The sequence below is a fragment of the Pinus tabuliformis genome, chromosome 1_1 (genome assembly GCF_031772625.1).
Source record: "Pinus tabuliformis cultivar Carrire ecotype Pingquan chromosome 1_1, CPIR1, whole genome shotgun sequence".
Lineage (NCBI taxonomy): Eukaryota > Viridiplantae > Streptophyta > Pinopsida > Pinales > Pinaceae > Pinus > Pinus tabuliformis.
The window spans coordinates 425,809,052-425,881,140 of record NC_142297.1 but is presented as its reverse complement, the minus strand read 5'-3'; the positions used below and the strand labels follow the sequence as shown (position 1 = coordinate 425,881,140).

Below are 72,089 nucleotides of genomic sequence, written 5' to 3'. Positions count from 1 at the left end.
GAGGTAGACGTTGGAGATTTTGCGATGCAGATTGGAGCTGAGAGCTGTGGGATTATTCATCTGGGGTTTTAGCCGGAATATCTGTCTCCGAATGAGAGGTACTATTGTCGAGATCATTCTCTATTGGGTGAGCCATTTTGGCACCCAGATTGTATTCTAAAACTGTTTAACAATAAAACCCTCAGATAGCTGCACCGATTTTCCCGCATTGGGTTTTTTCAAGGACATTAGTCCAAAAATAACAGTGTCACTTATGTGCTTGTTTTTCCTTCAGTTGATGATTTGTCATGTTTTGAGCATGTACTTGTATTTATTTTCAGTGTTTACATGGTAAATAACTTGTTAATTAAATAGAACAAGTAGGCATAAATAAATCAGAAAGTACATGAAGGATTTGTAACGGTTAGACTTAGAAATTCCAACATGGTATCAGTCGAGTAGAGTAGCAGCAGCAGAAACAACTGTCCCGAGTGACAGAAGTTGTTCCTAGTAGACAAGCAGCAAGGAAGGGGTGACACAGTGCCTGCATCTTCAAGTTTGAGCCGGGAGAAGGATCAACGCAGTGGCAGAAAGGAGCAGACCTGACCTACGCAGTGCTCGGTCATCTTTCTCTGTCAGGAAGGATTGACGCCCGTGGCCAGGAGGTGCGGATTTTGCTGGTGCTGGGATTGTGCAGATTCTAGAGGCTCTAACCTTCAGTTTGCTGGGGTATAGGAGGCTATGGGTAAGTTGCGGAGTGAAGCTGGTGGGGTTCTATGGTCAGAATAATACATAACAGGGAAAGACCAAGGAGGAGGGAATTACCGTCGAGGATTTCTAGCCAAGAAATCCAAATCAGTGGTGCAGTTGCACTAACGATCGGAGTGAGGGCATCTCGACATTGGCAGAGGGGTTTCCAGGAGGGAAATCGAGGCTCAGAGGGAGTCACACTGAGAACTTTCAGAAGGGAAGTAGAGGAGTAGCGAAATGGCAGTGAACAGGGTAAGAGACTAGGACAGACTGGACAAAGCCTCAAACTTCGTAGTCTGGAAGGCCAGAATCCTGTTCGTTCTAGATAGGAATCATCTCAAGCACTTCGCCTTGAAGATGATAGCGATCCCAGTTGACCCGGTTGAGAATGACAAGTACAAGGAGGCAATGGAGAGGGCCAAGAGCATCATCCTTGATGGGGTCAAGGACCATGTAGTACCACATATTGCCGAAAAGGAAACGACAAATGCGATGTGGGAGGTCCTGATAAAATTGTATCAGCATACTTCCGTGCAGAAGAAGATGCTACTAGAAAATCAGCTACGGTCATACCAGATGTAGAAGGGAGAACAAATCGACACCTTCCTTGGTCGATTGAAGGAGATCCGAGATCAACTGACTTCCATAGGGGTCACGCCAGATCAAGAATTGATGGTGAGGACAGCCTTGAACGCAATCTCAGAAGACTGGGAGGTGTGTCCAAAGCATACTGGGCAGGTCAACCCTTCTAGAATGGGAGGAACTGTGGGTGGCTCTTCGCCAAGAAGAGATCAAAAGGTTGATCAAGGCGGGAAGCAACCACAAGGGGGTCAAAATCAAGGAGGAAGAGGAGGATGCTGCCCTAGCATTTGAGTGAAAGTACAAGAAATAGAAGAAGAAGGACCTCTCCAAGGTTAAATGCTTCCACTTTGGGGAACTGGATCACTATCCGAGCCAGTGTCCGAGGAAGAAGAGCAAGGGAGAGGATTCCGAGACCAAGGCTGTGCCATCAAGAGCGGAGAAAGAAGTGGAGACAGATGATGATTGTGCCATGAGTGCTCATGCACCTTGAGAGAATAGGTGGGGAGACATCGAGCTGTAGTCAGACGGACTACATGTGATGAGGGGAAGGATCCTCAAGGTACCCAGCCTCTTGGATTATACCTTGCTATAGGAGCCCCGAAGAGGAGTAGCAGTATTGGTGGATGTCAGTAGAGATGGATGTGGATGGAGCGACAGAGGGAGCTACAGTGCAGGAGTCCCAGGACAGCGTGAGGCAGCAGTGCGAGGTGCATGGAGTTGTTGCAGCAGTGCAGAGGTTAGAGAGGGAGCACTTGTCAGCGACAGAAGGAGTTTTAGCATCGTGGGTGTCTCTAGCCTGACAAAGATGTCAGAGTTGGGAGATCAATTACTTACTTCTCAGTAACTGAGTTGTAGTGCATCAGTTAGTAGTAGCAGTGCTATGGGCAACACGATGCAACATGATGAGAGGGGCTTCCATACAGATGCAGCAGTGGCAGTGGCAAGGCCATGGGTAGCAGTACATGATGCAGTAATACAGAGGATGTTGGGCAACAGGCCTAGCATCAACACCAGGACCGATGCCGAATGATTAGGGTGATTCTCAGTGAAGAGTATTACTAGAGCACAGTCCTCGCTAAGAGGGAGTGTTGATTTGGGGTAGCATTGGATTTTCTCTAGCCACGAAAATTGGTGGAGAGGCTAAAGCACATGAGATCTCTAATACCCAGAAATGTTTTGGGTAGATTCTAAATAGTTTGGGAGATATTAAAATAATGAATATTTTTAATGGAGTCCCTAAGTCTAAACTTAGGGAAAATAAAATATTAATGTGAATTAATATAAAACTGTGTTAGAAGGGTCCAAAAGTCATGGATCAAGCCAGAGTTAATCTTAGTCATTGATTAGGGACTTAATCTCGACCATTTAATTGTCAACGAGAAAAGTATAAGAGGGGGCTCGAGGATCACTTAGAGAATACACCAAGTTGATCAAGAATTCGATTTTCTGGGGCAGGGCTTGCTGAGGAAATCGAAGGAGTGATCAGAGTTACAGCTAAGGGGTAGTGAATACAGAAGCAGAGAGGCAGAGAGGGTACCAGGAGCATCAATGCAAAAGCTGAGAGTAAGGGACGCAGAGCCAGCAAGAGGCCACGTAGAGGCAGTCAGGGCCCACGCGGAGGTAGCCAGGAGCTGCGCAGTGCTAGAGAGAGCCAACATGGGTGACGTAGAGGCTCTAGAGGCTGACGCTGGGTGAGTTCTAGTGACATTGGGCTGACGCAGGGCGAGTTGGGGTGACGCTGGGCCAGAGAGGTTGACGCAGTCCCTAGAGGCAAACATTGGAGATTTTGTGGGGCAGGTTGAAGTTGAGAGTTGTGGGATTGTTCATACGGGGTTTTAGCTGGAATATCTGTCTTCGACTGAGAGGTACTACTGCCAAGATCATTCTCTGTTGGGTGAGCCATTTTGGCACCTAGATTGTATTAAGAAACTGCATAATAATAAAACCCTTAGATAGTTGCACTGGTTTTCCCGCATTGGGTTTGTCCGGGGACATTGGTCCAAAAATAACGGTGTCACTTGTGTGCTTGTTTTTTCTTCAATTGATGATCTGTAATGTGTTGAGCATGTACTTGTATTTATTTTTAGTATTTACATGGTAAATAACTTGTTAATTAAACAGAACAAATAGGCAGAAATAAATCAGAAAGTACATGAAGGCTTTATAACAGTTAGACTTAGAAATTCCAACACATGAGACCCATGTCTTTCATTTCAAACTCTCTTGCAAGGTCCTCCTTGCAAGATCTGATCAACTGCTCATCACCAGTTAAAATCAAGTCATGAAGATATAATACAATAATTGACAATTGACCTTCTAGCAAGATATGATAAAGGTTTGTATCCACTTCACTTTTGGTGAAGCCCAAACTGGTGAGATAGCTATCGATCCTAGTGTACCAAGCACATGGTGCTTGCTTGAGACTGTGTAATGCTCAATTGATTTTGCACACATGAGACTCCCGATCAAAAGTCTCAAAGCCTTCTAGTTGCTCGATGTGCACCTCTTCCTCAATTAATCCATTGAGGAATGTTGTTTTTACATCCATTTGGTGGATCTTCCACCCGATCTGTGTAGCTAGAGAAAGAATTGCTCTTATGGATGAGTACCTTCCTACAAGAGCAAAGATATCCTCATAGTCAATCCCCTCAACTTTAGAGTACCCCTTGGCCACAAATATGACCTTGTACTTTTCTCTGTTTCCATCTGCTGCATGCTTTACCTTGAATATCCATCTCGAACCCACAACTGATTTATCTGGTTGTCTTGGGACCACTTCCCAAACATTGTTCTTTAGAATCGATTTGTATTCCTCCACCATTGAATCAACCCATACATGTTTCTCTACTACTTCCTTGAAAGAGGATGGCTCAGTCTCTATAAGCTCAGTCATTATAGCCATGTGGCCAGTGTACCGATATGGCGACCTTCTCTACCTGCGTTGATTTGAAGGAGCACCCACATTCTCCCTCGCATCCTGCACAAGTCTCTCAGCTTCCTTGGTCCTTTTCCTGCCTTATCTAGATGGTTATACTTGAGTGTCTATCTCCACTCTCTGCTCCTAAATTTGTGGCTGCTCCACAACTTCTCGAGGCTCCTACTTTGGAGCTAAAATCATCACTTCGTCAGAATGATAATTGTGTGAAGGGATGTAAAATTTTGTCTTCATCAAATTTTACATCCCTTTGCACAGCTGTCATTTTGACGAATGACAAGTACACATGGTAGTTGTGCAGAGTTTCTGTGTAACCCACAAATACCCCCAATTTTTTTTTTTGTTTTAATCGTCTCTAACTTCTTCCTTGATTATTTTGAGACATGGCAGTGAATAGAGGCTCCAAAAATCCTGAAGTGAGACACATCTAACTTTCTCCCCAAGAAACATTCCTCCAATGTAATCATGCCCAGAATTCGATGAGGAATTCAGTTATGCAAATAGACTGTTTTGTTGCATGCCTCGGCCCACAAATACATAGGTAGGCCTTGATGATGCAACATCGCCCTCATTGCTCCCACAATGCTACGATTCTTTCTCTTAGCCACGCATTGTTAACTCTCGTCGAATGCCTTATTTTTCACAATTTTTAAAAAAAAATCATTCGACATGTACTCACCTCCATTATCGCTCCTGAGAGCCTTCACCTTCTTACTCGTTTCTTTCTCAACTAGTGTCTTGAATTCTATGAACTTGGAGAATGTCTCATCCTTCTTCTGCATGGAGAAGATCCAACACTTTTCTGAGAAGTCATCAATAAAAATGACAAAATATATGTGTCTGACAATGGAGGTTGTCAAGAAAGGTCCACAAACATCAAAGTGGTTTCTTTCAAGGACTGCATGTGCTTTGTTGTCCCTATCATGGAATGTGGATTTTGTGTACTTCCCCAGGGTACATCCTTTGCATACATCATGTTTCTCAAGTGATCCTTTGGGGAGGCTTGTGGTTATCTATTGCATGATCTTCAAAGTGCCATGATGCAAATGGCCAAGCCTTTTATGCCAAAGTTCACTCACATCATGACTCTGCACCTTCTCCACCTTTATGCTCAATGCAACATAATCCTCCACATCTAGCTTGTATATGTTCTTCACACAAACCCTGATTTTCTTCACATGTCCTATGGTTATGTGAATCAGGAAGGCCTTTCCTTTGCTAAATATCACATCATAACCACAATATTCCAAAACTGCAACATAGAGGAGATTTTTCTTTAGGCCCAAAACGAACATGACATCCTTGATCCTGAGGGGGGAGCTCAAATCCCTCTAAAAGGTGACTATACCAATTCCTATTGTGTTATACCTTTCATCATCCCCCATCTCAATGTGCATCTGAAAATATTTCTCCTCCAGGTCACTGAAAAAGTCTCTATTCTCTGTCATGTGGAACGATGCACTTGAGTCCAAGTACCACACACTCTCCATCACTGTGTTTTCCATGCATGAAATGAGGGTAAAGTCAAGCTTGAAATGTGAATCCAAAGCTTCACCTTCTGCTCTTCCTGAGGTCTTATTTCTTTCCTTATTGTGTGGACACTTTGTGGCATAGTTCATGAATTCATGATAATGGAAGAATTAAATATTTGATAAATATTTCATTTTTCCCCCTTGACTAGATTTAGATTTGGATTGGGATTTCTTCCCTTTTCCCTTCTTTTTCTTTCCATCCAATGCAATTTTTTCTTCATCCTCGCCCTTGGATGAAGTCCCGTCCCTAGTATTCTGCCTTATTTCCTCCTATACCAAATCAGACCATAAGCGCTCCCAATTCGGTAGTTTCTCCCTCCCGCTCACCAAATCTTGATAGTTATGCCAGCTCTTGGGAAGGCCTAGAAGGGCTAGGCTTACCAAGTCTTCTTCTGGGACATTAACACCGACCCCTCCAAGTTCATCATGACACTATGTAAACTTGCTCAGATATTGCAGAATTGTGTCATTCTTCTGCATCTTGATACTTCGAAGTTTATCCTTGAGTGCCAACTTCTTCTGGTCACTACTATTCTCGATCAATTTTGTTTGTTCTTTCCACATCACGAACGAATTTCCTTTTCCATGGAAATTCGAGACAATATGATCCCATACTCCCTCCAAGATTATTCCCCTCGCCTTAGCTACATATTTCTTCCACTGAACAAGGTTTTGGGAATCAAATGCTTGAGGTTTTGCAACATTTGTCTTGATGTATTCTAGCAATCCATTGTCATCCAATACTTCCTCCATGTGATCCTTCCATGCAACAAAAATAAAGGTGCCTTCCAAGGCATACTCTAGCCTTAGTCCATTGAAGGCCATCTTCTCAGCTTTGAAGAAATCCTGCTACATTGATCTTCAAATTCGAACCTCTCAGAAGCAACTTCAAATTTCCCACTCTAATGTGAATCCATCTTTGATACCATCTATAAATTAGGTTGTATTTTTTAAATTGCTTATGAAGTTTTAATCAAAATCACAAGAAACAAACCTACTCTATTGCTCCGCGGACATTAATTCACAATTTAGAACAAAAATCTCAAACATGCAAGAAGAAATCACACACATGCAAATAGTATTTTCCCCGAGGAAAGAAATCTGCTAAAACCCCAATGCATGCTTGCATTAATCAAATGAATATAGATGTATTACAATTTCTTTGCTCAACTGAGCACACCCTGCAAGTACATAACCCATCTCTTTGCTCGTTGAAGGCCTTTGACCCAGACTTAGTCAAATTTTTCCTCTGCTTGAGCTCCTATTTCCTTGCATTGTTCCTTGAGGAATTAGCCCCTATTATTTAGGAAATTCCTCTAATTGAATTGTGCAATTCCTTAGGTTGATCATCTGACTGCATGCAACACCTGTACACTCAAGACTAGTCTACAACTGATGTTACATTACCTTGGAATCTCCACCTCAACTGGGTAACTCGAATTCTCTGCATGCACTAGCTATTTTGGGTTGATTGATCAGTTAACTAGACGACCATTGAGTTTGATTAAAGTCTCACTGCTTAACTGACCTTCCACTAGTTCCTCTAAAATTTGGAACTAGTTTAACTGAAAACAACCAAAGATAATTGACCTTGACTGCTACAAATTAGCAATCACACATGCTGAATTGAACTCTAACTCCTCCAACTCAAATTTACTAAGTAAACTGGGTGACACAAGCCATGTCACACAAGTTAACATCATCCAAGTTGTTTGCTGACGTCGAAATTCTAGTTTTCTCAATTTAATCAAGGAAAAATAAAATAGAAAAATTCTTGCTGCATTGTTCAACACCTCTTTCAAGAACTGGTAGCACCCACTTTATTACATGTGAGAAGGATAGGAAACAAGATTGCAAACAAGTTAGAAAATTAAGGAAGCAACTATGAAAATACTACTCTACATTCATTATGGAATGAGACGATACTGGAGCCACTAAGAGTGCAATGCCTAAACATCACCTTGGAGGATCATCCTCTCCCACCATGGGTGCTTAATCATGATGTAGCAAGAGGAAATTAAGGAAAGTGAATGCCAAGGGAAGTGGTGGATTGATGACCCCCCGACGTGACAACCATATCAATAGAGGTCACATGTAAACAAGGTGAAGGTTTTAATTACAAAAGTTTTCAACTAGAGATAGATTCATCATGCACATGAGAGATACGAAAACAAAGTTCTCATGGCAAGGAAAGGAGTGAGCATATGGATAATCAAAATCATTCATATGTTTTGGGTAAGAAAAAAACATATTTTTGGCATTATTACTCTATGACGACTTGATTCTTTTGGATTTTTATTTTTGGTTGTTTTTAAATGTTTGGAAGAGAGGAATTTTCCTAGTTGGTGGTAAGACTAGAGTTACTTTGTTGTGGAATGTTCCTTTGTTGTGGATAGAATCATTGTTGTATTTCCTGGGCATTCTTATGAGGTTCTTCTCCTTCTAAGGGAATTATTTTTTGTTTTGGATTTACGTGGGTCTGATGGCACATAGAATCCATAGAATCCATTGAAAAAGCAATGGATGCTATGTATGATAGGCTTAAATCACGAACTAATGGATGTGTAGGATTTGAAGGCCGTGTATTTGTATATTTAGACTCTTACAAATTGCATCTTCATCAATTACCAATGCGAGAGCAATTGTTTTTGACATCATGTTATGACATGGGCTATTAAGGATCGCAATAATTTGATTGATGGGGTTCGTTATTCAGTAATGCAATATTCCATGACAAAGATCACTTACCATATATGAAATGATGTTGTGGTTCCCCAGGCATTTTTCAAAGCAAGATAAGAGGGAGTATGCAGATGCCATTATTAACAAGATGCTCAAATACCATCATCGAAACATTTCTCCTGCAAAACGTTTTGGGAGGAGAAACAATCTCACTGCAAGCCTGGTCTTGTTGACAACTATATATTTAACAAAGTTATTTTTCTCATAGAGGGGACTGTGAGTTACTATGGAAAAGTGAAGCATCTATTCCACCACCATTTGAACTAGTGGCCTCTACCATTGTTTGGGTTTTAGTATTTGTTGGGAGCAGTAAAGAGTGCTAAGCGTTGCAAGTATCTCATAATGCAGTGTTGCATGAACTGCAGATTGAAGATATAAAAGATATGATAATGTGAAGATGCATTTTTTAGATAAACAACAAATTAGAGTAACTATATGTGACATTGACACTGGAGTTGATATTTTGACAATAGACTTGTCCAAAAAGATTAGAGATTCTAAACATATATGGTTCAAGATCAACATATTAAAAATTTAAAATTTGGAAGCATCACAATATTAATATTTAAGATTGGAAACTTAGGCTACTCGAGATTTTTAATAGAAAAATATGCATTGATAGGAGCAAAGCTTGCAAAATTGATATTTGAAATATAATGTTTCTTATGTCAAAAATTAGCCCTTGTCAAAAAATTATAGTGAAAGTAAAAATCAATATTAAGTCAATGGTCTATCAATCGCTATAGTCCTACCTCAACAAGGACTAATAAATAGAGAATGGTCTATCAATCGCTATAGTCCTACCTCAACCAGGACCAATAAATAGAGAATGTGTGAGGATGTTGCAATGGTGGGATAATATAAGTCGAAGACATTTTAAATATTTTATTTATACTTGACCATTTAATTCAAATGCATGTAGAAAGACGCATGCGCCTAACCATATGAACCACGAGACCAATATCTGAGCAAGTTTACATAGTGTCATGATGAACTGGTAAGGAATTCATATCCGAAATATATTTTGTGCGGTTTTGAACCTGGAATCTTGTCGCCTTTCTCTACGATAAGGAATTCATATACGAAATATATTTTGTGCAGTTTGAACCTGAAATTTAGTTGCCTTTCTCTACAGTACGCAATGTTTAAATCTGAGAATAAATGTCTGAAATTTTCACTGAGTAAGTTTTGTTTAACCATATAGCTGGAAGTATAAGTTAAAGAAGATCTTTAAACTTTCTGACTGAGATTTGATTCAAAAAAATGCTAAAGCTTTGGTCTGTGTGTGGAAATATGAAGTAGAGATGGAGACATGGAGCTGTTTTTTCAAAAGATTACTATATACTTACTGGTTTTGAAGTAAAGAAACAACTATTTTAAGAGTGTCACTGATGTAATGCCCAGTGGCATGAGAGCAAACAAAGATTACGGTGATTTTGAGTAAAATAAAAAAATTTCAATCCTTTTGAAAGGCGCCAGATGAAAACAAAGATGCATTACCCTTAAGCAGCAAATCAAGATGGAATTTTCTTTGTTCAGTTCTTTGAAAGAGTCTATAAGATAGTTTGATCTTAAATTCGGCATCTCATGGTTTTTAAAGCATGCTTTGCTCTACAATCTTTCTTCTTCATGGTGGACATCTCTCTGCAATAATGTTTGAGCTCCTTTTGATATCTAGATTCATTAGTTCTATTCCATGAGTTTCCTTTCTAATTCTATAGAAGCCCTTGTTTGGTATAAAAACCTTTACATACAAATTCAGGAGTTCTATTCCGTGAGTTTCCTTCCTACTGTCATAAAGCCCTTGTTTGATATTAGAATCTGCGTTTTTCCCTTATTTTTTTGTAATATAAGCAAACTCCCCACTGAAAGAGGCAGTTCAAATCCAGTTTTAATGATGTGGGCATGTATCCTCTTCCCCTGTTCTATGGCTGAATGCAACATGCATGGCACGTGCTTAGAGGGCAACTGTGAAGGTTATTTCACTTGGGTTGAAGCCAACACATAGGATTTGTCTAAATAACTTCATTGCCTCTTCGGCAAGCCCATTATGGGAGCATCCCCCAATTATTGCATTCCATGAGGATTCATCTCTTTTAGGTGTGATGTCAAACAGTTGCAGAGCATTATTTATTATCTCACAGTTTGCATACAAAGTAACAAAGGCTTTCCACATAGAGATATCTAAGCAGAATCCAGTTTTGATGACATGGGCATGAACCTCCTTGCCTTATTTTAAGGCTCCTAAGCTGGCACATCCACTGACAACACTGGAAAAAGTGAATTCATTTGGTTTCGTGCTAGCTAGTAGCATTTGGTGAAAGAGTTTCAGGGCATTTTCCTCGTCTTCATTTTGTTCATATCCTGTAATAATTGCATTCCATGAGACAACATCGCTGTCTGGTATCTTACCTAATAATTTAGTTCTACCAGGCCTTTTGGTATAAAAATATCAACCTTTAAGTGCATGGCTAACCAGAATGCAAACAACTGTAGGGTGAAGTCCATCTCTTACAATTTTTTTATAGAGCTAACTCTTTATCAGAATGTGTTTACAGAAAAGACTAAAGATTACTGGCAGCATATAACGTTATCCATAAGCATTTGCTGCTTTGAACATAGTTTTCTGTTAATAATCGTTTTTCTTTGCAGCTGTAGACTTAAATGTGATAAATACAGTTTCCTAAATAGCCTTATTTTCAAAATACTTTGCAAAACCAATCATTTATCTTCTCACTTGTGACTTATAGCCTTATTTTCAAAACACTTTGCAAAACCAATCATTTATGTGACTTGTGATTTCTAAATGCTAGGCATTTTTTTGTTTGTAACTTTGTCCACAAGCAAGTACCAGAGTATTTTCTCATTTAGAAGAGCTCTTTCCTGGTCCGCCGCTATCTTTGGTCTGGGGGCTTTATTTTGAAAGAGAGCATGATTCCTGACCATACATATTTTCCATGAGATGTATTTTGGGATGTCCTTCCATGCTTTCACCATCATTGGTTTGTTGTTTAGTTTTTTGGTCATAGGATTTTTTTCCATGAAAGGCTTAATTGCCTCCAATAGATGCTGGGATAGGTACAAAGAAGTTGTCATGGAAATGTCGCTGGGTATTTGTATTGCTAACTAATGAACAGTAAATGCAACAGCGAAATTTTTTCTCCTGCAATATATGCTATTTATTCCTTGACTACATCATTTAACTCACAACCTATCCAAATTGATGACATGCAGCAATATTGCCTTCACAAGAGCTGCATCCTAACAAAAAGACTTGGCTTCACATTGCACAATATAGTATAAATACCAACATGAAAGATGCCACAACTTGATCTACTCTGTTGCAACTTACAATCAGAAAGATCAGCTACATGACTTTGTAGAGAGAGGCTACATATGGCCTATATCATTTGATGATTAGAAGGTTGATAAGTTGACAATTCTTGGCAATATTTTATTGAGCCATTTTAGGATGTTTTGTCAGCATCTTCTATCTAGCATATTGCATATTGCATCTTCTATTTCAGCCTTTCCAGCCTACTGGTGCTTCTTCCGGCAGTCTTTCGGGATGGATGAAAATCCTAATCCTGCTGCTCCGCACTCTGCTGGACCAGTGCCCTTTGAAGTGGGATGATTTAGTAGGCCCTCTCTGTTCATATATTGTCAAAAATATTTTTTTTTTTTCTATAACACGAGTTTTCCAAATAGAGCATATTTTGACTTCTCATTCTGTGAATGGCTTCAGCTGCTTTCCTAAAATGACCTAGGACTCCACCATCAAATGGTACTACTGTAGACTATCAATCTGCTGATTCCAAATACCTCATGAAGCGCATCCGGGGTGGTCAGTCCAAGGAGGTACATACAGCATTAATTAAGATTGATATTTGATTATATGATGGATTGAAATTGTCTGTCTGCAGTCCATGTGTTCATTTCTCTTAATTGAGTCACAACTTAATGCTAAATTCTCTATTACTTTTTGCTTGTTTCAAGTTTCTTGGCTTTTCTGCCAGGTCCATTGACTGTTGTATGTGATTGATTTTGAGTAGGATTTGTTAGTTATAACTTATTCTATGGGGCATTGCTTTTCTACAAACTAAGATTGCTTACTTTGTATAAGTAGGTGACCGGCCCAGGCCCAGGCCCAACTCATCCTCTTAATATGTACTCACAAGATGACCTGCCAAAGACTCTGGCAAGAACTCTCAATCAGTGTGCAAATGTTATGAATATGGATTTCCATCCTCTGCAGCAAACAATTCTGCTAGGTGATTTCAAATTCCATTCAATACAATTCTTCATTCAATTAAATTCCTAAAGTCAATTTGGAAGATGTACCTTTTATCTTTATAAGTATGTTCAAATTTGGAGTGCTGGCTTTATCGATCAGTTAGAACAAATGTTGGCGACATTGCAAAGTGGGAAGTGGCATCTCGAGAAAGATTAGCTTACAGGACCTTTAAGGTTTGGGAAATTTCAGTCTGTTCGATTCCAATGCTGGTAGATGATTTTTTCCTCAATTTGTTATGTAATTTAAATTGTGGAAATTGCACATCTATGAATCAATCTTGAAAAGTTTTTAGAGTTCTTTACTGGATTTGATCATTAGCACAGGCCTTAGGTAAACTCTTATACGTGTTTTTTTAATGTTTTCATAGGCTGTTATTGTGAAAGATCCAGCTGTGTCAGTGAATCATTGTATTTGGAGCCCAGATGGGGCAGTCCTTGGTTAATCTAATCTTTTTTAATAAGATTTTTGATATCATTTCCTCCTTTATACAAGGTGAGTGATTTGTAATAATGCCATCTACACATCTCTGGTCTCCTTTTGGTTCGGTGTGCGCATTGTGTCATAGGAGTTGCATTTTCCAAGCATATATTCTTATTCTGTGGCAGGCAATTTGAGACAACATCTAGAGGTTTGCTTACATGCTTAAAGACAAACCTGTACATGCTTGTAGGTCTGTAAAATTAAGTTTGTATTGAAAGTATAATTTATACAGATTGACGCACATGGTGGTGTAAATGATATTGCTTTTTCACTCCCTACCTCCCAGCTATGCATAATTACATGTGGGGATGATAAGACTATCAAGGTAATCTGATTTATCAGATGTGTCGAGACTTATTTCAATAGTTGTCGTTTACTTACTACTTACTCTGTATATGAAAAAAGTTTGTGTGCTTGTAGGTGCGGGATGCAGTAACTGGTCAAAAGCAGTACACATTTGAAGGTCATGAAGCACCTGTCTATTCTGTTTATCCTCACCAGAAAGAAAATATTCAGGTACTTTGTTCCTTGAGACCTGAACAATTTATGTGCATTGCAGTTGAGTAATATTAAATTCTAGTTGTTTTAAAGTTACATTGCATATTCTATTTTTGTTTGATGTTTGGCTTCCTGTGAATTTTTTTCCATATGAGAAATACTTAATTGCACTAAAGATAGATGGATTATGACTCTTTGTTTGTATGCAGTTTATTTTTTCTACAGCTATTGATGGAAAGATCAAAGCCTGGTTGTATGATCTTGCGGGATCTAGGGTGGACTATAATGCTCCTGGCCTCTGGTGCACTACAATGGCTTGCAGTGCTGATGGAACAAGGTAAAATGTTAAACTTGGAATGGTGTTTAGTTTATAAAGTGCCTTCATGTGGATCTGAGTTTTACTTTCTTCAATTTTCTATATGTACTATGTCAAGACAATGCCCTTCCTTAATTATTTGTATTTTTTATTAGGCTCTTCTCCTGTAAAACAAGTAAAGATGGTGATTCGTACCTGGTTGAGTGGAATGAAAGTGAGGGAACTATCAAGCAGGCATATTCTGGTTTTAGGAAGCGTTCCTTAGGTGTTGTACAATTTGATACAACCAGGAATACGTTCTTGGCAACTGGTGATGAATTTCAAATAAAGTTCTGGGACATGGATAACACCAATATCCTGTCAACAATTGATGTTGAGGATAGTTCGGTAAGAAGTTATTTTTGAAGATGAGGATGGCTTATTTTTAGATCACGTCCAATGTATAATCCTTGTGTTATTTTCCAAAAAGCTCTAGGCTAGTTCTCACCTTCGTTCCAGTGAAGATGGTTCCCTGTTGGCAGTCACAACTAATGACATAGCAGAAATATCTTAGCCAATGCAGTGGGATTTCCCTAAATTTGCATGCTGGAGAGTAGATCCTTTAAGGGAACGAGGGTGCCACCAGAGACAATGGAAACTAAGGTAAATTGCTTCCATGAACATTTACTATGTACATGCACTGCTAATTAATGGTAAAGTTTAAACTCTAACTAGATAATTTTTATTATGCAGACTTCAATTGTGAATGTCATGCCTCCTGCAGTCACTGCTCCTGGTTCCCTTCCCGATGCTATAGAACGTTCAGAGTAACTTCCACCTGCAGTGTCAATGACCAATTTTGTAAGAGCTTTCTCCTAGAATTATTTCTTTAGAGTCTACAATATTTGTCCAGCCATATTCAGTTTAGTTTGTCACATATATCTTATCAGTGTATAAACTTTCACTCCAGATTACAGATATTGTTGCTTTCAAGTTTCCATATAGCATAGGATTTTGTTTTTCCCTTTCAAATGCTCTATTAGCCATTATTTTGGCATATTTTTTATAGGAATAGGATGATATGATCAATGGATTCTTACAATTATCTGACACTCGAGACATCATGTGTGCAGAGTAGCATAGACAGCAGTTGGACACCAGATGTTAAACCAAGGCTTCTAGATGAGGTTACAGACAAGAGGAAGAACTGGAAGTTGAAGATCACTGATTCGGGTCAGTGTAGGTCTCTCAGGTTGCCTGACACAATGCATGCAAGCAAGGTATGCAATCATCCTTCTATTATAGAAAACACTAAAGGTTGACATACAATACAAATTTATCTGCTACAAATTCTGTCGATATTGATCCAAACAAGTAATGTGCTATTTCTTGCAGGTAGTAAGACTGATATACACCAATTCCGGTGTTGCTGTTTTAGCACTGGCATCCAATGCTCTCCATAAGCTATGGAAATGGCAGTGGAGTGACTGGAATCCATCTGGAAAGGTGGGGTTCTTTAGGAGTTGTTGTTTGCTTTATTTTTATTTTAGCTTGTTTTATTTATTTGTTATACTTTTGGATATATAATTTGCAGCTCTATTTTATGTAGTAATGATTGACGAGGAACTAAGAGTTAGTATTTTATTCCACAGTCTACAGCGAGTATTCCACCACAGATGTGGCAGCCAGCTAGTGGGATTGTTATGACTAATGAGATTGATGATACGAATCCAGAAGAAGCTGCTGCTTATATAATTTCAGTTTCGGTTGTCTGCTTAGGGGTTTATTCTCTAATGTCTCACCTGTGAATATAACTGTTCTGCTTTTCAACTCTCAAATTGTAGTGTTAGAGTTGGTCTTTTCCAACGCCTCCTTTTCCAAGGAGCTAGCTATAGTTCAGGATCACTCAAGAAGGTTCTTGTGTAACGTTCCCCACTAGAAAATTCTTGTGTAATGTTCCCCACTATAGGCTAAGAATTCAAAGGCTCCCAATTTATCTGAATCACTAGTTTCATGGCATGCTAATTAGTGATTCATTGCAGGTCATGACAACTTTCATGCCACCTGCAGCCACTTTTCTGACTTTCCACCCTCAGAACAAATAACATCATTGCAATTGGCATGTAGGATTCATCAATTCAAATATACAATGTATGCAATGTTCGAGTTGATGAGTTGCTGCCTGTGAATGTATCGTTGAATTTAAAATTCTTATCATTTTCTTCATTGTGCCCTTTTACCAAAAATGACCTTTTACAGGTGAAAACAAAGTTCAAGGGGCTACCAAAAGAAAATCACAGGCCTGGCTCTTTCACTTGTTTTGAAGGTATATTGTGTATGCCCATGTATATTGTATATTGTATATTGTGTCTTTTATTATTATATATGGTATATTGTATATTGCCCGTGCCCATGTATATTGTGTCTTTTATTATTATATATAGTTTGACTCCGTGATGTTCACTTTAAAGTATACACAAATCTACCAAGTGGAAATGTTCCTGTACTCACAACCACGTCTTTCGGTAGTTATGTCTCTGGGGCATAGATGGGTGGGACAAGCGAAAGTCAAAAGTTGTACCACTACAGCCAGGAAGATCATCGGCTCCAGTAGGAGATACAAGAGTTAGTTGTGCTGAGAGCCAGTTTGCTATATATGATGTTTCCAAGTTGGAGCGCTTGCGCAATGTAAGTACTTGTAAGCAGTCTTGAATTCAAACATAGACAGTTATATAATGTCACTTAACCTTCTGCATCTGATTGGATGACCTTGTTACATGGTTGCATTGCAGTGGTCTCCTCATGATTCCCTATCTACTCCTATTTCAAGTGCCATATACTCATGTGACAAGCGTCCTAGTTTAAGCGAGATTCTGTGATGGCGCAGTTGGAGTGTTTGATGCAGAAAGCTCGAGGCCTCACTATCGCATTGCACCTTGTGCATATTTACCATTGGGAATGAACAAGTAAATGGGATTTTTCGTTCTATCAAGGTTGATACATCTATTTTTCAGATTTGGCTTTTGACAAGGCATACTATGATTTAATTTGTTGTTTTGTTATTTATGCAGCAGTAATGCCTATCCTCTAGTCGTTGCATCAATCCATCCGAACCGAATCAATTTGCTCTTGGAATGACAGATGGAGGAGTTCATGTTATTGAGCCTTAAGAGTCAGAAGGGAAATGGTGTGTTGGACCTCCCCCAGATAATGGAACTGTCGGATCAAATCCAACATTAAATAACCAAGGTTCGGAACCACCCTCAAGGTAGTTCAATGGGAACATAAGAACAATTTGAAGTACACTGTACTACTTTGTGTCTACCGACTATTTATTTACAAGAATACCATGAATAATGGTAGCTTGTCTTGTCAGTGAAATGCCTCACTTGTGTTCCAGTTTTTGAGGCATTCTATCAAGATTGTAATTTTCATCAAATATTGTTCAGCACTGTAGATGGAGGTTAAGCAACTGTAATTCATATGTAAATGAGTATGTAGGTGCAGTCCTGGTCACTATATTTTTTTCTAGGTCGTGTAAAAATTGAAAGTATGTCATTGGAGCATAATTCATGAATGTTCTTTCCGAGGGTTTCTCAGTGTATTTTTAAACCCTTTGTACCACATGAGTTTTTTTTTTCATATGTTCACGTGCATTCAGACAAGCCTGGTTTATGCGACAGCTTTGTCAAACTCGGGAATTCTATATTTATAAACTGAATCAACATTTTTGGTTCGACAGTAATTGCAGCTCAAATTGAAGTAATTGAGAAAACACTGATTATGCATGAGTTTCTGCAATTGACTCAATGAGCTTTCTTGTTCGATGACTATTGTTTGAACATATTGATACATACGTTAATGGAAAGCAAGAATCTGTAAGGAATTTGTGTTTTATTTTTGATGGACTTGCTGAGGGGAGAGGATCTCCCTCTGAAAGTTGTAAGGTCACACATTTTGGATGTCAGCTTAATAGTTGGCTTCATTTATTCCTTTGGTCGTTGCTATTTACAAGACTCTGCATTGCTTATAAGTTATAACTATAAGCATGTAACTATCTGCGAATGCATGAGTTATTCTTAGCATTCAAACTAGTGAAATTCTATTCAATGGGAAGCTTTGGAAGATTTGGTACCATCTACATGTCTACTCTGGGACATTTTGTTTTACTATCAATTGTTTCCTCTTCTCCACTTGTTATGCCCTGCTTTATAGCATACCTATGTTTCATGGCAAACACCAAATGAATATAATGTCCTTGTGCTCAGTCACCCTTTAGTAGATGCTCTTAGAGGGTTAGACAAAATCTCAATTGATGAAATGTGATTACATATTGATAGGGATTAACATGATTTTTTATTGTTTGTGAAATTATTTTGAATATATGGAAAAAAAAAGAAGCTAAATTTGCATGATCACGAATCAATACTTTCAACTCATATTTAACTGACATACAGTTCCATTTCATGGGTATATTATTCATAATCTTCAGGAATGGAAAGATGAGGGGACTGACTTCTTTTTTCATCAAAACAAATTATCCATGCAGTCCCTAGAAAGATGAGAGTTGAATTGTGCTATTGTTATGAGTAATTTTTGTCGGGCAAAAAAATTGTGAAAATAGACAAGATATATGCTTATACGAATGGAAAAACTTTTGATTTAAAGATAGTTGTTTCACTGCAAGGAAGGGATCACAAATAAGTGAAAATAATGGATAACACTATACAATAAAAAGATAAAATCATCAATGTTTGCTTTGGTGTTATGCAAACATATTTTTCCATTGCAATGAATGGCTTTTATAAAATGTTTGATCCCAAATGCATTGCATGTACGAAGAGAGCTATAAATGCAAATCCTTGTGCATGCGTAGCAGTCCACTGGTTTTCGGCTATATTTAATTTGAAGTGCTTTTGCTGCAATTTCTTTCTCTAGAGTCTCAGATTTTGCCAACCATACAAAACTATCATGTCTTTTAGTTAGTCTGATATGTGGTTAACCCCACAAAACTATGATTATTTTCATAAACTGATGGCACATCAACGACCCCATGGGTCTTCCATATGGATCAGAGATGCCTCTAGATCCCCTGCAATGGTCCAAGTGGTGGAATGAATGCTGCCACGACATCGTACAAGTGTTGGGACACTTGCCAAGAGTGTGGGGTTCCTGTGGGGGCCAATTAGGCATAGTGTACCAATCATGTCCCCATCGTCCCAAAAGTGGATTGCTATTAGTCTTTGAACATCCATGAAAATCTGTGGAGTGTTGTCTGTTGTTGTGGAGGCTAATGGATCTCTATGCACACCCTACATGTGCCAATGCAGACCTCTGGGGGTCAGGATCCCATATAGGGAAGTCAAACCCAAATGGAAACCACCTGCAATCTTGCATAAGATCCAATGCATCCCCTAGGCTTCCAGTACAATCAATCATTAGAATAATCGGGGAAAGGAACTTACAAACCATGGATAACAAAGTGGGCACTTCATAATGGCATGCCCTTCCGTAGTGGGCTTTGGCATGTGCTAGTGTCTCCAAACTCCAAAGGGGGTTAGCCAAGTACCTTATTAGGTGGTTTCAGCCCTTAGAGGGGATAGTATGTCCAAGGTACACCCATCTAATGGGGGTGGCAACTGACAAATAGGTGAGATGGAATAGGGAATGAGAGGGGCAGCCATGGGCCACATAATAGGGCATAGGGGTAGCTAAATAAGGGGAAGCCCAAACCTGGGTATATAATGTATAAGAGGGAGAAATCGTGGTACATGAGGTGCCCCGACCTTGATTTTTCCACCCTTCTTTATATGTCTTTTGCCTTTTATGAATTTTCTTTAATTAACTGCTTGGGGCTCAAAGAACAAGAGCATGATGTGTATAATATAGCAGTGATTACCCCCTTTGAGGTAGAGAGGTTCATTGCCCTCTAGGGGTTGGGACAATCATGGGTTCTTGAATGATAGAGGAAGCTCATCTAGGGCCTATGGAACCAGGGTGATGGCCATGGATGGGGTAGAGCTCACGTGTCGGCTTTTGCCCACGTGCTAATTATTTTTGTCCATTCATATTTTGCATTTTGTGGTACAATTTCCTGTTAAATGTGGCCAATTATGCTTTTTCTTCTTTTTTTGGTTGCTTCAACCTCCAGGCATCATTCTAGGCCTGACCCAAGGTGGGGGCAAGGCGATGGGGAGGCTAGCCCTATGTGGACTTAGAATGGGATTGTGGACCCAGGTGGGAGAAAAGATGAATGGGGTATAGTGAGTGGAAAGGGAGTAATATGTGCGGGACCACGCACCCAAAGTCAAGGTTTCCCAAGTAGTACCACCTTAGAACCAAATGGTCAATAAAGGAGGTCCGACGAGACTAAGATCCAATGGTAGCAACCAAAAGAGATCAAAGGGGCAAGAGCACAAACTAAGCCCACTCTTTTCGCCAAATCCCCCCATCAATCCATACCCAGAAGTATCCATGATAAGTAAACCCAATACTCAATTACCAAATGACAAGACATACCTTTAGATTCGGGAGGCCCACCTTCCAACATACGATCAACACAGGTGGGTGAGGGACCACATGGTTGGGCTAAGGTGGCAGAGAAATGGCACAACGAGCTAGTAGGAGGCATAAAGGGGCTGTCGGTTGGGGCTCATCATGGAGAAAAAAATTCTCATGGGGATATCACCCACAAAGTGGTGGGTAACAGGCACCACTTTCAGAAAACTTTTGAGTTAATTCCCTTTAGATGAAAAACAATTAGCATTTGGTTTCCTTCCTTCAACATCGATCTTTGTTTGCTAGTAAGACACACCTGAGGCCATTGTCCTTAGGGAAACAAAAATGACGTTGAAGAAGGTTTATTTGGCCTATTTGGGCCCTTTCTTTATAGGAGGGAGTCTATCAAGCATTTATCCTAATGGAAAGGCAATTGTTTCAAGAAGTTAAAGCATCATCAAAAGCTGGATGATTCTCCTCATCACTTCATCTTAATCTTGCTAAAAAGCAAGATATGAAGAGTAATGGATTGCTATGTGGAAATATTGCTTCACTAACAAAATAGGGAATTAGAGGCAATGAGTGGACTCGAAATCATGGTTCATCAACAAAACAAGGGATCCAAGATTAAATGAGTGGGCACGAAAGGTTTTGGAAAATAAAAATGGGCACCTAAGGAGCATTTTCAAGTAAGTTAAAGCATCATCAATAACAGGATGATTCTCCTCATCGCTTCATCTTAATCTTGTTGGAAGAAAAAAGATATGAAGGGTAAGGGATTGCTATGTGGAAATCTTGATTCACTAACAAAATAGGGAAATAGAGGCAATGAGTGGACTCGAAATCATGTTTCATTTACAAAACAAGGAATCCAAGGCTAAATGAGTAGGCACAAGAGGTTTGAAAATAAAAATGGGCACCTAAGGAACATTGATCCAACATTAAAACTTGATGTGCCCATCTTTCCATTGCATTAAATCTTGTACTGTATCTATCAATGGATACATATTTCCAGTGTTGCAAAAATCGCAATTTTTTCGTTGAAACGATTAAATCGACCAATTAAATCAGTGGTTTTTTCCATTTTGAAAAAATCGCGATTTAATCCCGATTTTTTGGGAAAAAATCTTGATTTTTGTATTTTCATTTTTTTGCCGATTTTTACGATTTTTTCCGATTTCAGACCCTCGTCGATTTAATCCCGATTGTGATTTTCGCAACATTGCACATTTCCATGCATACCACCACAGAGAGTCGATAGTGGATTGTAAAGATAGTTTCAAATGGTGAGTTGTTGATGTAAGGGATGGTGGAATTGTTGGTGAAATGAGGGTGCTAGAATTTGTGATCAAGTGATAGTCGGGAAAGGTGAAAATCATTTCTTTTAGCCTACACAAGCTCCAACTAAATTACTTCAATCAATCTAACACAAGTTATATTTATCCATGATACCAATGTTTTAGTTGATTAAGCAGAAAGTTCTATGCATAGAGCCAACTAGAAGTAGTTGTGTGGCACCACCAACAATAGAATGCTTAACCACTACATTGCTCTTTATTTGCTAGTTTCTAAGTGTGCCATGAAGTTTTGAGTTCGTGGAAGTGCCAACTAGTTGGTCAAGATGGAAGAACTATAAAGGAGAAAATTCTAGATCCCTACTGGCAGCTGAGAAAATTGTAACAACCCATCTTTTGTAGACAACATACTAGAAACACCTTCATAAGAGGGCAAGCTTGTAAGTGCATTAATACTTCTTCAACCTTAAATAGATTTACTTCCTTAAATACACCTACCTGTGAAAATTTCTAATACGGAATTCTACTATAGTAACTGATTTATTTCACCTACTTATTTCTCACAATAAGTTATTTACGAAAAACAGTGTTCCATGGGGACTCGCCCCCCCCCGCTAGGGGTCTAGTTTCCTCGCTCCCCCGCACTCCGGGGACTTGGGGACGAGTAGGGGACGTTTCCCCACGCTCCCAAAATGGAGGAAACTCAGGGGGACGTGCCAGGGAAACGTTTCCCTTCCCTGAGGGGGCGTTTCCGAAAAGGGGGATGTGGGGGGACGTGGGGGGCGTGGGGGCACGAGAGGGGACGAGGGGGGGCGAGAGGGGACGTGGGGGGGCGTAGGGGGACGAGAGGGGACGAGGGGGGGCAAGAGGGGACGTGGGGGGACGAGGGGGGACGTGGCACACCTTTAATGCATTAAAAACCATTTTAATTAACTAAACGCTGAACTTAATCTTTAATTAAGAGTTAATTAACGTTTAGGGTTTTGGAAAATCGTTGTTTCATGTTATAAAAACGACACCCTGAACCATGAACAACACACTCACAACCTTTGCAAGTTCGCTAAGCGCTCCACTCACAACGTTGGATTTCACTGTTCGGATTTTAATAAACAGTGCCTGTATCATTATTGATTGTATTAGGAATTGTATACAAAAGGTAAATTACCTAAAAAAAGTCAGTGAATTAATACAATTTGTTGAAAGTGAAAGCTAGGAAAACCAAGACCTTGAATTGGTTCAATATGGGCTCTCCCCGTTCATGGTGATAGTAGGTTTAGGAAAAGAGCCTACTGTCACATGTTCTGAAAAGTGGATTTGACTATTTTGGGTGAAAAATCCGACTTGTAAAAACTTAAAAGACTGCCTCCTTGACTACCATGCGTTGTGTTGATGAGACCTGACTGAAATATAATATTGTTGATATAATAAGACCTGATTAAAATACAGAATGTTAATATTCCACCAACCACCCAACTACTTTCCTATATGATTTCTCAAAATTCTGCCCTGACATCTAATTTTGATCCCATGAGAACTTAAAGGGTTCAAAATATACATTCGCTCAAAGAAAGAAACCAGCAGGATCTGTAAAATGGAAACTAACTAAGCAGTCTAACAACATGAAAAGAAGAAAGTAACTTCCACTTACGTGTCTATCATTTTTTGCATGAGATTGCCGAAGGAAAAATCTATGGCACAAGGTTATGGCTGTCGCAATGGTTACCTGGGAACTGAATAAACAATAGACAGTCAGCCTATTACTATATTAGGCCTATGGTCTTTACCTGTGGAAAAAGCATCCAGGTTCCGTTTAGTCCAAGTTCCAAAAATGATTTCTTTTAGACTTTTTCTCTAGGTTAGCAGTATCTAAAACAAAATTGTGAAGGTATATCAGACCTATGGGCTAGTCCTATGGAAGCATTGCCAAATAGGCTATTCATATATTAATATTATCAGTTGAAAATCTACGGCCTGCCTAACTAATATGTCGAGAACTTAGAAGTCCAGTTTCTCAAAAATCAAAATCATTATACATAATCCACTATAGTTCTGAGTTCTCTCTATGTTTAAGTTTTCTTCTAAGAAGGACAATTCTCTCTTTGTTTAAGTTTTCTTCTAAGAAGGATTGTGTAAATTTTAAATTCATTGCTTTCTTGCTTTAGGAATTCATATCAATGATCATGCTTTGCAGCTTTTCAATTCAAACCAAATTGTAATAGTGGACTCAATTAATAAATTATATTTATATTTATAATTTTTTAAGACCCTGACGCTCCCCCAAATTTCCTAAAAAATGGTAGGGAGCTTTTGCATAGGCCGCTCCCGCGCCCCCTCGCTCCCTTGCCCCCTCATCCCGGAACCTTGGTGGAACATTGACGAAAAACCCTTCAATAAATATTAAAATAAATTCTACTCTAGTTATCACATAATTACATAGAGAAAATAACAGTGATATACAAGCAGAAGAATCAATCACATCAACGCAGTTGTTTTTGGACAATTGTCCTTGGAAAAACACAATGTGGGAAAATCGGTGCAATAGATGAGGGTTTTATTAATCTTCGACAACAATCGCTTTACAAGGAATGATTTCATAGAGAAACTGAGACACTACTGAGAGAAAACACTTGAGACAAAGTTTCTCTTCTTCCTGGAGAAGTTCTGACACCCTGGAGACCCTTCACCCACCTCTGCATCACTCTACGTGAGGACTGCGTCTCCAATGGTGTTGTCTACCTGCTCTTCCCTCTGTGCTGTCTCTCATATGCCCTGCGCCACCTCCTCCTCAATCACTAAATGCTGTTGATGCCCTCCTCTTCCTCCACCCTGCAACTCTCCCTCTAAAATCGAACTCCTTCTCCTTGAGAATCGATTTCCCTAGGGGTACTGAGTATTTGCCTAGTGTATCTCCAAATGACTCTCAAGTCTTCTCTTATACTTTTCTTGTTGATGAATCAAAGGTCGAGATTAAATCTCTAATCAACAGCTAAGGTTAAAACAGACTTGATCCTCGTCTCTTATAAGCTTCTCACCCGTATCTTTATTAATACTCATTAATATTTTTATTTTCCTAAGTTTAGACTTAGGAACCCATTAAAAGTATTAATTGTTTTAATAACTCCTCATCCGGGTGGAATTTCTCCAAACGATTTATGGGTCTTGGAGACCTCATGTGTTCTAGCCCCTCCACAAAATTTCTGAGCTAGATCACATCCAATGTTACCCAAAATCAACACTCTCTCTTAGTGAGGAATGTGCGCTAGGAGTACTTCCCAATAGAAGCATCACACTAATCCACAACATCGGTCCTCTACGTTGTTGGTGCTTGGTCAACTACCCATCATCCACTGTGCTACTGCAACCTATACTGTTGCCCATGACACTGTAACTATCATTGCAACATCTGTACCACAGCTCCCTCTAAATATGTTGCATCATGCTGCCCATAGCACTGTCACTGCTAACTACTGCACTGCAACTATCCGCTTCTGCTACTGAAACGAATTCTTCACCATCCCCATCTTCTCCCTGAAGTAAACAAACTTTGTTCTTCCTAGGGCCTTGGTGAGAATGTCTACCACCTGTTCTCCTGTTGGGGTGTACCTCAACTGTACTGCCCCTCGTTGGACACAGTCTCTGATAAAGTGACACCTAATATCAATGTGCTTCGACCAATCATGAAAGACTGGATTCTCAGAGAGCTTGATGCAACTTTGATTATCACACAAAATACTAGTCGCTTCCATCTTTCTCCTCAATAGATTCACAAGCAATTTCCTAAGCCATATGGCTTCACACGAAGCTGTGCTAGTTGCCATATACTCAGCTTTAGCTGAGTTCAGAGCCACGAATTTATGTTTCCTACTACACCAGGAGGTCGTTCCTGATCCAATGTTGAAACAGTACCCAATGGTACTTTTCCGATCTACTGAACTTCCAACCCAATCTGCGTTAGTGAACCCACTCAACTTGATGTCATTGCCTTGGGTGTACATCAGTCCATGCTCGACTGTTCCTCGTATATATCTGAGAACATGCTTGGTTGCTGCCCAGTGCGCCCTCTTTGGTTCTACCATGCACTAACTGAGGGTGTTGACAGCGTAACAAAAGTCTGGCCTGGTATTGACAAGATACATTAGGGACCCTATGAGTTTCCTGTACAAGGTGGGATCGACTTCTTTATTTTCGGATGCATCAATCTTCTTCCAGTTGGTGATCATTGGAGTAGCCATAGGTCTACAGTCCTGCATTCTGAACCTTTTCAAAATCTCTGTAGCGTATCTCCCTTGCCCAAGGAAAATTTCACCCTTCTGCTACCAAACTTCCAACCCCAGGAAATAATGCATCTGTCCCAAATCCTTCATGTCAAATTTTGTGGCTAGGTTCTCCTTGCAATCTTTGATGAGCCTGGATGATCCTGTTAGAAAGAGATCATCCAGATATAAAACCAATATTAGAGGCTCATTCTCTACGACCAAATAATAGAGGTTAGGATTTGCGTCACTCTTAACGAATCCCATCTTCTGCAAGTAGCCATCAATTCGACCATACCATGCTCTAAGTGCATGTTTAAGCCCATACAGAGCTTTCTTCAACCTACATACATGAGATTCCTTCTCATGAGTCTCAAAACCTTATGGTTGTTCAATGTATACTTCTATCACCCCGTTCAAGAACGACGTCTTGGCATCCATCTGGTGAATCTCCCACCCCATCTGAGCTGCAAGGGATATCACAGATCTAATAGAAGTATACTTAGCTACTGGGGCAAAGGTTCCTTCTTAGTCTATCCCTTCCTTCTAAGCAAACCCCTTAGCCACAAACCTCGCTTTGTATTTTTCTATGCTGCCATCTGCAGCGTATTTGACTTTGTAGAGCCATCTCGACCCTACAACTGACCTGTCCTGAGGCCTAGGTACCACTTCCCAGACATCATTGACCATTATGGAGCTGTATTCCTCCACCATAGCATCTACCCATACTTGATGTTGAACGACCTCCTAAAAACTAGAGGGTTCTCCAACTTGAGCCACCAAGGCTTGGTATCTGTCAGGCTGTCTACGCTCCCTTTTCTCGTTCCTGGACGCCCCGACAAAATCCTCTGCATCTTGTAGTATCTGTCGAAGTTCTCGGCTCGCTCTACCACTAGTAGTGGGTATATCTATCTGCTCCTCCTCTTCCTAAGGCTCCACCTCTAGAGTTTTGTCTTTAGGAGAAATACTAGCACTAGTTTCTACTGGTCGAAGTGGCTGTACCAACGAATCATCCTTTGACTGCTCTTTGGAAGGCATTTCTCGGGATTTTCTGAAGGCTCTGTCCTCCATGAACTTCACATCCCGTCGAATTACGATCTTCCTATTCCCCAGAAGATAGATTCTATATGCCTTAGCATTCTCACTATATCCTACAAGATATCCTTTCTCTGCAGTCTGATCCAATTTCTTCCTCTTCTCTTTGGGTACATGGTGTATGCCAAACTCCCAAATATCCTGAAATGACTCACTTCAGGCTTCTTACTAGTGAAGACACTCTCCGGAGTAATCTTACCTAATGCCCTGTGAGGAGTCATGTTCTGGATATACACTGTCGTGTTGCATGCTTCTGCCCATAGAAACTTGGGCATATCCTGATCATACAACATTGCCCTGGTTGCTTCAACAATAGTCTGGTTCTTCCTTTCTGCTACTCCATTCTGCTCCGGATTATAGGGGGTTGTCCACTCTCTTCTAATGCCTTCCCTTGCGCAAAAATCAGTGAAGTCCTTGTCGATGTATTCTCCACCATTGTTTGAGCGCAATATCCTTATCTTCTTTCCTATCAGATTCTCAACTAAAGCCTTGAACTCTTTGAATCGACCAAAAACCTCATCCTTGGTTTTCAAAAAGTAGATCCAAGCCTTTCTGGAATGGTCATCAATGAAGGTGACGAAATATTCAGCACCACTAAGAGCTTTGTGGACATGGGTCCGCAGGAGTGTATCAATCCCAGAACACTCTTAGCACTATTGTTGCTTCTGGAAAATGTTGCCTTAGCATACTTGCCTAGTGCGCATCCTCGGCATGCATCATCTTGTTAGGTACTTATTCTAGAACTCTCGACACTATTTTCCTGAGAATTCTTAGAGCTCCATGGTGTAAGTGCCCCATCCTCCTGTGCCATAGTTCATTCAAATCTTTATCCCACTGTTTCCTATCAGTGCCATTGGAGATTCTAGCTGCAATCTATACAACCTGTTACTTTTGATTCCAATCTGGGCCTTCTTTTTCCAACTCGAGTGTTTAACATATACTTTCTCCTTAATGAAGCAAATGTCATAGCCCTTGTTTTGAATCTGAGATACAAAGAGTAAGTTCATCTCCAATTGGCACATGCAACACATTGGTTGCTCGAAGTCGATCCCCTGCTTTTGTTTGAAAGACTACAGTACCTCTTCCTACGAGGGTACACTTTGCCTTATTTCCCATGGTGATCTGAAAATTCATCCTTTCTTCCTGATAATTCAAAAAACATTCTTTTATTCCTGTCATATACCAGGAAGCTCCACTATCTATATATCAAACCTCAGAGGAGGCTGAACTTGCTAGGCAAGTGACTTCTTCTTCCAGTCTGGAAGCTAACATAGAGTAATTGTGATCCATGTTCTTCGTGCTCTCTTCTTTCTCTGGAGATCTGTGTGAGTCCCTCTAAGTTGATGTCTCGGCATCATACTCCCAAATCATAGCAGATTATTCTATCATGTTGCCCGATCTCTACTCTGATACCATGTGAAAATTTCCAATACGAAATTCTACTACAGTAACTGATTTATTTCACCTACTTATTTCTCACAATAAGTTATTTACGAAAAACCCTTTAGTAAATATGAAAATAAATTCTACTGCAGTGATCACATAATTACATAGAGAAAATAACAGTGATATACAAGCATGAGAATCAATCACATCAACACAATTGTTTTTGGACAATTGTCACCGGAAAAACCCAATGTGGGAAAACTGGTGCAACAGATGAGGGTTTTATTAATCTTCAACAACAATCGCTTTACAAGGAATGATTTCATAGAGAAATTGAGACACTACTGAGAGAAAACACCTGAGACAAAGTTTCTCCTCTTCCTGGAGAAGTTCTGACACCCTGGAGACCCTTCACCCACCTCTGCGTCACTTTTGCGTCACTCTGTGTCAGCCTGCGTGAGGATTGCGTCTCCAATGGTGTTGTCTGCCTGCTCTTCCCTCTGCGTTGTCTCTCGAATGCCCTGCGTCACCTCCTCCTCAATCACTGACTGTTGTTGATGCCCTCCTCTTCCTCCACCCTGCAACTCTCCCTCTGAAATCGAACTCCTCCTTGAGAATCGATTTCCCTCGGGGTACTGAGTATTTTCCCAGTGTATCTCCAAATGACTCTCAAGTCTTCTCTTATACTTTTCCTGTTGATGAATCAACGACCGAGATTAAGTCTCTAATCAACGACTAAGATTAAAACAGACTTGATCCTCTTGTAACTTAGAAATCAGAGAACCCACAGTAAAAACCAATTTTCCGTCAACGTTTCAAATCCCATTGATCCTCGTATCTTAGAAGCTTCTCACCCATATCTTTATTAATACTCATTAATATTTTTATTTTCCTAAGTTTAGACTTAGGAACCCATTAAAAATATTAATTATTTAAATAACTCCTCATCCGGGTGGAATTTCTCCAAACAATTTCTAGGTCTTGAAGATTTCGTGTGTTCTAAACCCCCCTAGAAAATTTCGGAGCTAGAGCACATCCGATGCTACCCAAAATCAACACTACCTCCTCTATTGTTATTGTACTTGGAGCAATACCTATGTATTTATCTTGATATGCATCTCACCTTAGCATAATTTGTTTCTCTCGTGGCCGCCTAAGTGTTGGTAGTTCTACCACTAATGATGCTTATACCACCATTGTTGCTAGTGTTGTTTCTTATGGGTAAGCAACTGGAACTACCCCTGGGTATGCAGCTACTCCTTATGGCATTGCCCGTGCTATAACTACCTCTGCTTGCACTACTAGTGGATTAGAAACCCTATGAAGGGAAGTTCTAATAGAATTGGCTGCCTTCACCATCCTTATTAAAAGCATTGTTTTGGGCCTCCCTTTGCAACCTTTAGGTATGCAACTACTTGTTATGGCATTGTTCGTGCTATAACTACCTTCGCTTTCCCTATTGGTGGATTAGAAACCCTACAAAGGGAAGTTGTAATAGAATTGACTACCTTCACCATCCTCATTAAAAGCATTGTCTGGGACCTCCCTTTGCAACCTCCAAAGCTCATATTTCATAGCTATTATGGCTTGGCCCTAGGAAAGTTGGAGTTGGTGCCCAACACCCAAAAAGGAAAGCATACCCGAAATGTAAACCATTATAGCATTACAATAAGGCAAGGGAAATGACTTAGTCATAGAGGCAAGGTGGCACTTCATTAAATACCCAAAGAGGAAAGCACACGCAGTATGTAAATCATTACAACATTATAATACAGGCAGGAAATGACTTAATTAGTGACGCAAGGCGACACTTCATTAAAAACAAAAAGTCTTGGAAAGGCCCCGTTCCCTCCATACCCAACAATGCTCTAATCCAAACCAACTAGCTAGGCAGACTTATCTGAAGAAGCAAGACTCTCGATAAGGGGGTATTTGAACCACACTTATACTAATCTAGGGCTTGGCAAGGGTGTTCGTTATTAAAGGGGCCCTATTACCTAATCTTTTGCATGAGGGCACTCTCTTTTGGGCTATATTTATCAGGGTTGATCATGCTCACTAGGAATATATGGCGTCAGAAGAATTGCATCAAAAGAACCACATTATACTGGGTTCTTCAAAAACTCACAACGTGCATGCCAAAAAATATTAATTATTGAAATGAAAACTAAATATAGATAGACAAGATCCATGTAGCAATACCTCAGAGCATGTGGAATTGAAGGAAGGGAAGCAAATCAAGCTGGGATGTTGGTCTAGGTTATGGCCCTTACTAAGGACTTTCAACTCCATCCACTCTTGAAGGATACAAATCCCCTAGTATGGATTTCAAAATGGAAGTTTTTACTTCTATGAATGAAAACTTGGTAAGTGCTCCCATTCTTGTATTTCTTCCCCTGTGGTTAACATACCTCTCCCTTTGCCCTGCTCTACCTTTGTCTCTACGTATGTCTCTGCTCCACTATTACACCCCGTAAGGGTTCTCTCCTAAAGTGTCTTCCCTCTATAAATGCTTAACAATTTCAGTATAATCCTCTCAATAGTGGAATCTCCCTCTATTAAGCAAGGAAACCAATTATGATTTACTATCCATCAAGTTTGGGAAACCAATTATGATTTACTATCCATCGAGTTAGCTACCTTCGCACATGAATGAGATTTTTTATTTCCAACAAAGGAGCAAAGGTTGTATCTCTCTGTTTGTGATGCCCTCTGCTTATGTCCTTGCCACTTGTTGAGAATATTCATTAGTAGCAGAGTTGTTTATCAAGATGATGTGAGCTTGTTGATTTTCAAAAGCATTTGATCCTTTCATTACACACCATTGTGCATAAACGTCATGTCATGTGCATAAATTATCATATCATGTATATTGGTTTAGTGGTGTATTTTATGCAAGAGTTCAATGTGGTTCCCTCATTCCATGTCATTGCATGCATGACTAGCTGTGGCAAGTAGTATCCATAGCCTCCCTTATCCATTTAGTAGTAACTTCTAGTCCTCCCATTGGTTCCTCTAGTTCCAAAATCTCCTTCCTCTCATCACGTCTTGCCCCTTCTCTCCTTTTTGTCTACCATTAATGCCTATTTGGGTCTACAATCTGTGAATCTTTGTTGAGTGGTCTAACTCTTTTTCCTCTCTTTCAAGCAATGGATCTAGGAAGCATAACTGCAGTTGTGAAGAGAAAAACCTAGCCCAATTGTTTCAATCACCAAATTAAAAATAGCACTCTCATTTTTTTTCCAGTTGAATCTTCAATCATGCTTCTCCTCGCAGCAACTAGAGGTTGTTCCCTTGCCCTAAGCATATGTAGTCACCAGAGCTACTATTGTAGATGGGCTTGTCTCAATGGAAGACAAGATATGGCTAGGTTGAACTAGATGTTGAGAAGTCAGCGCATTGTAATGGATGCTTCCACCAAGAAAGGTGGAACAAGGACAAATGTTGATTCTGGTGCCTTTGCCTCTGCTTATGGTTTTGGATATGCCTTTGGTGCTTAGAATGACATTGGAACTTACTAGCAAGTCAATTGAAGGCCTAGTTATGAGAAAAAATTGTTAGAGAAATGACGCACCCACCCCATCCAAAAAAATGATATATAGAGCATCAAATGTAGCAAACTTTGAAACCTGAACAAGATTGCAATGTCTCACCTACAACATGGAATACAGATAATTGCAAACCATTGATTGCAGGGAGCTCTACAATCCCATAATTATTTAAAGAGCCTACATAACGATCAATACAAAAATATTTTTTTTTAAATGACTGATTAATCCTAACAAGTAGAAATAAAGCCCATACTCAAGAGATTCAAGTCAAAATCATGTAAGGATGAACCCATGAAAAGGGATTTTAAACTTAGAAAAGAAAACGTTTTTATAAATAAAATAGATAAATATTAAATTTTGATAAAACTTAGGATAAAGATGATTGAACTGAGCAAACTAATATACCTTCAAATGATTTTATCTGTTGCGTGAAAACTATAGTCCTTGGCAAGAGGGAGGGACTAAAAATGTCACGAATGTCTGTAATTAAACATCATAAACTGATATTTTCCATAATTTACAGAGAGATCTTAATTGGCCTTATTTAATATTAAATTTACCTATAACCAAGTTCATTATGAATAATCGATTTGTCTGCTTGAAATATATCATGAGTGCAAGAAGGTAAATAAATGTGGTCACTCTACGTTAAACCATCACAATCATGTAGGGGAAGGAACATGCACCCTCATATCATTTTAACCGTAAAGAGAAGGATAAAAAATAGGTTATTTCCCCCTCTACTAATATTAATGGCTAGAAATCACATTACTATGTGGAGTGGCAAAATAGAAGCATCATAGCAAGTACATGTGGATAAGGTCCTAAGAATGGAGATAAATCAATGGCTTCAATATTTTTATGCATTTGTTGCTTTTGTTGCATACTTATTTCTCCCTATTGTCTAGTAAAAGACCATGTTCCATTTTAGTTGTATTCCTAAGTTATTCTAAGGGTATTGCTTAGATATACAATGTTAATGTTAATGCCTAGGGTAACGAGAACATTATAAAGTAGTAAAGCTTGGACAAGTGGCCACCAGAAGTAGTCACACCTATCATAAGTACAAGAGAGTAAAAATGTGTGGGACCTCCACCTCAAACCAGCATGACATAGTAATGTGAAGAACCATGCAGCTTCGTGATATGACAATGATGGATCTTAACGCCAAGAGATGAATTAGAAATTGTTTGACCCTCTGCAAGAATTAACCACTAGAAGTCACATAATTGTGTGAAGTGGCAAGATGGAAGAATCATAGGAAGTGCCAAATAAATGTAGTGTTGGGAATGAAGAGAATGCGATGGTTTCAATCTTCTAATGTGTTTGTTTCTTTTGAGGCTCGCTTTCAACTTCTATTTGTCTAGTTAAAGACCCTTTTTGGTTTTAGATAGTCTATATTCCTAGGTTATTGTGTGGTTCCAGGACTGGTTATTGTGTGGCCTTAAGGCCCAATGAAAGTTTATTGAAGAATGGAAAAAACACGTATGTAGGATGAGGTATGAGGCTTCATCTCAAGATAAGAGATAGGTTAGTATGCAAATTAAGACCCAACTAACGTTGATTAAAAGAAATGGCAGAAAGAAAATCAAACCCCTTCAATAGACCCTACACATACCAAAGTTGGTTGCACTCTTTTCTAGCCATGTGCGAGGCCAAATTTTTTATGTTTAGTATATTTCTCGACTGTGGTAAGTTCCTGTCAAACGTGTATTCCTCTATGATAGAAAGATGGAAGACTTCCATGACGCTTGTGACTCCTTCATAAAAACATTAAGCAATAGATATTATCAAGCTGAAAAGACCAATGTGTCATGTTTTACTAAAAATGTTGAGATTGAAAAACACACATAAGAAACCCACACCCTCCAATGGCACAAAGTGCTTAGTACCCCTTGCAATTATAGATGAAAACTAGTCTGGTCATAACTTTGATTGAAACTTTTGTTTTGTTTCATCCATATCTACAAATACACATAAGAAACCCACACCCTCTAGTGGCACAAAGTGCTTAGTACCCCTCCCAATTATAGACGAAAACTAGTATGGTCATAATGCTTAGTACCCCTCCCAATTATAGATGAAAACTAGTATGGTCATAATGCTTAGTACCCCTCCCAATTATAGATGAAAACTAGTATGGTTATAACTTCGATTGAAACTTTTGTTTTGTTTCATCCATATCTACAAACTCTACGTGTCATGTTTTACTAAAAATTTGAGATTGAAATACATTCGTAAGAAACCCACACCCTCCTATGGCACAAAGTGCTTAGTAACCCTCGCAATTATAGATGAAAACTAGATTGGTCATAACTTCGCTTGAAACTTTTGTTTTGCTTCATCCATATCTACAAATACACATAAGAAACCCACACCCTCCAAAGTGCTTAGTACCCCTCCCAATTTTCGACGAAAACTAGTATGGTCATAATGCTTAGTACCCCTCCCAATTATAGATGAAAACTAGTATGGTTATAACTTCAATTGAAATTTTTGTTTTGTTTCATCCATATCTACAAACTCTACTCAATTAGAAGCAAGTTTTTCTTATGCTTGAAGATTTCAATTACATTCCTTTACACATATTTTCTATGATATATTTACATGAGCACACATGATATAAGAAGTAGCAAAAGAGTTCTTTTAAAACAAAGTGGAACCATTAAATTATTTAGCAACAAACTAGTGAAATCCTTCATACATACCTCCTTCAACTTTGTCCATTACATCTGTTAAATCTTCATCAGCCCTAAACTCACAATATGTGTTGTCAAGGCTTGCCTTAATTTCCACACTCACAGAACTCAAAACAAAAACCATGAAGGAAAGCAAACATGAAAAACAAAATATCAAACTACAATTTAGCATGGCCATGCTCAAAAATGTAAAAAAATAACAACCATAGTTGTTAAAAAAAACAAAGGAACAAGCAATAGCAAAAGATACAAATAGCAATAACAAAAACAAAACAAACAAAAAGAAAAATAGTAGACACAGACTCTTCTCTGCAATCCCAAAAAGTGTCCATGGCCAATCAACGACATCCTGCACATCAAAAAACAGAAGAGTATTAAATAGAGACCATAAAATATTCTTATAAAAAATATTAAATACACACCAAATATCTTATGAGAAATATAAAACAAAGACCAATATGATGATTCCACAACAGATAGCATGGACTTTGAACCAAAAGAGAACCCACCTCTACCACTACCTCTTCATTGCACTATAATATAGTGTTTCTCACATAGATATTTCAATAGTTTTATCAATTATCCTCCATGTTACTTTCCCTACATTGCATTGCACTCAATATTTAAATAAACAAAAAATAAATTAAGATGCCTAATTTAAATGAACACAAATAACCCCAGAATTTGCATTGACAAAATGCTCTTGTATATCCCTCAACTTACCACTGATGTTAGCTTACTCTCAGTAGTTGAATTCTTTATTGTTTCAGATGTGCTTTTTTAATCAGTTTGTAACAAAATTTGGAATTATTTAACCTTGATTTACATGCCCAAGCACAGTCTTACTTGCAGCCTTGTCATTTCATGGATTTATATTTGGTGTTTGCCTGCAATATCATCAAACTCAAGTTGTTGTGAATAAAATTGTTCTAATAAATAAATGATGGATGTTTACTGCAATAATTGCTTTTGATATGGTCTTTTCACTCAACTAAACCTATATAATATTCTTATATGAAGACTTTAATTTATTATCCACACCTTAAGGAGAGTTGATGTCATTTGAAGTGGATGTTGACTTGGTTTGTTCATATAGATCCAACATTTGATTGCTAACCTTTGCACAGAAATTAACAATTGTAGTGGGTAGATTCCTACATGTCACAAATTGACAAGTCACTTATAATAGTCAGTCCCCTACTTCCAAATATATCTCGCCTAACAACAATTGATGTGTATGAGCAATCAACAAGTATTTAGATATGATGACATTATGCAAAGTTTGAGATTATTATAAACTTGGGACACTCTACAAAAACACCATATTATATCAAAGCAGATAAGCTAACCTTCACACTGGCGAGGAGATGCATGAAAATCCTCCCACCAAGGCCTCTCTCCATCTAATGGCAGTTTAACCTTAAAAAACTTAGCAAGAAAGATAGCTCCAACATCAATATGTTGAGGCTTGCACTGGATGGCAAAGGGTTGTAATCCCTATAACACATAAAGCCATTTTCTAATCTTGTTGAAAATCCAAAGATGAATGCAATCCAAAAGGCATAAAATATTGAAGAATAAGGATAAGAGACTGGAACACTCACCCATTATTCACAAAATTCCATGCTATTTGTGCTAAAGAATTTTCTGCAACATTAAAAATCTTGATTTGCAGAAACAATATGTGTATGGATGTTGCACAATAAAAGCAAAGGCCAATGTGAAAAGAACCTGCTCTGACATGAGTACCACCTTTCCCTACCTATCCCTGTTAGTCATAGCACTCCTGAAAACCAAAGCAAGTTGCATAAATACAAACGAAGAATGCTACACAAACATTGAATCCATAAAATACATCCAAAATGTTAGCTCCTTAAAGTTCATTAGCAAAAAAAGACAAAACATGTTGCAACATCAAGTTCTGCACCATTCCAAACCATACCTTTTTTCCAATATGTTCAGCAGCAGTAGGGTTCCTCTTTTGCAGAACGTCCTAAGCCAACATTATAACATCTCGAGGAAGCACAAAAGTTTCTTCTACCTTGCATGAGGTCACAATAGTCTACACAAGGAAGTACATATAACTAATCATCAAAAGGTTGTATTTACAACATTTGGACTAATCACAATATGCATCCCCAACAATATACTAAATTGAACAAAAAAAAACGAGACTGAAAAATGTGAGCCTACAAACCAAAAATAAATTATATAGATATTAGCTAATATCTTCTTGCATGCTTTCTAATGTCTTATAAATTCAGTCTACTCCCATCTTCATCCACTCCATCACCTCCTAAAAATGTTGATATCAATGTGTTTAATGTATTCACAAGAAAGAAAATTGTTTTACCATCAAAAATATAGTTTTGCCATGTCCCAATTAAAAAATCATACAACAAAACATAGTTTACAAAGTTGCAAAAGACCCAAAATTTTTGAAAAACAAGTTGTGAGACAAGAACAAGAAAAAAGAACTAAACAGTTTGTCCTAACTGAAAATTTGGATAAGTGACAATATATTTTGGAAAACTTGGCGTTTAGATGCATGCAATACAATAAATATTTCTAGGTAGAAAGGGGTGGCAGTTGAAATCTTAAATCATATATTTAGAACCTAGATATCCACAATATTGTTGAAACTTGAGAAATTTCTTTTATGCACTGAAATTCAGGGGTACATTGGATTCTTGGGCATAACAATTGATGTTTTACAATGTTATCTACCTCATATGAAAGATGTTGCTTTGATTGCTATTGCAGATATATTCGTCCCTTGATGTTATCAGAACACTTATTTTAACCACCCACTGAAATCATAGATTCAAAGGTAAATGTGCTATGGCAGATTTTAAACAGTTTGTCCTACTTGAAAAATTGGATTAGTGAGAATATAATTTGGGAAAAGTAACATCTAGATGTATGGAATACAAGAAATGTTTCTAGGTGTGTTAGTTCATATGTGTAAAATAGATATTTAGGCATCCACAGTATTGTTCAAACTTTAGACACTTTTTATATGCACTCAAATTCAGGGGTACATTGGATTCATGGACATGAAGTCATCCATCAATTAGAAAGAAGGTTCACCTACTACTAGAGACCCCTCAACCTAAAACATGCCTCACAGTACTGAAAAGAGCATTCAACATATTGTTTACTTTGTTACAATCATCAGTAACTATAATACTCATTGACTCAATCCTAAAACAATTGACTGATATTCTCTGATAAAAATAGTGGCATTTTCAAAGATGATGAATTGTTGCAATTGAAAAAACTTGAAAGTAAGAAAGGAAGGTTAAATTGTTAAGGCAAAAGGATATGGATTGAAGGATGAAGATAAAAGCCACCTAGCTTGATTTTGGGTAGAAGAACACCATGCATTTCTATCACTTTGATAGAAAAAGAATCAATTCTATTTGGAGCATGAAAAATGCAAATGGCCTTGACGTAAAGGGGTTCCATGACTTAGTTGAGCTAGTTAGAGACTTTGGAAAATAGTATTCAAGAGCCAACTAGGGCTAATATAGCAAAGGTCATTCAAGTGGTGATACAATTTCCTAGATTAGTGTCAAAAGAGGACAATAAAGATATGTTTGAAGAAGTTTCTAGCTCTGAACTTTATGTCGTTCTTTCTTCAATGAATAGGGAAAAAATCCTAGGGCTTTATGGGTGAATGCTAGAGTTGTTTATGAGTTTCTTTAACCTAATGGGAAATGATCTTCTTAGGGAGGTGGACGTTAGGTTAATTGGAAAAGTACATGTGGCCACCAATGCCACATTCATAGTATTAATTCCTAAAGTTGATAATCCAAATTTTCCTACCAGCCAATGGCATTGACAATTTCCTTTATCGATCCAACAACCTTGACCTTTGCCCACACCTTCTTGTTAACCAATACCATTCCCTCAAATTCCATACTCACCAATGACCAAACCAACAACCATGGAGGCCTCAACAATACTGGCCAATTAAGCCTAAGTTACTAGGATTCCGATCTGGATACGGATCCGCCAGTTTTTTGAAAAACCAGGATCCGGAAACGTCAAGGAAACGACAAGTACATGCAAATATAAAACATTTTAAATTTTTTAAAATTTAAAGTTATATATTACAAACAAAAAAACAAACATACGCTAATTTTTAAATATATAATTTTTACATACAATAAATAATTTCAAACTTAATATATCATTTATAAATGTTAATTAAGCATTAATTAAATTTATATAAAAATAAAAAGAAATTATATGTGAATTTTTAAATATATAACTTCAATATAATACTTTAAAAATAATTATTAATTTAATCACAATAAAATTAATACATTATTTATATATATTTAAACATTAATTATTAGTTATAATATTTACTTTTAAAACTTGAAAATTGATTAAAAAAAAATTATTTTTAAACTTTAAAATATCTAAATAAAAATTTAGATTTTTAAACCTTAAAATATCCAAATAAAAATTTACTTTTTAAACTTTAAAAATATCTAAATAAAAATTTAAGTTTTAAATTTCAAAATAAACTTTAAAATATCCGAATAAATATGAGTGGATTATAAACTTTACATAACCTGCGTTAAACTTTAAAGTTTATAATGTTTTATATTAAACCTTATAATATGGTCAAATAACATAAAATAATAAATTGGCGTTGGTAGAGTCCCCTAGTTTAGTTTCGCGAACGCGATTCATTAATTGGCAGACTCCCTAGTTTATTGGCGTTGGCTTGCGTTTGGATGATTAAATTTTTTGTTTTCGAATTTTGTTCTGACATTTGCTGCAGATTTGTGCATTGACCTTGACGGTTTTTTACCCGAGAGACGCTGGACCGAATGGAAGTTTATTTTCGCATACGCCAATTCATTAATCCATTTCTTATCATTCCTTAATTGGCTTGCGTCTGGATGATTAATTGGCTTGCGTCTGGATTATTAAATTTTGTGCGTTGACGTTGACGGTTTTTTACCCCAGAAAAGCTGGACGGAACGGATCTTTGCGGATCCGGATCCGAATCTGTTTCTGATCCGTGGATCCGCTGATCCAACCATTAGACCTGACGGATCCGGTAACATAGAATTAAGAAAAAACAAGCTTTTTTCCACCTCTCAGTAGCCTAGCAACCAACATCCTCTGAGGAAACCAAAGTTGACTACCCACCCTACACCTAATCCCAATAGAAAATAAGCCCAACCAGTCTACGACATAACAATAGACCTTTCAACTTACTTTCTCACGACCTTACATTGTGAAAGGGCACAATTTCGATCAAGAAAATGATAAGAAACTCAAATCCAAAAATCACCTTCAAACAAAAGAATGAAGAGCATCCAAGTTCTTCTCTTCCTACTCAATTTGATGCAGGTCCAAATATTTCTCCACTTGAAGAACAATATGAAAACCCACCTTTCCGGAAAGACTAAATTAGCCCAAACTTAAGCCTCAATCTAAGTTTGATATCTTAGGGGAATGAAACAAGCTTTTGTGTCAATATCTTTTTGTTTCAAGCTATCAAGAATGTGCCCATTTATAGTAAGGCCATCAGTGATTTCCCAAGAAGCGAGAAGCCGGATCCTAAAATCATCTCAACTCGTAGGTCAACTTCCTAACCTTATGTTGGGAAATATTGGTACTCCTAAGTACTTTGATCTAGGTAGACATGTTGTAGATGTTTGCATAGGGAAGAAACTCATCCCAAAGCACATTTATATTTATTTGGGAGGAGCCATCAATGTCTTGACTAAAGACATCATGGAGAAGTTAAACCTTCAAAGGATGTTAAGGCAAATCCTTATCGTTCTTCAAAGGGATCCTACAAGATGTAGTTATGTTTATTGATTCTTGAGAATACCCAACATATTGGATAGTGTTGTAGGAAATGTAGTTATGTCTATTGATTCTTAAGATGCAAATCCGCATTATTCTTCAAATGGTTGGTAGATCCACTACTAAGCGAAAGGGTTCCCAGAAAATGTAGTTATGTTTGTTAATTCTTGAGAATACCCAACATATTGAATAGTGATGTAGAAGATGTAGTTATGTCTATCAATTCTTGAGAATTAACCTTACATATTGGGTAGTGCTACATACTAAAAGTGCGCTTAATGGTTATCCTATCATATTGGAAAGATCTTGGTTGGCTATTGGCCCAATTGGTTGCAAATCATGAGATATTACAATCTACCATGGCAGCTCAGTTCACAATATTACCTTGTATCCTCTTGCCCAACCTTTCCTTTATTATGAGGAACCATTGTGAATTCACCAAGACAATATAGAGAGTTTTCCCAAAGATTATTTTCATCCAATTATCACCATAAACAAGGCCTTAAATTTGAAGGAATCCACTGACGACACAATGTTTACAAACTTAATGCAAAGTATGTATCCTTCTGATGTCCAAATCGAAGAACATAGTGAACAAATTAATGAGGAAGCACTGAAGACAGAAGATTTGGCGATAACTATAGTGCCTTATTATGAAATAGCAAGCTCTATAACACTTCCATCTTCCTTAATTACATAGATGACTATTTTATTGCAAATACCCTCAAACCATCTATTGTTGTTGTAGAAATCAACCCTGGTAGAGCTCTTAACATAAATAAGAAACTAGAACCTAGCCAAAAGCCAGAGCTAATTCATTTGTTGCAGACGCACAATTATGTTTTCACTTGGAATTATTAAGACATGCAAGGTGTTCACCCTACTATCTGTAAGCACCATATCTACATGCACGATAGTTATCTTCCTATCCACCAAACCAAAGAAAAATGAACCCAACACTCAAGGACATAGTTAAAGAGATTTAAAATTTTTTGAGTGTTGACTATATTCACCTTATATTTGGGTTTCTCCATTGGTTATCATACCAAAGAAGGGAGGAAAATGGAGAGTTTGTGTGGACTACAAAGACCTCAATAAAGCCAGTCATAGGTAAATGGATCCAACGCATATCAAAGGTCAACTTTTTGTTGATTAAGGCCTTTTCTAGGTCGAGCTCTAAGGATTGTCAAGGCTGAATTTTGAAGTTTGTTTAAGCCAAATTAAAGTCTAATTTGTTGAGCTATTAAAGGGTTGAATTCTGAGTCAACATAGGTCTATTAGGTCTAGTTTCAATTTTGTCAAAAGGTTGAGATTTGTCCCAAGGGTCGAGGTCTGGAGTTGTTTCAAGGCTAAATTCAGGGTTGTCCTAGTTAATATTTTGAGTTTAATCTAGGTCTGATCCAAGATAATCGTTTACAAACCTATAGTCGCCTGAGAAATGTCCAAAATGTTGAGTTTTTATCTCTGAAGTTTGAAGGTACCTTGATCTAGGTCTAATCCAAGGTACTCATTTGCAAACCTGTAGCAGCATGAGATATGTCTAGAATGTTGAGTTTTTGATCTTTGAAGTTTGAAGGTACCCTGCTCACTATCATTGCATGACCCTAGGCCGAGGATACTCTATATTTTCTTCTTATTGTACATTGGTTATGGGCTTGGTATTGTTCCTACACTATCTATGTGGTTGTCCTAGAGTAAAGGCATATCTATCTTTGACATTCACTGCACTACTTTTGTGTTTATCTTAGACCAAAGAGATATTTTGTTAATCACCGAGGCAACCTTGTATACTCATTGTGGTATTGTCATTTTGTATTTGTTGTGTGATCACACATGTTTCATTGTGGTATATTCTAAGTGTTAATATATGGTACAGACCTATCCTCTGTTGTGACAGTGCATACCTTATGCTTGAGTTTTCACAATATAGACCTATCCTGATGTGACCTTGTGAGCCCTACAGACTATGGCCAAGTGACTTTGTCGGTGTGAGCTTATTTGTTATATTATACCTTGGCCTTCTGCCTACCAAGACACCTGTGAAAAGATTGATAGGTGTATAAATCATGGCCTATGCAATTGTTATCTTCACCTCTTGTAGGTTGAAACATAGTGCAAGCCTGAGATAAGTGAACAATGATAAGATTTAGTGCCAAGTTCAAGGGAAAGTAGTAGGTTCAAAATACTAACAGTTTAGACAGAGTTTGCAACCTTCATGTACTACAACAACATTGCATAAAATATGCCAATTGAGCAATGATTCGAGGTTGATAATCTCATGTTTCCTATGGTAGCAATAGAGACGACTTAAGCCTTGATACATGACAACTTTGTGGCTCATTGGATCGTGAATGTGGGAAAAAGCTAACAATGACGTGATTTTGTAAAATGGGGCAGTGTTGAGGAGAGTTATCTCATTGGTGATAACATTGACAATAGTACTATGACAATTGGACTCAAGTAGAGGCAGTGCAGTGCAACAATAGTATTGACAACACTAATACCAGTACTGCTAATAACAGTGGTTGGACAATGATTAGAGTAGTAGTTGTATAGTGCAATGATCAAGTGCAGTGGCTAAGCATCGTAATCTATCATATTCAAATACCTCATCTTCAGTGGTAGAGTGGTGTAAGGTGAAGATTTAAGTCTCCTTTTGTTTGGTGCCTCTGTCGATTTGGGGTAGCATTGAATGTGCTCTAGCCACGAAAATTGGTGGAGGCTCAAGCACATAAGATCTCCAAGACCCAGAAATGGTTTGGGCAGAATCTAACCGGTTTGGGAAATATTAAAATAATTAATACTTTTAATGGAGTTCCTAAGTCTAAACTTAGGAAAAATAAAATGTTAATGGGTATTAATATAAAACTGGGTTAGAATGGTCCAAAGTCATGGATCAAGCCAAACCTAATATTATCCATTGATTAGAAATTTAATCTCGATCGTTGATGGACCAACGAGAAAAGTGTAAGAGGAGGCTTAAGGGTCAGTGGGAGAACACACCAAGAGAGATCAAGAACTCGATTTTCTGGAGCAGGGTTTGCTGAGGAAATTGAGTGAGTGAGTTGCAGCTGAGGGGCAGTGAATACATAGCAGAGAGGCAGAGTTAGTACCAGGAGGATCAGCGCAGAGCCGAGAGAGGGACGCAGAGGCAGCCAGGAGTTGCGCAAAGCTAGAGAGGGCCAGCGTGTGAGACGCAGAGGGTCTAGGGGCTGACACAGAGGGGCTCCAGAAGCTGACGCAGAGCCCAGAGTGGTTGACATTAGGCTAGAGAGGCTTATGCAGGGTCTAGAGGCAGCGCTGGGAGCATTTTGTGGGACAAACTTAGAGCTAGAGAGCCGAATAGGGTGACGCAGAGCAGCAAAATCTGCATTGTTGCTGTGGGATCGTTCATCTGGTGATTTAGCCAGAATATGTCTCCGACTGAGAGGTACTACTGCCGAGGGCATTCTCTGTTGGGTGAGCCATTTCTGGCACCTAGGTTGTATTTTGAAACTGCATAATAATAAAACCCTCTAGATAGTTGCACTGGTTTTCCCGCATTGGGTTTTTTCGGGGACATTAGACCAAAAACAACGGTGTCACTTGTGTGCTTGGTTACTTTCAGTTGAGGATCTGTATGTGTTGATATTGTACTTGTATTTATTTTCAGTATTTACATGGTAAATAACTTGTTAAGTAATTGAACAAGTAGGAAGAAATAAATCAGATAGTATAGGAAGAATTTCTAACGAGTTAAACTTAGAAATTCCAACATGGTATCGAAGGTGGTTGCAGATCACAGGATAACTGAAGGCATCAACCGAGCAGAGTAGCAACAGTAGAAACAGTTGTCCCGAGTGACAAAAGTTGTTCCTAGCAAAAAGCAGCAAGGAAGGGGTGACACCGAGAGCCTGCTTCATAAATTTGAGCCAGGAGGAGGATCAACGTTGGGCAGAGAGGAGAAGACCTGACCTACGTAGTGCCCAGTCATCTTTCTCAGTCAGGAAGGATCGACGATGTGGCCAGGAGGTGCAGATTTTGTCGGTGTCGGGATTGCGCAGAGCCTAGAGGCTCAAACCTTCAGATTGCTGAGGCATAGGAGGTTGTGGGTTGTTGAAGTTTTTAAGTCTACTTAGTTAGAAACCCTCCATGCACTTTATCTGATTTATTCCTACCTACTTGTTTCGTTACTTAACAAGTTATTTACAATGTAAATACTGAAAATAAACACTAGTGCATGCTCAACACATTACAGATCAACTATTGAAGGAAAAAAAAAACAATCACACCAAATGACACCATTATTTTTGGACCAATGTTCCTAGAAAAACCCAACGTGGGAAAATCGGTGCAGCTATCTAAGGGTTTTCTTAGAGAATTTCCTTGGCAGTAATACCTCTCAGTTTGAGACAAATCTCTTGGCTGAAACCCAGGATAATCCTTCCGCCAACTCCTCAGCTCCAATCTGCCCCAGAAACTCCAGCGTCAGCCTTTTCTGGACTACGTCAGCCCCTCTTTGCCCAACGCTGGCCCTGCGTCACCCCAGATGGGTCTGCGTCAGCCTTAAGTGGCCCTGCGTCATCAACACTGGCATCTCTGAGGCTCTGCACAACTCCCGGTTACCTCTGCGTGGCCCTGCGTGAGCTCTGACTGTTACTACGTCACTCTCCCCGGCTACTGCGCTGCTCTCCCGACACTATCTCTACCTCTCTATCTCTCTGTACTTAATGCCCCTCAGCTGCAACTCCGATCACTGATTCTATCTTGCTTAACAAACCCCTCTCTAGAGAATAGAATCACTGATCACTCTGGTGTGTTCTCCAAGTGACCCTCAAGCCTCCTCTTATACTTTTCTCATTGACATATCAACAGCCGAGATTAAGTCCCTAATCAACGGCTAAGATTAGATCTGACTTAATCCATGTCTTTTGGACCATTCTAACACAGTTTCATATTAATCCACATTAATATTTTATTTTCCCTAAGTTTAGACTTAGGGACTCCATTAAAATATTAATTATTTTAATATCTCTTGAACTGTTTAGAATCTGCCCAAACACTTTTTGGGTATTGGAGATCTCATGTGCCCCGACCTTTCCACCAAATTTCATGGCTAGAGCACATCTAATGCTACCCAAAATCAACATGGGTGAGTTGCGGAGCGAAGCTGGTGCGGTATTGTGGTCAGAACAGTACCTAACAGGGCAAGACCAAGGAGGAGGGAGTTGCTGCCGAGGATTTCTAGCCAAGAAATCTGGATCAGTGGTGCAGTTGCACAAACGATCGGAGTGGGGCATCTCAACATTGGCAGAGGGATTTCTAGAAGGGAAATCGAGGCTCAAAGGGAGTCAAACGGAGAACTTCCAAACGATAAGTTAAGAGACTCAGTAGGAGTCGATCAAAAGACTTCCAAGAGGGAAGTAGAGAGACTCGAAAGAGGAGCAGCGTCAGTCGAGCCCCTAACGGATCTCACACGTTATCTCACGATGGCGGCCTTTTAGTCGAGCGTTCATTACCTCTCCCATAGGTCGAGAGTTCGACAGGCTCACCCTCATCCATATGATGGATGAGCGATAAATCCCTCACCATCGGAATGGTGAGCCCCTACCGGGCCTCTCCTTAACAGTCGAGCCGATGGCGGCCTTATTAGTCGAGCGTGCTATGCACCCTGCCGGTCCTCACCATCGGAATAGTGAGTGACTCCATCCCTCTCCTCTCCCTTTTGGTCGAGCACCTAAAGGTTCAATTTACTTATTGGGTGGGAGGCGTTGGTCGAGCGTGCTAAATGGCATTGAATGGGCTGAGAGATCAGGACAGACTAGACAGAGCTTCCAACTTCGTAGTCTAGAAGGCCAGAATCTTGTCCATTCTAGACAGGCATCGCATGAAGGACTTCGCCTTGAAAATGATAACGATCCCAGTTGACCTGGCTAAAAATGAGAAGTACGAAGAGGCAATGGCTAGGGCTAAGTGCATCATCTTTGACGAGGTCAAGGATCATGTGATACCACATATTGCCGAGCAGGGTATGACAAATGAGATGTGGGATGCCCTGAAGAACTTGTATCAACATACTTCTGTGTAGAGGAAGATGCTTCTAGAAAATCAGTTGCAGTCATACCAGCTGCAAAGGGGAGAGAAGATAGATATCTTCCTTGGGCGATTGACAGAGATCTGGGACCAACTGACTTCCATAGGGGCCACACCGGATGAGGAGATGTTGGTGAGGACCGCACTAAACGCAGTCTTAAAGAACTGGGAGGTATTTGTCCAGAGCTTACTAGGCAGGTCGAACCTTCCAGATTGGGAGGAACTGTCGGAGGCTCTTCGTCAAGAAGAGATCAGATGGCTAACCAAGGTAGGGAGTAGCAATAAGTGGGTCAGAATCAAGAAAGAGGAAGAGGAGGATGCTGCTCTAGCATCTGTGGGAAAGTAGGAGAAACGAAAGAAGAAGGACCTCTCCAAGGTCAAGTGCTTCCACTGTGGTGAACTAGGTCACTATGCGAGCCAGTGTCCAAGGAAGAAGAGCAAGGGAGAGGCTTCTGAGACCAAGGCAGCACCAGCGAGGGCAAAGAAAGAAGTGGAGATAGATGACGATTGTGCCATGAGTGCTCATGCGCCACTTGAGAGGAAGTGGAGAGACCTCGAGCTGTAGTTAGACGAACTACAAGTGATGAGGGGCAGGATCCTCGAGGTACCCAACCTCTTGGATTATACCTTGCTACGGGAGCCCCGAAGAGTAGCAGGACTGGCAGATGTCGGTAGAGATGAATGCGGATGGAGCGACAGAGGATGCTACAGTGTAGGAGTCCCGGGCCAACATGAGGCAACAATGTGAGATGCATAGAGTTGTTGCAGCAGCGCAGAGGTCAGTAGAGGGAACACTTGTAAGTGACAGAGGGAGCTTCAACATCGGGAGTGTTTCTAGCCTGCCAGAGATGTCAAAGTTGGGAGGATCAATTACTTACTTCTTATTAACTAAGTTGTAGTGCAGCAGTTAGCAATGGCAGTGCTATGGGCAGCACGATGCAGCATGATGAGAGGGGATGCAGTGCAGATGCAGCAGTGGCAGTGGCAGGGCCATGGGCAGCAGCACGGATGCAGAGGGAGCTATCGTACAGATGCAGCAGTGGCAGTGGCAGGGCCATGGGAAGTAGTACAAGATGCAACAGTGCAGAGGATGTTGGGCGGCGAGGCCTAACATCAGCACAGGGACCGATGTTGGATGATCATGGTGATACTCAGTGAGGAGTATTACTAGATCACAGTCTAAGCTAAGAGGGAGTGTTGATTTGGGGCAGCATCGGATGTGCTCTAGCCACGAAAATTGGTGGAGAGGCTAAAGCACATGAGATCTCCAAGTACCAGAAATGGTTTGGGAAAAATCTAACCAGTTTGGGAAATATTAAAATAATTAATATTTTTAATGGAGTTCCTAAGTCTAAACTTAGGAAAAATAAAATATTAATGGGTATTAATATAAAACTGGGTTAGAATGGTCCAAAATTCATGGATCAAGCCAAATCTAATATTAGCCATTGATTAGAGATTTAATCTTGGTTGTTGATGGACCAACAAGAAAAGTATAAGAGGAGGCTTGAGGGTCAGTTGGAGAACACACCAAGAAATATCAAGAACTCGATTTTCTGGGGCAGGGTTTGCTGAGGAAATTGAGTGAGTGATCTGAGTTGCAGCTGAGGGGCAGTGAATACATAGCAAAGAGGTAAATTTAGTACCAGTTCGATCAACACAGAGTCGAGAGAGGGACGCAGAGCCAGCTAGAGGCCACGCAGAGGCAGCCAGGAGCTGCGCAAAGCCAGAGAGGGCCAATGTGTGAGACGTAGAGGGTCCAGGGGCTAACGCAGAGGCTCCAAAAGTTGACACAAAGCCCAGAGAGGCTGACACAGGGTCTGGAGGCAGCGTTGGGAACATTTAGTGGGACAGACTGAGAGCTGGAGAGCCGGATGGGGTGACAGTCCCTATCAGAGTGACGCAGAGCAACAAAAGCTGCATTGTTGCTGTGGGATCGTTCATCCGGTGATTTAGACAGAATATTTATCTCCGACTAAGAGGTACTACTGCCGAGGGCATTCTCTGTTGGGTGAGCCATTTCTGGCACCCAAGTTGTATTCTAAAACTGCATAATAATAAAACCCTCTGAATCGCTGCACCAGTTTTCCCACATTGGGTTTTTCTGGGGACATTAGTCCAAAAACAACAGTGTCACTTGTGTGCTTGGTTACTTTCAGTGGATGATCTGTATCTATTGATATTGTACTTGTATTTATTTTCAGTATTTACATTGTAAATAACTTGTTAAGTAATTGAACAAGTAGGACGAAATAAATCAGATAGTACAGGAAGAATTTCTAACGAGTTAAACTTAGAAATTCCAACAGCGTTAGAATAATTCATGGTGGCAAGGTGGTGCTTAGTCAAGTTGTTGTTGGTGCAAAAAGTTGGTGCTTGAAGGATGTTGGTGCATCCTTTTAGTTGGAGCTAATGAAACTAGGGGGTTGGTGCCTCCTTTCAGTCGATTCTAGTGAATCAAGGAGTTGGAGCTTCCTTCAGATTAAAGCCTATAAATCAGTGGGTTGGTGCCTCCTTCCACTTGATGTTGGAGAATCTTAGAAGTTGGTGCTTCCTATTGATGTGACTTTATTTGTTGTGTTATACCTTGGCATTCTACCTATAGACCAAATCACCTATGAAAAGATTGACATGTGCATAAATTGTGGCTTGTGCAATTGCTATCTTCATCTTTTGTAGGTTGAAACCTAGTGCAAACCTGACATAAGTGAGCAATGATAAGATCCAGTGACAAGTTCAAGGGAACGTAGCAAGTTCAAAATATTGATAGTTTAGATAGATTTTACAACCTTCATGTAATGCAACAACATTGCATAAAATATGCCATTTGAGAAATGATCTGAGCTTGATGATCTCATGTTTCCTAAGGGAGACAACTTAAGGCTAGGTACATGACAAATCCATGGCATATTAGATTGTGCATGTGGGAAAAAGCTAGCAGTGACGTGATTTTGTAAAAAGGGGCAATGTAGAGGAGAGTTATCCCATTGGTGATAGCATTGACAATAGTACTATGACAATTAGAGATGGGTCACTTTTTTAGGGCTTGTTCCCCTTTTATTTGTACACGTGGTATCAATCCTCCTCAAATTATATACTTTATATTACTTCATTAAAGAAGAGGGCATTTTTCCCCTCCATAGGCTAGAATAGGGGCTTTTATCCTAGAAAAATAATATTTTAACGCAAGGGAAGTTGAGCACCTCCTTTATAAGAAATCCCTTAGCAAGTCTAAAATTTCTAAAATTTCCTCGTCTCATAATTTTGGTTATGGATGGATGAGTTGAACGACTTCATGAGAAGTTTGCACTGATGTGGATAGTTCTCTCTTGAGAGATATTGGTAGATCTTGATGAGGAAGGCCTTCTTGTTGGATAAACATTTTTCATGAATGGTTATTAGTGAATTTTGATAGATACATAATAAGTCAAGTAGGATATTTTTCTTTATCTTGCTCAAGTTGATGGATAAGTGTTATGAAAAAATTCACCATAATTTTGTAGTAATTTTAACTCATTATCTTCCTTCAACAATATTTTCATCTAATTCTTATTTATCCTTAGAAATTGTGGGGGTCCCTAGTCTCAGGCCTCTAGGGTACATAAGTCTACTCTAGTCCATGAAGGTAAATTTGATCCAAGCATATTTGGAACTTTCATCAAGCTCTTTCAATATGAATTAAGCAAAGCTCTCTCTCCCTTATCCCATCTTTGAAGATTGAAGGACACTAGGTGAAAACTATAGGGCACAAAAGTTAGTTTGCTCTAGTCTTTGAAGTTAAATCTACTGCATTTCTCTCCAATTGTGTTGCTTCTTGATCCCATATGCCCCCAAAATAAATTGGCAAGTCAAGGCACTAATCTTCTATCCATCACCACTTGTCCTCATAAATCATTTAAGCTATTTTGTTCTTTGAAGCTAAAGCTACTCCATTCTCTCCAATTGTGTTGCTCCTTGATCCCATATGCCCCCAAAATATATTGGCATGTTAAAGCACTAATCTTCTATCCTCCATCACCCCTTGTCCTCATAAATCATTTAAACTATTTTGTTGGGGTTTTACTTTGTGATTCCTTGCTTTTGTCTCTTTGGGGACCTTTTCCTTTGAACTCAAGCCTAAAAATCACCCAAAATACCTCTAGCAATCCTATCCACCTTAAAACCGAATGGTTCAATCCATTGATTGGTCATATTTTAAGTAGAGTCCTTATGGAATTATTGATTTGGTTGGACCATGATATTAAATCCATGAGATCTACTAGGGAGAACCTTCATTGAGAGTCAGCCAAAAGTGGGAAGAAGGTTGGTGAAGTAACAATTAGCTTTCTCTTGAGTACACGGGATCCCACACTTGAGCCTTTGGACTTTATCTCGAGAAGTGAAAGATTTTGTTGGAGTAGGACCTACCTTAACTTCTCTACTCATTAAACCCAAAAAAAAGAGCAAAAAATCTTAAAATGGAAATAAAATTTGCATTAGAAATACTAAACAAAAATTGAATGTAGTGTGAGAAATCACAAATCTATCAATAAGTTTATGTAAAAATTCATATTATGAAGACCACAAATTGTATACCCTAAATAAGTAAAAAGGGAGGAGAATCATCATATTTGAAACAAAAAGAAACTCATAACAAAACCAAAAGAGAACTTACCCTTTGTCTCATGCATTTGTACTTTTCTAAATTGTCCCGTGTCTCTCCCACAAAGATATTTCAATAGGTTCATCAACATGTCTCCACATCCCTTTATCTACATTGCAGTGCACTCAGTAAACAATAGTTTCATTAATGCTTCTACAACTCCCTTTATTTGCAATGCAATGCACTCAATAAAGGAAGAAATCACAAAAAATATAAGATGCATCTAATTTAAATAAGCACACATGGAATCATATACAACTCATAATTCTTAGCCTTCGCTTTCACCTAATGCACCTATGGAATCTACATCAACACTAGGACCTGCCTTTATTTCACAAACTACCCAACCAAACTGAAAAATATTAAACATAAATCACAAAACCTTAAGAGAAACAACAAATGTATTATGAAAATTATTAAATAATATTATGAGAAATTTTACCATAGATTTGATGAGTAATGGTGAACATTAAATAAGTGAAAAAAGAGGCGAACCAATGTTCTTAAAGAAAGGACTTGACAACTAAAAAAATTAGCATGTGATGATCACAAATGCAACAAAATAAGAAATGTCAATGGAAAAACGAAAGAAGGAACTCACCCTTAATGTTAGAAGATAACTCACCTTCAAAGCCATTGCCTCTACCTTTGCTATAGTGCCCCAGATCTCTCACACAAAGAAATTCAATGATTTCACCAATGCTCTTCCACCTCCTTTAATTTGCATTTCATTTAAATTTAAACAAACACATATGATATGATTATGAATCAACAAATGAGTTAAATTAAAACGAGCATGGAACTATATAATTATTTAGAAACAACAAGTAAATTACTCAATACATACCTCCATCGCTTTTTCCAACTACACTCAAAACCCACAAAATGGGTTGCAAGGACCTATTTAATTTCTTCACCTACCCAAGAAAAAATAATGAAATAAAATAGATGAGGGCACATAGGAGAAACAAAATACCAAGCCACAAGTTAGCATGGCCATGGTCATAAATGCAAAAAAAAACAAATTCCATAAAAGTGGCAAAAAACAACAATAGTAGAATACACCAAAATTAGCAAAGAAAAATCAAGTTGAGAGAAACGATAGATTAAGACTCTGATTTGTAACCCGAAAATGTGTCAATGGCCAACCAAGGACACCCTGTACACCAAAAACATATGAGAAATATTAAATGCGCAAAACATGTGTGAAAGATAAAAAATGATAAAAAATATTTTATGAGAAATCTTAAATAGAGCCAACAATATTATGGGTAGGCTTATACACTACAAAGTAGATCTTATGCAAACATTAAAAATCATCAACCGTGAATATGTAAGGAGGGAGGAGAATGATCGTATTTCATAGAAGAATTTTATAGCAAATTATACACAGTTTTGCACCCAAAAAGAACTTTCATTTACCTTTACCTCTACCTCTGCACTTTACTACAATCTCTCTCTTGTAAAGATATTTCAATGGTTTCATTGATGATCCTCCATATTCAATGAAACAATATAATTATTTAGCAACGAACAAGTAAATTACTGAATTACTCAATACATACCTCCCTCGATTTTTCCCACCACACTCGAAACCCACAGAATGGGTTGTAAGGACCTATTTAATTTCCTCACCCACCCAAGAAAAAAGAATGAAAGTAAGAAAAATAGATGAGGGTGCATAAGAAAAACAAAATATCAAGCCACAAGTTAGCATGGCCATGCTCATAAATGCAAAAAAAAACCCATAAAAGTGGCAAAACACAACAATAGAAAAATTAACCAAAAAAAACAAGTTGAGAGAAACAATATATTAAGACTCTGATCTGCAACCCCAAAATGTGTCAGTGGCCAACCAAGGACACCCTGTACACCAAAAACATATGAGAAATATTAAATACGCATAACATGTTGTGTGGAATATGAAACAAAGATCAAAAATATTTTGTGAGAAATCTTAAAAAGAGACAATGATATTATGAGTAGTCTTATACACTACAAAGTGCATCTTAAGCAAACATTAAAAATCATCAACCATGAATACGTAAGGAGGGAGGAGAACTATCATATTTCATAAAAGAATTTTATAGCAAATCGTACCCAGATTTTTCACCCAAAAAAAATTTCATCTACCTTTACCTCTACCTCTGTACTTTACTATAATCTCTCTCTCAAAAAGAAATTTCAGTGGTTTCATTGATGATCCTCCATATTCCACTATCTGCATTGCACTGAATTAAAAAACATATGAGAAATATTAAATATACATAACATGTGTGAAATATAAAACAAAGATCAAAAATATTTTACGAGAAATCTTAAATAGAACCAACAATATTATGAGTAGTCTTATACACTACAAAGTACATCTTATGCAAACATTAAAAATCATCAACCGTGAATACGTAAGGAGCGAGGAGAATTGTCATATTTCATAGAAGAATTTATAGCAAATCATACATGGATTTTGCACCCAAAAAGAACTTTCATCTACCTTTACCTCTACCTCTGCACTTTACTACAATCTCTCTCTCATAAAGATATTTCAATGGTTTCATTGATGATCCTCCATATTCCACTATCTACATTGCACTGATTTAAATAACATGCAAAAAATATGAAATACACATAAAATGCTATAAGATATCTAAAATAAAAATTGAAAAAATTAAGAGTAACATCAAAGAATGAATGAGCAATCTTATGTCCTAAAAAGTGCATCTTATGTGAACACTAAAAGTCATAAACCCTAAATAAGTAAGGAAAAATGATCATATATAGGTAAATAAGTAATCATAGATAATGTATGGGCATTTTCATCAAAAGAGAACTCACCTCTACCTTTGCATACTATTGAAATCTCTCCCTCGCAAAAACATTTTAGTAGTTTAGTTAGTAATATTTTATGTTGCATTACCTGCATTACATTTTGTCAAAGACAAAATAAATGACAAATAATGTAAGATACCTAGAATTTAAAAAAACATTGATGGAACTATACATAAACGAAAAATCATAAACCCTAAATAGGTAAGGAAGAAGGATCATATATATGTAAATAGGTAATAGAAGATCATATATGGACATTTGCACCAAAAGAAACTCACCTCTACCTTCACACACTATTGCAATCTCTCCCTCACAAGGACATTTTAGTAGTTTGGTTGGTAACATTTTATGTTACTGTACCTACATTACATTATGTCAATAACAAGATAAATGGCAAATAATGTAAGATGCCTAAATTTTATATAAACATAGATGGACTATGCATAAACAAAAAATCATAATTCCTCAGTAACAAAGGAGGGAGAATCATTGTATTGAAACAAGGAAATATCCATGTTGGAACTAAAAGAGAACTAACCTTGTATCTTTAAACTCTCCTACACTTCTCAAAGTCTCTCTCCCACAAAACTAATTTAGTAATTTCATCAATGCTCCTCCACCTTCCTTTACCTAGATTTGCATTGCACTCACTATATAAATAAATCCAAATGATATAGAATGCATTTAATTTAAACAGACACACATGATGCCATACCCACCTCCTCTTGCTTTGTCTTCCCCTTCACCAAATGCTCCAATGCAATCTATACCATCCCTATCACCTACCACTGAAAAATATTATGAGAAATCTTAATCATAAGCCAAGACAAAAAAAATACATGTAATATTATGCAAAATTACGTTTTATTCAATGATAAAAAATCACAAGCCCTAAATAAGGATGGAGGGAGGAGAACCATAGTACTGAAGAGAAGATATGCATACCAGAACCGAAAGAGAACTCACACTCTACCTTTGAACTCTTCTACATTACTAAGTCTCTCTAACACAAATATTTCAAAAGATTTAACATTGCTTCTCCACCTTTGCTCATCCATATTCCTTTACCTACATTTGCACTACATTCAATAAATAAGAGAATCCCAAATAATATAAGATGCATTTAATTTAAATAGAAGTACATCTTATGCTACCAAAAATTATAAACTCCAAATTGGTAAGGAGGCTAGAGAACCATTGTATCTAAACTAAGACAATTTTATAGAACATACATGAGTCTTGCACCAAAAGACCACTTATCCTCTACCTTTGCTTCTACTTCTGCTATAGTGCTCCACATCTTCCTGACAAAAAGGTATTCAATAGTTTCATTAGTGTTCATTCACCTTTCTAAAAGTCTATATTGCATCTAAATTTCAACAGACACATATGATATAATGATGGACCAACAAATGAGTTAAATTAAAATGGGCATAAAACCCTATAATTATGTAGTAGCAAACAAGTAAATTCCCCTTACACATACCTCTTTTGTCTTTGCCCATAAACAAGTAAATTCCCCAATTACATACCTCTTTCGCCTTTGCCCATAAACAAGTAAATTCCCCAATTACATACCTCTTTCGCCTTTGCCCACTACACTATGGACTCCACATCATCCCTAAACCCACACTATGGGTTGTTAAGGTCTTCCTTGATTTCTCCACCGATTGAATAAAAAAAGAAAAATAAATCAAAAGACACGAGAAAAACAAAATACTAAACCACGAATTGCATGGCCATGCTCATAAAGTCAAAAAGACAAAACCACAACTGTTAAAAAAAAATATTACAACAATAGCAAAAAATAGGACCAACAATTAAAACAAAAAACGAAAATAACAGGAAAAAACATAAAAATACAAACAAAAGTATGCTTTACAACCCCAAAAAGTGTCCACTGCTAACCAAGGGAACCCTGCACATCAAAAAATAGAATGGTATTAAATAGAGACTAGAAAATATTGAATATTGTGAGAAATATGAAACAGAGATCAAAATATTTTATCAGAAATACTAAGCATAGACTAAATATCTTATGAATAATCTTATGCACCAAAAGATGCATCTTATTCAAACACCAAAAATCATAAACCCTAAATAGGTAAAGAGGGAAAAAGAACTTAAGTGTTTGCAACTTGAATAGTCAAACACCAAAAATAATAAACCCTAAATAGGTAAAGAGGGAAAAAGAACTTAAGTGTTTGCAACTTGAATAGTCTATAGCATGTTATGAATGGATTTTGCACCAAAAGGAAACTCACCTCCACCTTTGTCCTTGCACTTCACTATAATGTCTCTCTTATGAAGATATTTCAGTAGTTTCATTAGTGATCCTCTATGTTCCTTTACCTACATTGCATTGTATTTATAATTAAACAAACAAATCACCAATAGTGTAAGATGCCTTTAATTTAAACAAAGGCATGTATGGGACCATATATACATCACAACATTCACCTTTACCCAGTACATCTATGGAATCTTGGACCATTAAGACCTACATTTATTTCCCACCCACTAAACCAAACAAAAATCAAACCATAAAATATTAAATAAAGATCAAAATATCTTATGAGAAATTTTAAAAGGACACCAAAAACCTCATGAAAGATCTTGGAGCATTAGGACCGACATTTATCTCCCACCCACTAAACCAAACAAAAATCAAACTCTAAAATATTAAATAAAGATCAAAATATCTTATGGGAAATTTTAAGAAGACACCAAAATATCTCATGAAAGTATTAAATAGATGATAAAAAATATTACAAGAAATCTTAAACAAAGAACAAATATATTATGCAGAATTAAGTACATCTTATTCAAAGATCAAAATCACAAACTCTAAATAGCTAGGGGAGGAAAACTTTTTATTTAAAATGAGTACAGTTTCATAGCATATCATAAATGGGTTTTACATCAAATAGGAACTCACCATCTACCTCTGTCTCTATTGCACCAACCCACCCTCCTTTTACTTGCACTACATCACATATAAATTTAAACAAATTAACCATGCTCACAAATGTTTAAAAAAAAAACCAGCAACATCAATAGCGAAAGACAAACAACAATAACATAAAACAAGAGAAAAAACAAAAAGGAACAAATAGAGAGATATAGTAGAGACAAACTCTACTTTGCAACCCCAAAAAGCATCCACGGGCTAGCAAAGAATATCCTACATAGCACAAATTAAAGCATTAAAAAGGAACCCAAAAATCTTATAAAAAATATTAAATACACACAAAGTATCTTCAAAGAAATATGAAACAAAGGCCACATTATCCTACAAGATTTTTTAAACAGAGACCGAAAATCCTATAAGTAATCTTATGCAAAAGTAAATACATCTTATAGAAACATCAAAAATCATAAACCCTTACTACATAAGAAGGGAGGAGAGCCATTGTATTTGAAATAAGGAGGTTGTTCACAACTGATCATAACATGGTATTTGCACCAAAAGAACTCACCTCTTCCTCCGCCTTTGCACTTTAGTATGATCTCTCCCACACAAATGTTTTAGTAGATTCATCATTGATCCTCCACATTCCCTTGTGGGTGCTAGGACCTACCTTGGTTCCTCCAACCATTGAATCTGACAAAAAACAACATAAAAAAATCTTATGAGAAATCTTTAAAACATGCCAAAACTCTTATGATGAATATTAAATAGACTATAATATACTATAAGAAAATTTTGATGGCATCCAAAAATCTTACACAAAAATAAGTTGGGAGTAGCACCATTGTATTTGAAATGGAGGATTAAATAGGTTGTGCAACAAAAGAGAACTCACATTTTTTCCTCTTACACAAAGATATTCAACGTTCTCCTCCACCTTCAATTACCTACATTTATTCTACATTTTTTTAGAACACACATTATATAATTATGTAGCATAGAATGAGATAAATCAACCATACATACCTTATATTTAGCCTCCACTTAAGAAGTTTGCCTCCACCTTCAATTACCTACATTTATTCTAAATTTTTTTAAAACGGAGATTATATAATTATGTATCATAGAATGAGATAAATCAACCATACATACCTTATCTTTAGCCTTCACTTAAGAAATCTGCATCAATGAAGTTGTTTGAGTCTCCAATCAGTTTTTCACCCACTAAACTCAAAAAAAACAAAACCAGAAAATCCTATGAGAAATCATTAAAAGGCACCAAAAATTCAATGAAAAATATTGACATAGACTGCAATATATTATCAAAAAGGGGAGGATACAAATGAGGAATAACTAGTGGACTATTTAGAGGAGGGGAAATATGTCTTTCTCAAGTCCATCCTCAACACTTGGGAGTAGCCTTCCTCAACACTAGGGATGAACCTTTAGAACATTAGAAAGGATATAAGACCTTTAGCATGGAGGTAAGAGAATGTGAAGGAAAAACAAACAAAACTAGGTTTTCTAAGGAGAAATTGTAAGAAGAAAAGCATCAAATCCAAAAAGGAAAATGTGAGGCTAGTATTTGGCGAGGACATGTGAATGGATAGAATCACTTCCCAATTTGGAGAGGACATGTGAATGGATAGAATCAATTATCAAATGGAAAAATCCTTAATAGGGCAATTCAAGTGGAAAAAGTTTGAACATTGCATGCATGGATAAAAGGAGCTTGAAATGGAATATTATGGTATACTCTAATGTTTTATTTCCTCATTCAAGTTTGGCTTTCATTTGAGCTTAATTGTAGGGCATGTACAAAAAAAACATATTAGAGAGAAGATGGTATTAGGTGTTGGAAAATGAAACTAGTTTTGGTCTTTATAATTGTCATTGTACTCATGTTAATATGTATATCTTATGTAAGAAGCAAAAGAAGACAACCAAATATTATTTTAGAGCATGGGTTTCATGCTTCTTGTTGATGGTCTTCTACGTAAAAGCATGTTCTTCATGCTTCTAAGGTTTGTTAGGTCATAAGATTTATTGTCATTACTCAAAAGAGTCAATGTCATGAATATAAGACCCATTTCGGCAAGATGTACCTTGTAAAAAAAATTATTTAGTCCAGAGAGTCCTGGAAACCCCCAAAGCATAAGTCGGTCCTAACAACTTCAGGTCAGCCTAATGGAAGGTACTCAAACCCATTAGATGTGTATAAATACAGGCAACTTCGACCTCATTTGGAACTCACTCACAAGTTCGATCTCTCAAGAAAAGTTCGATCTGAAGCTGAGAAGACTAAGAAGGCTAGATCGAAGATTAAGGAAGAAAAAGTCTTGGATATTTGTTTTTGGGTTGTATCTCTCTCACACGTGAAAAGAATTAGGGTTTTTGCAGCTTCAAGGAAGGTTGAAATTGCAGGTCTGAATTGTAGAAGAACAAGTTGCAAGATCAAGTTATTGGAAGATCAAATATTATGATTTGGCCCCATTGACTTTGGGAAACATTGTCTTTCTCAAAGGAATATCTCTTGAGGAATTGTCCTAGGGTTTCTGCAGCAACTACAGGGTTGAAATTGCAGGTCGAAGCTGGGGTACGAAGTTGAAGCTAGAAGTTGGTTGAAACAAGATTGAGCTTTGTTGATCTGATCTACTTGGAAGGGCTTCTTGGAGGGCTGATTTGGTGCTTGGAGGGGGACTTGGTCTAGGGTTTGGATCTTGATTGTCTCATTTGAAGCAGATTCTATAGAAGAGGAGTTTTTATGGGTTTTCGCCTTGGAGAGGTTTTTCCCTGGAATAGAGCCTAATTTATGTGTCCATTGTCTTTATTGTTTTGCACTTGATAATTGTTTGATGAAGATTTGATAAAGAAACACAAGAAGGTAAATAAAGTACACAAACAATTATTAAGATTACGGAAAATTGAATTAATAGCTACCCTATTGCATTTTCCAACATGGTATCAGAGCTAAGGTGAACAAGAGAAGGCAGCTAGAAGGGCACAAAGAAGGGTTTGCTTGTCAAGGGGAATCATTTGCAAAAAGACACAAGGAAAGAAGCAGAAGACCTATTGCTGAAGAAGAACTCATCATCAAGGTCTCATTAAAGTAAGAAAGGACAAGTATTTGTTGAAGATTCTCTAGTACACCATCTTGAAGAAGAGGAAGCATCAAGGAATCTTGATATCATCATTCACACTTTGAAGTTGTTCGAAGACACTGTTGTTGAAGGCATCCTAGAAGACATCTTTCTAGGGCATCATTAAAGTCTCCTTAAAGGTCTTGAAAACATCAAGATAGTTGGAGATAACATCAAGGGGGAGGATTCTTGGTTAACAAAGTAAGTAGTATATTGTCTTCTAATGTCTCAATCTACAGATCATATGGCTACATTCTGCAAGGAAAGCAACAAGCTTGTTGGATCTGTTAGCGCTTGAAATTTCACCTCAGGCTGAGAAAGGCAAACTCCAAGGCAACATCAAACCACTTAGCCTCGTAGCTAGCCCTACGGGGCAGGAGAGGGCTCTCTCCGGTATATCTCGGCAAAGATATTCTAAGGGCGGAGATAACCAATAAAGAACACTGATTTTAGGCTAGTAAACTGATAAAAGGTTTGATTTGAGATTTTTGGGATTTTGGTGGAAAGTCGGGAAAGGCAATTTTGGGTGCGGGGATTGGACACAGTTTTTGCAGGGGGTTCTTTGGGGCAAGGTAGGAGACTGTATTGATGCCTTTGAAAGAGTTGGATGGATGAGAATGACTGGTGAGGAGCTAAGGAGAGCAAGTAAACACCTTGAGTTCTCCTTAAACAGATGAAAACATTGATATTAAGCAAACTTAAAAGCAGAGCATGGCAATCATGAATTCTACTTTAACACTTCATTTGCTTAATTTGCAGAAGGAAAAGTAAGAAGATGAATCACATAACAAACTTACAAGTACAAAGAGAAACACACCATCAATACATGTAACCACAGGAATCCCAAAAAGGACTGCAAAACCATGGTCTTCCTTTGCCAAAAATTGCAGAGATACAATGAGTAATACAATAGAAGCTTTCTCCCTCAAGAGTCCAACCATGAAAATGACCAAGAAAGTACATAATATAGGCAATCTAACATCTTTCCTTGCCTCTAGGGGTCGAGCTCACTATCCTAGGAGCTGTTTTAACCAATTCTAAACTGAGCACTGAAAACTAGGCAGTCAAAACAACTTGCCTCTATAAGCTAGGAAACCAATTCATTCATTAAATTTTTGCCTATCTCATGAATGAATCTTCTAGAAGAGATAAATAAGTGTCAAAATATCATAAAATGACATCATTTACAACAAGGAAGATCAAAATCTACTCCAAAAAGTCAAATCTAGTCAAAACTGCGTTTTGCTGAGCTGTAGGTGAATTTATGTGAAAACTGCCCAACACGTCGCGCCCTGATCCTGAAAGCATCGCGCGCCTTTGGAGCTGCTTTTGAGGCACTTCCAGGTGTCCAAATGAGGCAAACGTGGGCTTGTTGGAAAGGTCTGGATGTATACTTTCCAACCCAAGTGGAATTTCTGAATTTGGTGGCCATTTGCCCCTCCAAAATTGCAATCTCCCAAGACTGCTTCCTGTGTGTCAAAAAGGTGGCAGAAAGTCATTTTTTGCTTGTTTTTTGACTTTCTGGAGGCCCAAAACTTGGTGAAATTTCTTGGAAATTGCTGAGCAAGTGTATCTTTGCATGAAAAATCCAAAAATGCTGAGTTTTCCTGAAATGGAGTTTCCCATCGAAAGGGTCGCACGCGGCGCGCGATGTGTTGGTGGAGAAAACCTGTTTTGGCACAAAAAATTCACAATTGACAAAATTTTCTCCAAATTTCTTGAAATTTGGGCTGGGAGTCCCCAATCAAGTACCATGCTCAGTCAAAGAGGCTTTGGCCAAAATTTTGAGTGGATCGGGCCTTTTCCGTCGTTTTAGTGCCTTGGCCAACCTCCTTGGATCTGGCGATTGTAATTTTGACATTTCTCTAAAACCATGACACTTGTGCAAAAAGTGAAGGAGGTTTTTCTTCCTTGGCCTGTTGTGGACAAAAACCTCTCTCAGTTTTCCCAAATTCATCTTTGATTATTCTGAAACATCTTTTGAGTGAAACTGATCCCGATGTGTGAAACAAGGAATTTCGTGGAAATGAAGCGAAATGAAGGGGATAGGGGGCTTCTGAATTCTTGGGGAAATTTTTGGAAGTAGGGAGGGATGTTAGGAAGCAGGGGAAAGTGGAATCTCAGAGATCGAGTGAGGGGAAGGGGTCCAAAAGGGCAAAACACAGGCCCAACCTAGAAAATTGCCAGGTTGTAGCAAGAAACTAGGGTTTGTGCGAAAATGAGGAATTTGGCGGATCTAAGGGATGGGAAGCATTTAATAAGGTACTTTAAGGATAGGGGAAGGTGTATGAACATCAGGATACAAGTTTTGCCGATGATTTGACCGTCCAAGAGAAATTGCCTTCCAAACCCTAGGAGAGGGAAATGACCTTACCTAGGCTCAACTGAAGCATGAACAAGATGTAAAATGACTCATTAGACACTGAGATGATAATTAAAACCCTATGAATGATGATAGGCTCAGTTGAATAGTGACATATATTGGCATTTGGGCAACTTTGAAAAGAGTGAGAGCAAACCCTAGACCTAATGCCTAGTGACCAAATTTTGCTTGAAGACTCACTGAAATGACAAAATTTGACCTTGACACTTCAAAATCACTTTGTAAGAGAACGTTTGATCACTGGAGGAAGGCTGGAAAGACTGACACTAACAGGATCAACAAACTTCCTAGCATGTTAGAAGCAGATTGACTGGGCACTTACAGAGAATGAAGTCATGGAGTATGTCCGTGGAGAAGTAGTTGAACCAAGAAAAGAGAAGACTCAAGAATTAGCAAAATACAAGAAGGGAGAAGTAAGGGCACAAAGGATTATCGTTGAATCCCTCAAAGATCATCTTGTTCCCTTTGTTGCATATTTGAAAACATCAAAGGCTATGTATGATAAGCTGGTAAAGTTGTACTCTATAAGTACACAAAGTCAAAATATTTCCTTGAGGAATCAATTATATATGATAACGAAAGCAAAGGGTGAAGACATGGCCACCTATCTAATGAAGATCTCACAAATAAGAGACCAATTACAAGGGCTTGGAGAGATTGTTACAGTTTAGGAGATGACTATATGTGTATTAAATGCTTTGCCACCTGATTGGAGCAGTTTTGCAACTAGCATCTACTCAAAGAAAGATGCTACACCCTTTGATGAATTATGGGCTCAATGTATCTTGGAAGAATCTAGGATGAAGGCAAAGGATGATACTAAATCAAGTGAAAGGTCTCAATCCTTCACTGTAGGAACCAACAAGTTGAAGAAAGGGAAGTTTGGAAAGTCCAAGAAGACAGACATGTCCAAGATTCAATGCTTTAGATGCAATGAGTATGGACATTATAAAAGGGATTTTCCAAACATTAAAGTGAACAACAAAAAGTTAGGAAAGAAGTGAAGCTCACATAGCTAAGGAAAGGGGAGAACCTGGGAAGAAGATGAAAGGAGAAGATCCCAAGGATCTTTATTATTGAAGGAAGTCTTATCTATGTCAGGTTCTTTATGAATTTTTGTTTTTCCTTTATTAAGTAGAAAGTGGAGTAACATGCATCATTACTCTAGAAGAGTCTTGCTTTTGTAAGAAGCATGAAATCATAGATACAAGCACATGAAAGTAGAAAATTTAGAATCTACTTGTTTAATTTACTTTGGAAGGATCATCTAGTTTAAAGAAAGTAAGAAAAATTGGGACCATATTGCATATTATTGTTCATCCGAGCATTTTTCTAACATCATGTTAAAGGTAGTCATTTTGCAAAGTAGGATCATTAAGATCCTATAAGAATCATCATTATGGAAGATTCTTGGTAGTACGCATTATGATTGGTATATAGTTTGGAAACAATATTGTTGAAGGATGAAGGATTGCAGATGATCAAGGTTACAACATGAAAGGCATAATGAAAGTCTTTCCCTTCTTGGAAAAGGAAACCTATCTTTGACAGGTATAAGAAGCAAGCTCGATCAAAGGATGGCTAGATGATTATATGAAAGCAAAGGTATGCATATTCTTTCCTAGAGCATGATTCATATCTACAAGAATCAAGAAGGAAGAGTTAGTCATGAATGTACTTGGTAAGTCTTCCATATGGCTGCATGGTGCTCGAAAGAAGATTTTTTTTTTTTTTTTTGAATGAATGGAGATCAAGACTCTCACAAAATTGCATGGTATATGACAATGTTGATCAACATCAAGTATAGTCTTTGGAAGAAAGATAGGGAGTTAACAATGACAACTCCAAGGAAGATATTGTAACTTGGTAATCAAGCTTCGATCCATGGGAACTTTGATGACTGTATGAAGAAAGATTCATATGGAGATGGACCATGCAAAAGGATGTTGATCTCAAAGGACTAAAGTAAGTTGATACTTTGATAAGAGGGGCCATCATGACAAGGTAAGTCTACAATTTAACATTATGATTTTGGTTCTCTGGTTTTCATATTGTTTTGCTACCTGTAGAGGATATTGCAAGAATGCATGATGACAGTTGAGGCAAGTTCAATTGTGGTTGTTGAACTTAATTCAACAAACTTATGAATTGAGTATATGATCTTGACAATCCTTGGAAGGTTATGTAATCAAGGTGTTCATATCATCACCTTGGGATTGAAAGGTAGCAGTGTAAGAAGATAACCTAATCACTTTCATGAAGGAGTTATGACTAGCTTAAAGTTTGACAAGGCTCAACATAATGCCTTCTTTGATGATGATTGGAGGAAAGTGATGTGCCAAGGTTGATGGCTTGAACCCTGTCATAGATTGAAGAAATAAGATGGCTTCTTGATACCCTGGAAGGAAGAAAGCTTGATATAATGAGATGCAAAGGAAAGAGGGAGCCATGCAGCGATCTCCATGGAAAACTGATAGCTGATAAAGCTTGTGGAGATGACTTCCCAAACTAAAAGGAAGTCAAGAATCTCCTTTATATTTGAGAGGGAGTAAAGGAGTCTCCTTAATAGAAGAAAGTATTTATTCCCTAATCAAGAGGGAATGGAGATCTACTCTCTAGTTGAGAGGGAGTGATGATAAACATCACATTTGTATTCTTGCCTTCATGTGTCATGCACTTGACCAAGACTAACAGCCATAAGTCTAAGTGAAGGCCATGGGGAGAGAATGGTGGATGGAGGATTGGATAAGTGTTAAAATTGGAAACTAGGGCCAAACTCCATGTGGGTCTACTTATTCATGGCAGCTGATATTTTTCTTGGATTCCTCTCATAGAGAGGTGTAGGATTGATCTAACGATCATCCTATTCTGACAAGTATTCATGGAGATATGAATTTATTTGTGTTATGGGACAATTCGTCGAGGTCGGCTAGCAACCAAATTGCCCCCACTTGTCCGCCACATTTTAGTATAAATAGAGGTGCCTTGCAAGTCATTTTAGACACACCTCTTGTGATCTCTTCCTCTCCACTTGTCTTTGGGTTTTGGTGGGAGGAGAGATCGTACGAGTATATGCTGCCCTAAGAAGAAGATGCCCTAGCTCTACGCTGGTATGGAGAAGCCCTAACCTCTGGCCTAATGAAGAAATCTAATACGTTGTCATGTAAGGATGCCCTAGACTCTAACACGGTCATGGTGAAGAAGGCTTTAACACAGTAGAGAAGGCATCTATAACGCAGGTCTAAGAGACCCTATGACGCTGATCTATGAGGCCCTAAATCTGCTGTCACAATGTGCCCTAGCCGCAGGCTTGTGAGAAGATCTATTAGCAGAAAAGAGGAGTCATATATACAGCCTATCTAACGTTGTCCATGTGCCCTAAAAGCAGGTCTAATAAGAGACCTTAAGACGTTGTCAAAAGGAAGCCTATACGATGTCCTAAGGGTGTTATTTACAACAAACCTATATGTAGTTCAAAAGACACCTAGCCGCATCAAGGAGTAAAAGTCTGGACTCATACTTGGAATGGATCTGTCTTCTTGTTATCCATGTTAGCCTCGCATGACAAGGAGCAGTATCCCTGTGATCTCTTGGAGGAATGACTTCGGACGAGGACACTGTATTACAATATATGGATCTGCCTCCTTGCAATGTATATCAGTGATATCACAACAACTCAATAAATAGCCTTGGCATAAAAAATATATGTATGTGTGTACCCTTCCATGTACTTATGAATACCTCCTTAGTTAAGGAGTTTTGAAGAATGTAACTAGGTTTGGTCTTCATAATTGTATTTGAGTCATAATGAAATGCATTTATCAAAAGAAAGAAAAAGAATTTATTATTATTATTATTATGACTTATTAAAGCATGGGTTTCATGCTTAGGTCATCATGTTTTAGGTCAAAGTCCCCATTGAGGACTTCTAGGTTTTATATTAAGTCATTAGATTCATTATCCATTTAATGAGACCCTTCTTGGGCTTTTGAATCATGTAAAAAGAATTATTATTGGGTAAAACAAGTCATTTGTCACCTCCACACCAAGTTGACCCTTACCTAATCAAGTCGACCTACATAAGGGTAATTCGAACTCCAGAAAAGGGTATATATAGAAGTGTAGTTCAATTCATTTGGAGAATCTCTCACACAAGTTCGATATCTAAGAGAAGGAGGCAGAAAAAGTGCAAAGTTGTAGGAGGAGGAGATTTGCTGGAATAGGAAGATCGAAGTTTCTGGGTTGTCTCTCTCTCACGTGTGTGAATTTGCTGGGCAATTCTTGGAAGGTCGAAGTATTGCATCAGGATCAAAGTTCTTTTGCTGCTAGGTTAAAGTTATATTGTTGGGGAGGTCAAAATTTTGTTGTTGCTTCTAGGTCGAAGTGTTGCTTCAAGATCGAAGTGTTGCATCTAGGTCGAAGTTCAGTTGTTGCTGTAAGGTCGAAGTTCTAGGTCGAAGTTGTTACTGGAAGGTTATCATCTGCAAAAGAAGGGAAGGGTTGACTTGGTGATTGGAGGAAGTTTGTGTTTAATTCAGGAGTCTTGGATCATCTCGTGAAACTATTAAAGGAAGAGTTGTTGACTGGTTTTCCCCTAGATAAGGGTTTTGCCCTGGCTGTCCGCCTAGATCTGGCGCCTTTGATCTTCATGTTATGGTTATAGATAATTGCTTGACGAACTAAGATAAAAGAAGAACACAAGAAATTTAATAAGAACATACGAATATCACAAGTAATTATCAACATAATGAAAATCTTTCTGCCTTTCTCATTTTCCAACAAAACGAAGGATGGAGGCACATCATTGTATCATATTGTTGAGCATGAGTTTGTGTGAGAAAGAGTTGAGAGAGAATTTCCTTGTGATGCGCACTAGGATTTAGGGAGAAATTCCTAAATAATAGGGGCTCAAATCTACACTGGTAAATAGGGATTTCCAGTGCTAAGAATAGGAGCTTGATTGCACAAGAAGAGAGGAGTTGGATGAAGGGCTCTTGCAGGGAGTTTCAGCTAAGTATTAGCAAAGAGAATAGTTGTGCTTTCTATTGAAATTGTTTGTCTTGTAAAGAAATCTGACTGCTCAAAATTTTTCTTAATAAAATATACTGCAAAAAGAGGGTTTTCCCAATTGAGTTCCATAGAAAAATATTTTTTTACTATGCGACTAAGTTCTTTATCTCTATATTTCTTTTGTTCGTTGCTTATCTATCATAGAGAAAACTCGTGTCTTGGTGCAATGAAATTAGTTTCAGAGTTGTCGTCATAGCAGTTGCAGGATTTCAAGGAAAATCTACTTGGTATCAGAGCAGAGATCAGTATAAAGACCAGCACCCAGAACAATTTGTGACCAACACAGATCAGTCAAGAAGGCTAGCGCTAGATTGTGAAGTAGAGCTCTCTAGGTAACCAAGACAACATTCCAAGGATTGAGATCAAACCACTATTTAGAGGGAGCCTCTAACTTCGTCTCTTGGAAAGGAAGGATCATGATAGTATTGGAGGATAATGGAGTGGGAGAGTTTGTCAAGAACGTTATATCAACACCACAAGATCCCCAACAGTTGACCTAACATACTAAGAATGATATCAAGGCCAAGAGGATTATTCTAGAAAGGCTCAAAAACCATATAGTTCCTCATATCCATGATAAGAAGACAACTTTTGAGATGTTCAAAGCCATCTTAGATCTATATCAAGGTACTAGTGATGATAGGAAGCTTGCTCTTAAGGAGAAGCTAAGGAGCATCTAGATGAGACAAGGACAGCCCATCATCACATATCTTACAAAGTTCACTCAGGTTCGAGATGAGGTAGCTGGTTTGGGTGTCACTATACCTGAGCAGGACCTTGTGAGTTTTTCTTTACTAGGACTTCACAAGTCTTGGTATGGTCTCTAGGATGTTGTCAGTGGAGGAAATAGATTTCCCAGTTGGTAAAGGTTATGGATTGGTTGCGTTCAAGAGGAGATCCAGAGAGGGACCCGAGATAATAGATCAACAAAGACAAAGAACAAGGAGAACTTTGCCTTGGAAAGCAAAGCCAAGGGCAAGAAAGGCAAAGTGAAGGCTGTGTCCATTTAGAAGGGTGAGAAGAAGAAGGATATGAGTAGGATCAAGTGCTTCCATTGCCGTGAGTTAGGGCATTATGCTACTAAGTGTCCAAATCAGAATAAGAGTTCTAGTAAGAATCATCCAGTTGCATCAGTTGAGGTAGATGGGTTTGCTCCCGAGTTTGAGAAAGATTTCTCATTGATAACTTGCACAAAAAGCTCAATAGGGCGCATCACGATGTATATTGATTCTAGAGCCTCCTTCCACATGACCAAGAACAGGGAGTATTTCAACTAGTTGTAGAAGAAGGACATGCAGTTTCAAATCAGGCTACAAGATGATGGCAAGTAAGCATCTAGGGGAGTTGGTATTGTCACCTTTGAGAGGGGGTCTGGGAGCCCTCTCCATCTCAGAGATGTCCTCTATGTTCCAGGACTAAAGAAGAACATTGTTTCAACAGCTACCCTTGAGGACAAGAGATATGATGTCATCTTCAGCAAAGGTAAGGCATTACCTCAAGCACTTAGCTTTTGGAGCAGTGAAGCAGATAGGTGTGAGGGTGAAGAACCTTTACAGGTTGCAGGTTGAGACATGTGCAGCCTTAAGCAGCAAGGCAAGTTATGAGTAGAGTAGAGATGTTGGAGAACTTTGGCACTGGCGCATGGGGCACTTGCATCATGGGGTGCTCAAGATTTTTCAAGCAGATTGCCACAGGATTACTAGCATGCAATTTTGATCGATATGATGTGTGTAAGGGGTATAGACTTGGCAAGTATGCCAAGAATTTTTTTCAAGACCTAGACAGCAGAGCCAAAAGGGATTTTGGAGCTAGTGCATTCAAAGGTATGTGGGCCCTTCTCTTCTCCATCTCTTATGAAACGCATGTATTATGTTACTTTCATCCATGATTATTCTTAGAAAACTTCAATATTTTTTATGAAGAATAAAGATGAGGTCTTAACCAAGTTCATGGAGTTTAAGGCCTTGGTATAAAACGAAAACCAAACCAAGAAGAAGATCAACACAATGAGGAGTGACAATGGTGGAAAATATGTCTCCCATGCCTTAAGGATTTATGTGATAAGGAGGGCATTAGGAGACAGTTAATGACACCCAATAACCCTCAGTAGAATGGGGAGGTTGAGAGGAAGAACCGCAATATTGTTGGCGAGGCTGACGCCATGTTCCATGATCAAGGACTGCTTATGTTCTTGTGGGCAGAGGCATGCAACACTATAGTATTTCTACAAAACAGGAGTCTACACAAGGTTCTTGGACGAGTTTCACGGGAGGACACTTTCACAGGCAAGAAGCTTAATATTTCACACTTTCGTATCTTTGGCACACAAGTTTACTACCATGTGCCGAAAGATAACAAGAAGAAGTTGGAGCCCACAGCAGAAAAGGGTATTTTCATGGGATACAATGAGATAGTTCAAGCATGCAAGGATTCCTTATGTTCTTGTGGGCAGAGGCATGCAACACTCCAGTATTTCTGCAAAACAGGAGTCCACAAAGGGTTCATGTACGAGTTTCACCAGAGGAAGCTTTCACAAGCAAGAAGCCTGATGTTTCACACATAACTCAGGCATACAGGATGTATCTACTAGGACTCAAGAAGACGGTTCTCACGCGGGATGTGAGGTTTAAGGAGTCCAGAGCTCTAAGGGAGTCCTTAGAGTGAGAGCAGGATGGAGTACCTGAAATGGAGGAGCTACTCACTCCCAAGGAGTGTTGGAAAAGTAACTAGGTTCAGTGTTCATATTTATCTTTGTACTTGTAAACAAAAGCAAAATAAAAAAAGATTTATATTATTATTTCTTTAGCAAAGCATGGTCTTCATGCTTCTAGGTTTTTGTAAGGTCAAAAAATTAAAATTGAGTCAAAGTCCATTTGGACTCTTTGTAAGAAAAAGGAAAGAAATTTTTGTGAAGAGTCAAATTGTCCTCCAAGATGACAAGTCAACCCTCCAGACTATCAAGTCAGCTTACCCAAAGAGACATGCCCTTTCGTTGGAAAATCTACTATAAATTGGCACATGTTCTCTCTCATTATGGAAGGAATTTTTCGTGGAAGTTCAGAGATATACATACAAGTCTTTTGAGGTAGAATGAGCAAGTTTCTTTGTGTTAAAGGGATGTGAGAAGATCTGAATTTCTTATGACATATGATCTAGACAGAATGTGAATTCCTGAAGTTAAGATGTGCTATTAAATTAGGCTATCTCTATGACGACTTGCAAGTGCCAAAAAGACCAATATATATATGAAGAACGAAGCCATAATGACTGTAATATGCGAGCTAGAAGAGGATTAAACAGACTATAAGGAGGGAGCCACTAGAAGGATGAAGTATCTTTGTGGATAAGACATCTTGTGATAGATCAACTATTCTTATTGAAGATGAATCTTGACAAAATTGGAGGTCTAACTCGGGGATCTTGTGGAGGAAGTTGTCTTGGTCTTTGGGTCTTGGAGGTCCCATTTTGATCTGATTCTATAAGAAATGGATTCTTCGGGTTTTCCGCAATTGTGGGGTTTTGCCTTGGCATGGGGCCTATATCATGTCCTTTTGTGTTTTTGTAATCTTCATGTTTTTTATAATTGCATGATGAAAAAGTAAAAACGAATTAATAAAATACCAACAAATATCACAATAAATTACCAAGTAAAGGAGAATCAATATTAATCTACAAATACCTCAATTTTCCAACAAGTAGGAGCCACTCGCTCCTAAGGAGGAGCCTCAGTGCGGATCATAGATTGAGTCTTAGCCAAGTGGCAAGAGGCTCACATAGAAGGATCCACAATAGGATTCATAGTAGGATGATGAGGAGAAGATTCAAGAGACTATGACGAGACCAAAAAGCTACTCAGTTAGAGACTCCTAGCACCAGGAGGAAGAAAGGCAAGTGGGCCAAGTTGATTCAGGAGGCTGAGGAGCAAGTTGAAGCTACTAGCACCATGTTCAGGCAAAGGAAACAACCATAGAGGTACATAGAATATATGGCACTAATGACAAGGGTGGTGGATATTGATCCTTCTAGTTATAAAGAGGCAACTTCTCAACAAGTTTGGCAGGATGCCATGGTGGAAGAATATTCCTCCATCATGAACAACAATGTCTGGGAGATTCTGCCACAACTTGAGGGCAAATTCCGTAGTAGGTTCACGATGGGTGTACAAGGTGAAGCATGGAGCAAATGGGAGTGAGGAGAAGTACAAGGCCAAGTTTGTGGCCATAAGCTTCTCACAGATTGTGGGCATACACTATGATGAGAGCTTTGTCCCGATAGCATAGTATTCATCCACTAGGACTATTCTGGCACCTGCAACACAAATGGGGTGTGTTACAAACCAC

At 38.4% G+C, this 72,089-nt stretch overlaps 2 long non-coding RNA genes and 1 pseudogene across 3 annotated transcripts; 1 reads left to right on the top strand and 2 right to left on the bottom strand.

Annotated features, from left to right (window-relative positions):
* Window positions 1-12,255: 12,255 nt before the first annotated feature.
* LOC149213517 (protein TOPLESS-RELATED PROTEIN 2-like) lies at window positions 12,256-16,762 on the top strand (annotated as a pseudogene). The gene is made up of 16 exons (XR_016250043.1): window positions 12,256-12,378; window positions 12,647-12,791; window positions 12,914-13,023; window positions 13,182-13,251; window positions 13,380-13,442; window positions 13,527-13,619; window positions 13,715-13,810; window positions 14,002-14,129; window positions 14,264-14,495; window positions 14,578-14,750; window positions 14,841-14,948; window positions 15,221-15,367; window positions 15,483-15,593; window positions 15,740-15,868; window positions 16,347-16,413; window positions 16,617-16,762. The product of XR_016250043.1 is annotated as a protein TOPLESS-RELATED PROTEIN 2-like (transcript).
* Window positions 16,763-36,501: 19,739 nt separating this feature from the next.
* Window positions 36,502-53,177, bottom strand: LOC149213516 (uncharacterized). Its single transcript, XR_016250344.1, has 3 exons — window positions 51,429-53,177; window positions 36,807-36,926; window positions 36,502-36,650 (listed from the first exon to the last, which is right to left on the bottom strand). It is a non-coding gene; the product is annotated as an uncharacterized LOC149213516 (long non-coding RNA).
* A 66-nt stretch (window positions 53,178-53,243) lies between these two features.
* On the bottom strand, window positions 53,244-54,877 carry LOC149213515 (uncharacterized). The gene is made up of 4 exons (XR_016250343.1): window positions 54,784-54,877; window positions 54,524-54,605; window positions 54,252-54,333; window positions 53,244-53,647 (listed from the first exon to the last, which is right to left on the bottom strand). It is a non-coding gene; the product is annotated as an uncharacterized LOC149213515 (long non-coding RNA).
* Window positions 54,878-72,089: the final 17,212 nt, after the last annotated feature.